This window comes from Blennius ocellaris (genome assembly GCF_963422515.1).
Source record: "Blennius ocellaris genome assembly, chromosome: 21".
NCBI lineage: Eukaryota > Metazoa > Chordata > Actinopteri > Blenniiformes > Blenniidae > Blennius > Blennius ocellaris.
The window spans coordinates 16,482,236-16,541,564 of record NC_137670.1 but is presented as its reverse complement, the minus strand read 5'-3'; the positions used below and the strand labels follow the sequence as shown (position 1 = coordinate 16,541,564).

The following is a 59,329-nucleotide window of genomic DNA, read 5'->3' as shown; positions in this document are numbered from 1 at the left end:
GACTTTGTCTGAGTTCAGTACTAAATTGGAGAGAAAGTCTGAGAATTCAGGGAGAAAGATTTGGAGTACGGAACGATACACTATGATAAATAAGACTGGCGAGTTTTATTTCTTGGACTTAGAATTAGACTATAGTGAGATTTAGTACATAGTCTAAATTAAAATGTGGATTAGAAAATCAGTTTTAAAATGTTTTCATTTCTTTCATATGTTTAAATGTGTAATGTCTTAGTAAAGTCTGGACCTGCACCCAACTCAACAAGCCAATGTATTATGTCACAAAACGTGTTGCTAACATGCTATTTCCTGTGTTTTATTAGACTGGAAACGTGATCTGGTAATTGTCGGAGCTGTTCTGGGAGGATTGCTGCTGATATCCATCATCCTTGCCATAGTATTCGCCGTCAAGTGAGTCTCTTGCCTGATCTTTGCCAGGCGACTCGTGTCAAACATTGAGGTGTGCATATCTAAATAATACAGACTAAAAACCATGGTAACACTGCATTTATTCTCATCTTGTTAGGAGCCCCAAGAAAAGCTCCATGAAGAGCAAAAATGCCGACCTGGGAAAGTCGTTCAACAGCCGGCCTCCTGTAAACACACGCCTGGATAACAGCAACCTTGACTTCAACCGCGCAGCAGCAGGTAGCAGATCGGCCAACGGTTACGGAAATGGCAATGGCGAGGTACCCCGGATCCCACGGGCCACGGCCAACAGCGGCTGGGACAGCAGGACCAACCTGGAGATGACGCCGAGCCACAGCCGACAAAACCTGATCGCCCCGTCTCGCCCCCAGAACAACCCTTATGGCCAGAATCGACCCCAGGCCAACCCCTACGCTCAGAATCAAGGCCGCACCAACGTCTACAACAGCGTCTACGACATGTGAACGACTCAGTGACCCCGGAATCTCAGAGGTTCCCACAGTGACTCTGTAGCTCAGATCAAATATGTTCTGATCATCTTCGTTTTTCAAAATTCTCTCGCAAGTATTGCACATTGTTAGCGTCCTGTTTTATTACTAGTTGTATCAATCAGATATCTTCTACATCTTTGGCACTGCTTTGAATCGATAAATGTGAACTCTACTTTCTTGTGCTCTCACAAGAAATCTCAGAAGGTTATTGCTATATGTCAATGTCTGATCTCACATTAAAAACCATTCGTATGTATTAAACCCTAAATTTATAGGGTTTGTGGGAAATGAAAACAAGAAGTAGACTTAAACATATTGTCACAGTTATATATATGAAATGTATCACAATTGTAATCAGTCACTTTTCTGTGCTGTAAGCAAGACGAGTTTCTTCTAATAAACTTTAGAATTCAGAACTCCTTCCTCCAAATCAGGTTTCTCTAAATATCTCTGTATGTTTAAGTATAATTAATGTAAAGTATTTTTGACATTGAGATAGTTTTTGTACAACTAAGAGTGTATTTTGTTTTTTCGCTTTGGCCACTTCTGTGTTAAGAGTCGTACTCTCGCTGAAAAAAGAAGCCAATGAAATCATATTTTAAACATTTTTCTCACTTTGTATTTTTTTTGCAACAATAAATATACAGTCTATTACAGTGTTATTTACTGCATGATTTTTTAAATAAATTGTTTTACAAATCGCAAATTTACAAGGGATCATTTGTATCTTCACCAGTACAATACATTTTTCAAGTGAGAGCAGGTCAGAGGTTGTTTTTTTTAAATTATTATCATTTTCTGTGTTGTGAGAACAGTTTTTGTCTGGCATCATTGAGATTTTGTCATCCATGTGTACCTCTGAGTACCTTCACCTTAAATGCATATTTTGTTCACCCCAAGGGAAAACTGAAATACTTAGAGAAAACCCACACATGCACAGGGAAAACCAGAAAACTCCACACACAAAAAGGCTCCATGTGGCATGTTTTGTTTGTTTCAATGAAAACCCTCAGACTTATATGTGTTCCTCAAAGAAATATAGACAGGAAGCACTGGATTCCCTTACATCACTACGCAAATCTCGTACAAGTCATCTTGATGAACTCCAAGCTGTTTTAAAGACAGAAGAACGGGATCTACATCTTAGTTTTCTGCCTTTCAAGCTGGGTCAAGCAGAAGTTATACATAGAGAGAAGCTGTAGATAGTCGGCAATAAAAGAGAGATTCCAAAACTGTTTGTTTTTTCTAAAGTCATACTGTCATTTCAAGTAAACCAGCCCCCAAAACATATTCATTTTCTAAAAGGGACTAATGAAGCATCTGCTTGTATTTGTTTACAAGTATATCAATAAAAGAGTCATATTAAGTATTCTGTATTCACTCGCTGCTTCAAAGTACGACCATCTTCACCACTAGGGGGCTCTCTCAATCTAAAAAAGGCAAAATTGTTGTAATATGGTTTATAAAGGCATTGTGTTTAAATCAAGTTAACAATATGTGGAATTGAATAACAGACTCACAAAGTTCCAGAAAACCAGGTTTATTGTTGAGAAGTCCAGGGAACACTAGGAAACGCTAGAGACAACAAGCGACGAGACAACAGAGGGCGCTGGAGGACTGTGGAGGAAACTGACTGGTATTTGAGCCCATGACCTTCTCAGAGTTCTAACCTTTGACTCCCACCTCAAGCAAACATGAAGGACTTATTCAAACTTGTCCATCGGTAAGCTGCGATAGATTTCGACTGCTGGGAGATTTTCTTTAAAAGTTTTCTTCTCTCACCAAACAAGCCACTGTTGCATTGATTACATTAACTTTCTGCGTCTCTACACTGGACACACTCGGCAGCCCCAAAACGCCTCGGTGAGACTTTCTCCCAGAGGAGGTTGGGGACATGGAGTCAGACTAGAACCTGTTCAAGGCCTCTGTTGTGGATGCTGTAATATGCAACTGTGGCCGGATGCTTATTGATGCCTGTTTGTTTTCAATGGCGGAAACCCAAGGACACTCCAGTGGACACCAGTGGTCCAGGAAGCTGTCACGCTGAAGAAGGAGGCCTTTGAAGTGTAAGACCAAAGAGGTGGTCAACCGGAAAAGTTTGGGAATCACTGATCTGATTAATGCTTTGCAACCGAGTGCATTTGTTTTCACCCCCGATAACACAACACAACAAATTGATGCATCAATTAATTTCTGCTTCTAACCCCAGAGTGCCATATCATTGTGTCTGCACCACAGGGCAACACAACTAACCCATTTAAACACCAGGAAAAACACCACAAACACAAATATGATTTTTATATATATATAAAATACAATAGCATGTGGTAGTGTTTCAGTCAGGGCCAGCAGTCGCCACTTTTGAATTTACACTTGAAAGTGTTTCTTTGTTGTGGCCCCAGTGTACAGATTGAATTTTGCAAGATCACACAATTAGTACTAAAAATTACGACAATGTCAACATAACGCCAATTTTGATTAAACATTGTGCTGCAAAATACAGTCAAATGTAAAAATAAAATCCTATAAATCCTATATAACCACTTTGCTTGCTGACTTCAAGAGCTGAATTGGAGCTTTTTGGGGCCTTATGTTTGACTGAAGTAAACTTCACAGCAGCGCCCACCGCTGGAAGCTGTCCCTCATTAAGGTGCATTCATGGTTAAAACCTCAGTGCTCGACGTCTACTCTTACCGGGTTCCTAGTCTGAGGTTCTACTATTCACACAAGTGAGACGGCTTTCAGCAAGGAGTGCGCTATCTTTTCGGCCATGTTTTTCAAAAAATGACCATCCAAACGATGTCTGGAGGCTTTAAGCTCGCAAGTACCAGACCCAGTCCAGGACTGTTGTGAAGGTGGAGACTTGCAATGGTGGTGGATTTGTGTCAATTAAAAAAAAAAAGATTCACACTTTAACTCCCCCACTAGCAACGTCCATAGACGTCCAAAACACGTCTGTCCGACAGTCCACCGCCTATCTGACAGCCAGAACTAGTTGACAAATGACATAAAAACGATGGACATTATAAAAATGTATTACATCTAAGACAGGGAAGTAAATCATGACAGACAAGAGGACACAGCATGTGAAGTCTAATGCACAATGTCTGCGTTATGACCGTTTATTGTTTTGGTCGCAAGGCTTTGAACTTTTTTAGAAGCTCGCCACTTTGATAACCTTTCATCTTGAGAATACAACTATGTACATGAGGAAATGACTCATCATTACTGTCAGTGTCATTGTCAGTTGTCTCAGTGCTGCAAATGGTTAGTCTTCTCATTTCACAGATAGAGGACCGTGGGTTCAAATCCCGCTGGACGCGTTTGTGGGATTAACTTGTGTTCCACATTCCCTAAACATCCATGTGATGGTAAATGACGCTGCTAAATTACTCCTGTGTTTGTCCTCTGATAAGACTGGTGACCTCTCATCGTTCATTCGCAATTGTACTTTCACACGACATCCAGACAAGACGTGAATACAATGTCCAAGAAAGACGTCGAAAAAAGCGTTCGTTCTGGCTTGTCTATCAATGGTTGCTGGTTTGATTCCAAATGTCAGTATCCTTGAGGAAAACACTGAACCCCAAGCTGCTCCACTGGAGTGTGAATGTGACTAACAGTGTAAAGTACAATGGGGACTCTCTGAAATCAAACAGTGAAACAGTGAAATCCAATCAAAGAGAGGCAGCTTTCAGAAAAAAAAAAAAATCTTTTCACTAATTTTCTTCCACTATCTTTCTATTTCAAACAGGATAAATGGGTCAAGGTCAGATTATAAAAACAGATTTAGCACAAATGGCCTATAGTCTATAGGACGACCAGGCTCTTCATGGGTGTTAATCAATGCAATTAAAGGCCTGGCAGGAAATAAAACAATAAATCACAATTTCCAGTTCAAAGTACATTAATAGTACACTGATGTCACATAAGCTGCCTTCGCTCTATTTTGTTCCGATAACTAAAATCAAACCGTAGGAGCCATAAAACAGTATAAAACATGCAGATAAAAAAAGACATCGCCAACGTTCCTGAAATTAACATCACTAAAACAAACACTGATGTATATGAGTCACACGTCTCGACGCCATGTTACGCCATGGACTGTGGACCGGACAAGTCTGCGATAGAAGAGACGTGTCCCCGGACAACAATGACGAGGTTAAGTTTTGTCACTGTGTCACTATTTCTGCCACGACACCCGGGTTGCCGTCCTGACACCCATGGCTTCATTTTTCCCAAGATGGCAGACATTGACGAAAAGAACATTGGAACTTGTAGTATTTCGGCCATTCTAAAGTCTGTTCAGCTTGACATTTTCCAGGAAACCTGTCCATTGGTCACGTTTGGACAAGTTGTCCACTCACTTTGCCGTATTCACAGTTAAAAAGCTGTCCGTGCTCCTAATGGGGCCCATCGCCAGACGTTCCACCTGTATGTTCATTAACTGCAGTGGAGGCTGATGAATATTTCTAACATGAATATATTATTATCAGTGCTTCATGTCCCTGTGGGATAAATGAAGACGATGGATGAATGGATAGACTTGAGCGGAATTTAAATCAGCAAGTTGACCAAGTAACTCACTTTTCCATCAAATAGAACAAACTATTTCTCAGGGTGTTTTTTTGGTGTAGTCATGCTTCACTTTGTATGTCCATATGTTGAACCTTCATATAAATTTAGACAGCATGTATTCCATATTTTCAAACAGTTTGGACATTCTTTATTTATTAGCATTTGTTAGATTTACTAGCATGTTTGATTACTCCTTTATTGTATCTAGTATTATGAAACTCTTGAGTCTGTGACACACTTTATAGGTTTTACCCAAGTCACAGATATGAACATGCATCATGGAAGAAGATTGAAATATAGATAAAAAACCACAGAAGGTGTGTCTTCAAGTCTCATTTTCTGGGAAAGAAACACACTTGAAGGAGTGGCTAAAGATTAAAAAAGGCCAGAATCCATATTGTCCAGTGCTTTAGTGCACTAAAACTTGGTCTGCGTAGAGCTTTTGCCAGTTTTCTCTTGCTCTTCCATCGGTACTTTCTTGCAATGGCTCAGAAAATCCATGTCCTGTCTGTCCTTTGGGTGGCTGCGATCTTTGTTGGTGAGTGTTCTGCTTTTATCATATTCTTTATTATACTGGTCCGTCATCTGGGGAGGTTTGAGACGGAAACAGAATTTCAACACAGGTAGTTATTTGAACGCGATTAACGTCGGGTAATGATGTTGTCATTTAACTGCGAAATACATAAATTATAAAACAGAAGACAAAGACATAAAGAAACATGACCATAATATCTATGTTTAACAATCAAACAAACAAATAGAATAGATGCAAATACAAATGTTTTTACAAAAATACAAAATGAAAAAGAAGTCTTAATTGTCAAATGTGGTTTTTGTTTTGTTTATGTGCGTGTGTAATTGAAGAAATTCAAAAATGAATTCCATAAACAATATATGTCTTCCTAAGAATGGAAAGCTTGGAAAAATGTTTAATCAACCATCAAAAAAAAGACTTAAAATTTAGAATTGTGAGTTTTACACATCAGCTTAAACTCTTTATAAAACCATAAATAATACCTTATATGTAAGATTAACAATAAGAATCTTTTTTATTATTTACATTTTTTTAAATTACATTTTGTTGGCAACATCTCTTTATAGCAAAAGTTTCAGTCGGTTGATGAATGACAAATGCACAGTGAGTCAACGTTGTGTCAGGGCCACCGTACTTTAGGCTTGATAAATGATTTCATAAGAATGAGTTTGCAGCATTAATCTAGTCAATCGATCAATCAGTATTTTTTTTAAATAAACTTTTATGGCACTCAAGGTGAGCAAAGTGTTTTCCAATAAAATCAGACAGTAAAATGAGAATGAAAGGAATTAAAAGAGAATTACAAAAATTAAATTAAATTAAATTAAATTAAATTAAATTAAATTAAATTAAATTAAATTAAATTAAATTAAATTAAATTAAATTAAATTAAATTAAATTAAGCTGTAGCATTTTGCACCAAATGGAGGCAACATCGGGCTGACTTGGAAACACAGACATAAGGTCGTACGGATCGTACGGAGCCCCTCTGGTGACATTGGTGAAAAAAATATTACTGCGTAATAACGCGTGGCCACGCGTTATTAAGGCGTGGGAACGCGATAAATAAGTCGTGGCCAACGACTTATATATATATATATATTATATTGTTACTGCAAGCAATATCGAAGAATATTACTGTAGGGATTTGGAGTAAAGTACTCTTAAACTTGGAGCAAATTAACGAAAATAATGATTTATCACACCTGTTTTCAAATTCCAATAAAAAAAGATTCTTCATAGGTTTATGCCTGATTTCACTTCAGTGCAATACTAGATATAGTCCTTTACCAGTACCAGTAAGATAAAAGAATATTACTGTAGAAATTTGGAGAAAAGTAATGTCAAACTTGGATCTGTTGGTCGAAAATAATGGTCTTGCCTACATTAATTTGCTCCAAGTTTAAAAGTACTTTTCTCCAAATTCCTACAGTGATATTCTTTGATGCTGCTTGTAGTAGTAAAGGAGTATGTCTAGTTCTGCCTGAAGTGGAATCAGGCATAAACCTATTAAGGATTCCATTTTATTGCAATTTGAAATTAGATGAGACCATCATTTTCGATCAACACATCCAAGTTTAAGAGTACTTTTCTCCAAATTCCTACAGTAATATTCTTTCATATTTTTGTAGTAACAAAGGAGTATGCCTAGTATTGCGCTGAAGTGAAATTGGGTGTAAACCTATGAAGTATTCCGTTTTATTGCATTTTGAAATCAGATCATCTGTCTTTCTGTTAGCATTGCGGCCGTACGCTGACCTGTGTTTTACCGTAAAGGCGTTAATAAAAGCGCAGTTAAAACTGAGTGCCGGCTCACTTGACGGCAGTTTAATAACGCGTGGCCACGACTTATTTATCTCGTTCCCACGCCTTAATAACGCGTGGCCACGCGTTATTAAAGGTATAGTAGAGGATTTTCTTCTTCCGGGTGGATCATCAAAATAACTGGTCCTCCCAATTGTCAATCATTCTGGTGATATATGACGTAAGCCCGTCGTACGTGCTCGTCCCTGCGCGCAGCTCAGTCCACACGGTTCTCATCATGCCGGTGGCCGACCCGACGCATTATTCTCGGACATTTTTACACAGTTTCACCCCCTCTGGTGCAAATCTTCTTGTAAAGTGAGCTTATGTGAGCGATGCCGACTTGTGACTTGTAAACAGAGCGTGCACGAGGAGAACTGGGCTCGTGCATGTCTCTCGCACGCGTTTTAGTAGGCGTTCCGTCTCGGGAGCAGGTACAGCGCTGCGCATGCGCATTTTTTTCAAACGGTGGAGAGGGCGGTTCTTTCCTAAAATTCCTGAAAATCCTCCTGTATACCTTTAAGCAATAATATTTTTTTCACCAATGTCACCAGAGGGGCTCCATAGAAAAGCTTTAATCCTGGAAGGTACATTTGAGAATGTTTTTCATGATTTCCAAAAAAAAATTTCTTAGGAATTTTAATGCAAATAAAAATATTATTTCACCAGTTGTGGAAACACTGAAAACTAACCTGTTGACATTTATTTGGTTCTGCTGTTTTTTGTGATGTTTCCATTTACTGACTGTAATTCACATAACTGCTCTTTGTGCTCTAACAGCTACTACAACAGTTGCACCACCAGGAACAACAGCTACACAAACACCACCAATTGTTGCACCACCAGGACCAACAGCTGCACCAACACCACCAACAGTTGCACCACCAGGACCAACAGTTGCACCACCAGGACCAACAGGTGCACCAACAGCTGCACCAACACCACCACCAGTTGCACCACCAGGACCAACAGGTGCACCAACACCACCAACAGCTGCACCAACAGGACCAACAGCTGCACCAACACCACCAACAGCTGCACCAACAGGACCAACAGCTGCACCAACAGGACCAACAGTTGCACCAACAGGACCAACAGCTGCACCAACACCACCAACAGCTGCACCAACAGGACCAACAGTTGCACCACCAGGACCAACAGTTGCACCAACAGGACCAACAGTTGCACCACCAGGACCAACAGTTGCACCAACAGGACCAACTGTTGCACCACCAGGACCAACAGTTGCACCATCACCACCAACAGTTGCACCACCAGGACCAACAGTTGCACCAACAGGACCAACAGTTGCACCACCAGGACCAACAGTTGCACCAACAGGACCAACAGCTGCACCAACAGGACCAACAGTTGCACCACCAGGACCAACAGTTGCACCAACAGGACCAACAGTTGCACCACCAGGACCAACAGTTGCACCAACAGTTGCACCAACAGGACCAACAGCTGCACCAACAGGACCAACAGTTGCACCAACAGGACCAACAGCTGCACCAACAGGACCAACAGTTGCACCACCAGGACCAACAGCTGCACCACCAGGACCAACAGTTGCACCATCACCACCAACAGTTGCACCACCAGGACCAACAGTTGCACCAACAGGACCAACAGTTGCACCAACAGGACCAACAGCTGCACCAACAGGACCAACAGTTGCACCACCAGGACCAACAGCTGCACCACCAGGACCAACAGTTGCACCATCACCACCAACAGTTGCACCACCAGGACCAACAGCTGCACCAACAGGACCAACAGTTGCACCACCAGGACCAACAGTTGCACCAACAGGACCAACAGTTGCACCACCAGGACCAACAGTTGCACCAACAGTTGCACCAACAGGACCAACAGCTGCACCAACAGGACCAACAGTTGCACCAACAGGACCAACAGCTGCACCAACAGGACCAACAGTTGCACCACCAGGACCAACAGCTGCACCACCAGGACCAACAGTTGCACCATCACCACCAACAGTTGCACCACCAGGACCAACAGTTGCACCAACAGGACCAACAGTTGCACCACCAGGACCAACAGTTGCACCAACAGTTGCACCAACAGGACCAACAGCTGCACCAACAGGACCAACAGTTGCACCAACAGGACCAACAGTTGCACCAACAGGACCAACAGTTGCACCAACAGGACCAACAGCTGCACCAACAGGACCAACAGTTGCACCACCAGGACCAACAGCTGCACCAACACCACCAACAGTTGCACCAACAGGACCAACAGCTGCACCAACAGGACCAACAGTTGCACCAACACCACCAACAGTTGCACCAACAGGACCAACAGTTGCACCAACAGGACCAACAGTTGCACCAACAGGACCAACAGTTGCACCAACAGTTGCACCAACAGGACCAACAGCTGCACCAACAGGACCAACAGTTGCACCAACAGGACCAACAGTTGCACCAACAGTTGCACCAACAGGACCAACAGCTGCACCAACACCACCAACAGTTGCACCAACAGGACCTACAGTTGCACCAACAGTTGCACCAACAGTTGCACCAACAGGACCAACAGCTGCACCAACACCACCAACAGTTGCACCAACAGGACCTACAGTTGCACCAACAGTTGCACCAACAGGACCAACAGCTGCACCAACACCACCAACAGTTGCACCAACACCACCAACAGCTGCACCACCAGGAACAACAGCTGCACCACCAACAACAGCTGCACCACCAACAACAGCTGCACCACCAGGAACAACAGCTGCACCACCAACAACAGCTGCACCACCAACAACAGCTGCACCACCAGGAACAACAGCTGCACCACCAACAACAGCTGCACCACCAGGAACAACAGCTGCACCACCACCGCCTCCAAGTAACTTGACTAAAGTTTGATTGATTCCATCAAAATTCCAACATGTGGTTTTTGAACACAAATGATGTCTGAGTCTCTCACACTGCTGCATGTTTCCGTGATTCTTTAACTCCAAAGATCCCTGTGCATCAAACCCATGTGGAGATCGAAGCACCTGCCAGCCCAACATCGGTAGGGTCTTTGTGTGTTTGTGTCCGGCTGGGGAAAGATACAATTATAACTCCAGCAGATGTCAGACAGGTAAGTGATTATATGTTTACCTTCACCATGAGGTCGTCACACACTGGAAAACTGACGGGATTAATGTGTTTCCTGTTTGTTTGTTTGTTTTTACCTTTCAGCTAAGGTTTTCCCAGGAGAATTTCAAACGACTGAGTCATACGTAAAAGAAATGGCAGACCCGAATTCTAAACAATTTCAAGAGTTTTCGCAAAAAATTGTTGCCGATGTAAGTGGACATTTACCTCTTTTCAGCTAAAGAGACGTGTGTTTGAAGGCTATAACAGGTCCATGTTATACTGATACCAGCTACTCACATGTGATACTTTTATAAGTTACCAAAACCTAAGAATGTGGATTCAGATAATTACAATTTTGTTTTCTTTCAAAACACAGATTAAATTAAGGCTTGCTAATTTTACTGGCCCTGATCCAGTGGTGCTTAAGCTCCTGTAAGTTAACGCCGACATTTTCATTTTAATTATCTCACATTTCCCAGCACCTCATATTTATCATATCATATTTGTAAATAAAAATGTCATTTATTTATTTATTAAAACTTTTTTTTTAACCATCTAGGCCAAGTACTGCAGCTACTCCTGCGTCAAGATCCGGAGGGCCAACAGTGAAAGCGATTGTGCAAATCATCTTCCCTCCAGGATCAGATGCTACAGCTGCAAAAGTTACAGAAGCTTTGGACAAACAATGTACATCGTGTAATGTGGGTGGATCCTTCACCCGTAAGTTTATGTTCTGTGCCATGAACAATGTTCGTGTCCAGACTTCATTTGGTTTCATAGTGAGAACAAACGACTGACAAACATGTCAGTGATTTATGGTGTTGTGTGTCTGCAGCTCCAGGTGCACATCCTGATAATAGCATATAGTTTAAATGCTCTCAACCTCTCACTTCATAGTTCACAATTCAAATCATAATGTGTTGCTTTTTTTCAGCTGTGCATATTTAGTCCTGATCCAATCTTTTTTCTTTCTACTTCAATTAAAGCTAAAACCCTGTGTCAAGTCGATGCATGTGACCCCATCTCTTCAAAGTGTACTTCTACCGACGGGGGTTTCAACTGCACATGTCGGCTTGGATACAAACAATTTCATAGTGATAGAGTGTGTGTCGGTAAGGAAAACTGGAAACAATACAACAATAAAAGGTGTGTGCGTGTTGTTGTCCTTTTGAGTTGAATTACAAACTGATTTTCTTGTGTTGTTTCAGCTGAATGTCCCACTGGGCAGCAGTTCACAGGAAGCGAGTGTACTGAGTAAGACCATCTGCCTCTATCTGCCTCTCGACTGATGAACTTATATTTGGAGTTAATGTGTGTAATCAAATGTTTGCCTTGTCTTTCAGTTGCGCCTTTGGTTATACTGGCTTTAACTGCGAGGAACGTAAGTACACAGAACACACTTTTTTTTTTAATAAAACCTTTTCGCTTTGCAGTTTGCACAGATTCACAAGCATCTATTGAAGCAGGTTGTCAAACTGCACATTCAGCCTTTGTACGATTCAAGCATGCTAAAGCAAATTTTGAAAAATAAATAAATCAGCAAAGCAGTATTATTTTTTTTAATGCGCCTCTTCGAGCTGGCGCCAAAAGACTTTGACGGGGAAGAGGCAGACATGAAAATCTGGGTTTCAGGGGGCAAAGACTTTTTATTCACACATTAATACTCATAAAGAGACTGAAATATTATGCATTTATTTTCATAGTTTCCAGAATCACTATGGGCATTTATAGTCTTAGTCTCAGTCAACCACCCATGGCAAAGTTTCGGTGTTTTGTCTGGTTTAATCAATGTATTAAATCATAAAACTTGTTGCTAACACGCTATTTCCTGTGTTTTATTAGACTGGGAACGTGATCTGGTAATTGTCGGAGCTGTTCTGGGAGGATTGCTGCTGATATCCATCATCCTTGCCATAGTATTGGTCGTCAAGTGAGTCTCCTGCCTGATCTTTGCCAGGCGACTCGTGTCACACATTGAGGTGCGCATATCTAAATAACACAGAATTAAAACCATGGTAACACTGCATTTATTCTCATCTTGTTAGGAGCCCCAAGAAAAGCTCCATGAAGAGCAAAATTGCCAACCTGGGAACGTTTTTCAACAGCCGGCCTCCTGTAAACACAGAACTGAGCAACAGCAACTTTAAATTGAACAGCAACACTGGCAATTCCCAGATAGCCCGGATCCCACGGGCCACCCTGAAGAGAGAATGGGACAGCAGCACCAACCTGGAGATGACTCCGAGCTACAGCCGACAAAACCTGGTCGCCCCGTCTCGCGCCCAGAACAACCCTTATGCCCAGAATCGACCTCAGGTCAACCCCTACGCTCAGAATCAAGGCCGCACCAACGCCTCCTACGTGTGAGACGGTGGAGAACGACTCAGTAATCCCAGAACCACGAAGGTTCCCACAGTGACTCTGTAGCTCAGATCAAATATGTTCATTTAGAAATGTGTTTCCCAGGTATTGCATTGTTAGTGTCTTATTTTATTAACAGTTGTAAAAATCTAGTATCCTCTATATCTTATGCGTTGCTTTGAATTTGAAATTTCAACTCTATTTTCACGAGTTTTCAACAAGAAGTCCCACACTTAATTGCGAGATGAAGTCAATGTCTGGACTCACATTAAAGACCATTCATTGTCTTGCACGGACTGAGGGACGTAAACGTATTGCAACACTATTGTGTATGAAATGTGTCAGAATTATAATGAGTCAATTTTCTGTGCTGTGAAAAACTGATCAGCTTCTTCTCAGAAAATTTACAATTCAGAACTTCTACCTCAAAATCTGGTTTCTCTAAATTCCTGTATATTTGAATATAATCTATATAATCTATGTCGTGTTTTTGAGATTGAGATAGCTTTTTTACAACTGAGTGTATTTAGTTTTTTGTTTCGATTTATTCTTCATTTTAACAAAAAAGAGAAGTTAATGAAATTATCTATTGAATAATTTTCCGTCTCTTTTTTGTCACAATAATCATCATGCAATATACTATCTATTAGTGCTTATATACTACTATTATTATTATTATATTAGAATATTGCTGTCTATCAGCCCTGCTGATACTTGAACTCAAATCCTTTTATATTATTTCCCAATACATGCCACCATTTCATTAATTCCATACATTTTTTTGCGTCTCTCCCCTGTTTTCTGTATCTAATAAAATGCGCCAATTGTACTTATTGTTATGAGATCCACCAAGGACGTATTAAAGTCATTTGTGTATATTTATCTGTTTGTATGTCTGTTTGCAAAATTACATCAAAACGTCTGCATGGGTTTTGTCAACATTAGAAAATAGGCCATGGAAGATCCTATAACATTTTTAATTTAATGGGATTTATATATATATATATATATATATATATATATATATATATATATATATATATATATTTGTTTTCCCTTACAAATATGTCACATTGAACTTGTGCGCACTTTGTGTGAACTAAAACTCTTTTCCAAACTACCCCCCAACACACACACACACACACACACACACACACACACACACACACACACACACACACACACACACACACACACGCACACACAAACCCTTGGCCTTTATGAGGGATAAAATAATGTAATAAACAACGAAGGATATCTAGATGATTGGGAAACAACATAAAGGTAAGCAGTGTCAGCAGTATTATGCTAATCACAGACCTAGATCTAATAGAATTGAAGGGAAAATAAAAGAAGAAACAAAGAGGATCAAACTAAATAATCATTAATTAAAATTAAAAATCTTTAAATCAATACTGCTATACTTTCAATGAGAGTGGGATTCCTGAGGACAGCCTCTGAGGCCAAATTATTTTTATTTATTAATTTCTTCCACTACTTGGCCTTAAGGGAGGGTGATTGGAAAGATTTCCATTGGAGAATCATTTTTCTCCATGAAATTTAGGAATGAAGGCAACAACATTGTTCTGGGTTAATGTGGTTGCTTGTTCACACAAACAAAAACCAGGTATGTGTGGTGATCAGTTGATTTTTAAGTCTGGGATGTCTGTAATTGATTATGGGAAGAAAAAAAAAGAAAAAAAAGGTTTGCCAGTGCCTGGACAGCCTTAAAGCATGACCAGAACATGTGCCGCAATTTACAAGGGACATTATAGCAACTATTGCATTCCTCACTGTTTGTCTTCGGTGTAATCTGAAGAGGACCTTGAACTGTATCAGGGAGCGACTGGATCAGGTGGAGGAGGAATTAACAGCCCTCAGTGTTTTCCAGAAGTTACCAGACACACGACCTCTGCAGTTCAACTTCCCACTCATTTTTCATTTTAGACAGTTTTGCGTCATTACATGGGGATAGTCTATGAAGGTCTATGCCACTAAGGGGTGGGAGTTTAGCAAAGTAAGTGGGTCCTTGTGAAGGCATGCAATTGAATGCGTAGTGAAAGAAATCTGAAAGTATTTATTTATTTATATATAGCCTATGTATATCTTGCGCTCAATTTAAACGTGGTTTAATCAATATTTTATTTGGTGCCATAAAAATAAATACAAATTTATTGCAAAAAATAATTCAAACCCCGATATAATGAATGTGGACAAGATGCAACTGTTGTATGTCTCAACACAATGAATGGTTTGAATCTGGGCTTGGGGTCTGCATGTTCTCCCTTCACATGCATCAGTTCTCTCATGGTTTATACTTAAAAGTTACTGACGGAGGTTTTTCTTTTCTAATGTCATTTCTGCACTTCCTTCATGTTCTGTCGCTCTTTGCTCCTGTGGACATCCACACTTAGTTGAAATACCACTGGAGGGCATCAAAGTTTTCCTGACTTTTCCAAACTTGTATGTGAGTTCTGTTGCTCTACAGATTCATATGAGTGACGCAGAAGCAGAATACCTCGTTGGAGCTTGGAAGCAGTTATTAAATAAATCACTTGTGCAGGAGAAATCACACATGAGGCCACAGGAGAGAGAAAGAGAGAGCTGAGAGATCCTGTGGGTTTTCTTTTTTTTTCCCCAATTGAGTTGTTCAGTTTCAATAACAAAGTATTGTTTTGCTCACTTATTGATTCGCGTGATAAAACAACATCTCAATCATAATTCTGTTGTCACTAAATATTTATGTGTCAAGACAGAATTGTTGACAAACATTCATATCACTGTCAATATGAAATGCAGTTGAAATTAAGTGAAAGTGTATAAAGGTGTCAGCAGGAAAGAAAGCACACAAACAAATAGCAAAAAACAAAAGCAATAGCAAATGCACACACAGCAGATGTATTATTCAAACACAATAAGTTAATTCAAGACGGATTCTGTAATTGGATTACATCATGTAATCTAATCCTAGTTTTAATCTGGATCAAAACTTCAGTTTGCGTCGTTCAAAACGTTTCAGTAGGTTCTGGATAACTTTGATCCAATAAAAACAGGATTATCCTGATCCCAACAGGGTTTCAAGGTGGATTTCAGGAAGAAAATGTAGCAAAACTTTAAAAGTGGTCAAAAAAAAATCAATTTGTTTCATTTTGTGTTTATACTTTTATTCATAATTTGCACTTGATTTGTTCAACTGTCACAGTGATGGAGTAGATAAAGTAGACATGGGCTACCAATTAAGCCTTTCAGTATATAAACTAAAATGATCTTGTCCCCATGAAATAAACCCCCAAACAAATTTGAATAACAAACAACAATTATATATTCAATATTTCTGTCATTCATCACTGTATATTAAGTCAATCATGGCCCAGGCCTATAAAGACTGTGCTCAGTACAACAGATGAGGTGGAACCATGGACTCAAAAGGACCTAGTTTCACTGTGGCAGAAACCCATGAGCTGCTGGAGGGTGTAAAGTGTCACTATACCTCAGTAGTAGGAGGTTCTGTTGTGGGTGGAACCGTGGCGAACAAAAGGAAGAAAGACATTTGGGTTGAAATCACCCAGAATGCAATGGGGCCTGGAGCAGGCTGATCCAACGTCAGAGAACATTCCTCAAGACAAGTTGGAATGAGGCTCAGTAGTGTGTGTGTGTGTGTGTGTGTGTGTGTGTGTGTGTGTGTGTGTGTGTGTGTATGTGTGTGTGTGTGGCCTCCTGCTGGGCATGCTTCTGATGGGGGGGGGGGGGGGGTTCTCTTGAGGGACGGCCTGTCAACTCCTGGACAGTCTGTGGTCAACGTGTGGTTGGTGGACGGAACCAGACATGATGTCCAGATGTGCTCCACTGGACTGAGGTCTGGGGGACGGGCCGGCCAGTCCAGAGCATCAACACCTTCATCATGAAGAACTGTTGACACACTTCAGCCACATGAGGCCTGGTCTTGTCCTGCATCACTTCACCAGCATCTGGTCTCACACCGGGTCTGAGGATCTCATCCCGGTACCTGATGGCAGTCCGGGTTCCTCTGGCGAGAACGTGGAGGGCTGTGGGTCATCCGAAGAAATGCCTCCCCACACCATCACTGACCCAGCACCAAAACGCTCATGCTGGAGGATGTTACTGCAGCAGAACGTTCTCCACGATGCTGGAGGATGTTACTGCAGCAGAACGTTATCCACGGCGCTGGAGGATGTAGCTGCAGCAGAACGTTCTCCACGGCGCTGGAGGATGTAGCTGCAGCAGAACGTTCTCCACGATGCTGGAGGATTTTACTGCAGCAGAACGTTCTCCACGGCGCTGGAGGATGTAGCTGCAGCAGAACGTTCTCCACGGTGCTGGAGGATGTTACTGCAGCAGAACGTTCTCCACGGCGCTGGAGGATGTAGCTGCAGCAGAACGTTCTCCACGATGCTGGAGGATGTTACTGCAGCAGAACGTTCTCCACGGCGCTGGAGGATGTAGCTGCAGCAGAACGTTCTCCACGGCGCTGGAGGATGTAGCTGCAGCAGACGTTCTCCACGGCGCTGGAGGATGTAGCTGCAGCAGAACGCTCTCCACGATGCTGGAGGATGTAGCTGCAGCAGAACGTTCTCCACGGTGCTGGAGGATGTACCTGCAGCAGAACGTTCTCCACGATGCTGGAGGATGTAGCTGCAGCAGACGTTCTCCACGGCGCTGGAGGATGTAGCTGCAGCAGAACGCTCTCCACGACGCTGGAGGATGTAGCTGCAGCAGAACGTTCTCCACGGTGCTGGAGGATGTACCTGCAGCAGAACGTTCTCCACGGTGCTGGAGGATGTAGCTGCAGCAGAACGCTCTCCACGATGCTGGAGGATGTTACTGCAGCAGAACGTTCTCCACGGTGCTGGAGGATGTAGCTGCAGCAGACGTTCTCCACGATGCTGGAGGATGTAGCGGCAGCAGAACGTTCTCCACGATGCTGGAGGATTTTACTGCAGCAGAACGTTCTCCACGGCGCTGGAGGATGTTACTGCAGCAGAACGTTCTCCACGGTGCTGGAGGATTTTACTGCAGCAGAACGGTCTCCACGGCGCTGGAGGATGTTACTGCAGCAGAACGTTCTCCACGGCGCTGGAGGATGTTACTGCAGCAGAACGTTCTCCACGGCGCTGGAGGATGTAGCTGCAGCAGAACGTTCTCCACGGCGCTGGAGGATGTAGCGGCAGCAGAACGTTCTCCACGGCACTGGAGGATGTTACTGCAGCAGAACGTTCTCCACGATGCTGGAGGATGTTACTGCAGCAGAACGTTCTCCACGATGCTGGAGGATGTTACTGCAGCAGAACGTTCTCCACGGCGCTGGAGTATTTTACTGCAGCAGAACGTTCTCCACGGCGCTGGAGGATGTAGCTGCAGCAGAACGTTCTCCACGGCGCTGGAGGATGTAGCTGCAGCAGAACGTTCTCCACGGCGCTGGAGGATGTAGCTGCAGCAGAACGTTCTCCACGGCGCTGGAGGATGTAGCGGCAGCAGAACGTTCTCCACGGCGCTGGAGGATGTTACTTCAGCAGAACGTTCTCCACGATGCTGGAGGATGTTACTGCAGCAGAACGTTCTCCACGGCGCTGGAGTATTTTACTGCAGCAGAACGTTCTCCACGGCGCTGGAGGATGTAGCTGCAGCAGAACGTTCTCCACGGCGCTGGAGGATGTAGCTGCAGCAGAACGTTCTCCACGGCGCTGGAGGATGTAGCGGCAGCAGAACGTTCTCCACGGCGCTGGAGGATGTTACTGCAGCAGAACGTTCTCCACGGTGCTGGAGGATGTTACTGCAGCAGAACGTTCTCCACGGCGCTGGAGGATGTTACTGCAGCAGAACGTTCTCCACGGCGCTGGAGGATGTAGCTGCAGCAGAACGTTCTCCACGGCGCTGGAGGATGTAGCTGCAGCAGAACGTTCTCCACGGTGCTGGAGGATGTTACTGCAGCAGAACGTTCTCCACGGCGCTGGAGGATGTTACTGCAGCAGAACGTTCTCCACGGTGCTGGAGGATGTAGCTGCAGCAGAACGTTCTCCACGGTGCTGGAGGATGTTACTGCAGCAGAACGTTCTCCACGGCGCTGGAGGATGTTACTGCAGCAGAACGTTCTCCACGGCGCTGGAGGATGTTACTGCAGCAGAACGTTCTCCACGGTGCTGGAGGATGTAGCTGCAGCAGAACGTTCTCCACGGTGCTGGAGGATGTAGCTGCAGCAGAACGTTCTCCACGGTGCTGGAGGATGTAGCTGCAGTCTGATCTGACAATATTGTGTTCTCTGGAAAATTGCCCTGCAGGGTGTTGGGCAGTAAGAACACGTGTTCATTTAGTTAATTGATTTGATTCTAAAGAAAAAATAACATAATTAACGTAGTTTTGTTTACTTCCGTTTTTTTGGATTTTTATGTTGTTGTTGTTTTTTCCTCCCTTACCTGAGCAGCAGGATGTGCAGCACCTCTGGATGCAGCACTGTGACTCCAGAGCAGCACAACACTGAGTGCGATCATATTAAGGCAGAAAGTTATTAGTCATTAGCTTTACTTTGAAAAGCTGAATTTAACAACCACAGGAGTAATTCTACAGCAAAACAGCGGATTGCCATGTTGGCTGACCAGGAGCCACCAAACTGCTGAAGCTGGAGGAAAGACTTGCAAGTAAAATATTAATGTCTCCTCTTTCTCTCTTTACCTGGCTCTACTGTGTTCTGTGCGTGTGTGTGTGTGTGTGTGTGTGTGTGTGTGTGTGTGTGTGTGTGTGTGTGTGTGTGTGTGTGTGTGTGTGTGCGTGCGCGGACGCGTGTGCGTGCGTGTATATCACAGTATATTATTGCCACTGAGTTAATGTAATAAGTTTACAACTTTGTTTCGAGAAATATTCAAATTGTCAAAGTGGTGGACCTGCACTCTAACTAAACCCAGACTTTTGTTAGATGTTTATTAATTGATTAATTTATGTTTTTATTATTTTGCTGAACTTGGAGAGAAACAGTTTCACCACAAGCTAAAAGCACGTTATAAAAATAGTCTTTTATTGTAAAAATAGTCTCTGTGTGTTGAGTCGACATTAATTCCCCGAATAAATACCCATTAAAAGCTTCAGTATTCAGGAGAAAAACAATGCGATTAATTGCAATTAATTACAGAAAATTGTGCAATTAATTAATAATTTTGTTTAAGCGATTGACGGCACATATTATATTATGTTGTATTATATGATATGATATGATATGATATGATATGATATGATATGATATGATATGATATTACAATTAATAATGTACATATTTCAGTTGTGTCTACTTTTTTAGCATCAGTTTTAAATTTCCTTTTTCGTGGAAACACATGATTCGATAGATAGATAGATAGATAGATAGATAGATAGATAGATAGATAGATAGATAGAAGATAGATAGATAGATAGATAGATAGATAGATAGATAGATAGATAGATAGATAGATAGATAGATAGGCTATGCCAAATTTCTAAATTGCATTTATATTTACCATATTGTACTTAATTTGATAGTCATTGATAACAAGTGAGTTGTAAATTGTATTATTACAAAAATCGTAATCCTTTTTTGCCTGAACCAGGCAGCATTTCCACCTTAAGAAAGTAAACGCCATAATAATACATTTCTGCTGGAATTCACGGATCTTGTTTGAGGAAATAGATTAAAATATCTATCATTAATTCTTGATTATCTCAATTCACTCAAACTGCAGACTTTTAACTTCCTGTCACCCTCTTACAAAAATGTGAGCAGTTACTGTTTTTCTTGCTGATGCAGACAGGAAACCAGCAGGTAAAAGTTAATCTTAGATGAAGTTTATGTAAAAGAGCAAGCCATAAAAAGCTGTTTGACTCCGCGTCACATTACCAGTCTGCTGGCTGTTGTTGGTCGTCCACCTCCATCACAAAGTCGTTATCCTTGTCAGGTTCATCCCAGTTAAGAGGGTCAGGGTGTAGGTTGAGCATGAGTGGAAAGTTTCTCAAACTAGCGACTTGAGCGGTGGAACACAAGATCTCTGGAGAGCAAAATCCTGCATTAAAATATGGGCCTTAAAGGTCTTCATCTTCTGCCTTTTCTGCTGCTGTGCCAAAGAATTCAGCTTGTTGAGGGTAAGTGGATATGATTTACTTTGTCTTCACTTCTCGGGGCTGATTAAAGACATAAAAGTGATGGAATGGTGCTAAAGTTGCATTTTTGCCAGAAGGTGTTAGATGTTAATGGATTTTCAGCATCGCTGTAATTTCTGAGTTACCAACACTAGTTATTTTAATTAAAAAAAAAATTTTTTTATTTACTCACCACCTTAAACCAGCTCACTCCAATATGATATAAGATTTCTTTAACTCTTTCAAACAAAACATGTTTTTCCAGTTTCTCGTTGAAAATGACAAACGTTGGTCTCATTGTCTGTGGAGTCTCTAATTTTCCGTTCTTGTGTTGTTGTGTGTTGTCCTGTCTGAGCAGAAACATCTGAAATGTGGCAGATAGGGTGAAGTAATGATGCTCGATGGACTTTCATGGTAGATTTTGGTGAAATAAGTTCCATAGAGCATTAATGGAGAGTGCATATCAACCCTTCAGTCTTTCATGATATGTCTGTAAAAGTATATATTCTACTTATACATTTGCAATATGTTACATATTGTAGAGTGAGCATGTTCTGTTTGATATCATGTGTGAAATCACTTTAATTTTCCATTTTTAACACATTGTTTTATCTCAAGCCTTAAATCTGGCCTATGATTAGCTGGTCCTCATATTTAAGATGTCACAAGTTTCTATCTGATGTAAAATAGTGTACATGGAATTAAAAGCACCATCTATAGTATTAAATATAAGGTGTTCTAAAGTGTAATAACACATGATATATTTCATATAGGCTGAACATATCAAGTTTCTGAATCACTGGAAAATACTTCGATTTTTCGGATCTAATCCATTTAATTCATTTTTACATGAACAAATGCACAAACTATTTCGTGTCACTCAATTCGTGATTCAACTCGTGTCAATTCACACATAATCTATTTGAAATTGCTGTTCGACACATTCCAAGGTCATAAGATGGATTGACCAATTAACCATCCTTTAAAGGCCGAGTCACATGCCTCCAGGTTCACACGCCGACTATAAAACCCATAAACATGGTAACTCATTGGCAAAGGGGGACTCTGAATTGCACCGGTTTTCATTTGAGCCGCTTTGGACATGAGACGCTTGAAATATCATGCCAAAGGGATCAGGTCAAGCTGATACCACACAACGTGGACTGATGGTTAAACTGAGTGTCCCCTGCAGGAGCTTGTGACAGTGATGAGTTCCAGTGCACCAGCGGACAATGCATCGACGCAGACTGGAGGTGTGATGGCGCCAAAGACTGCACAGACGATTCAGACGAGCTGAACTGTCGTAAGTGCTGAGAAGTATTCATGAAAAAAAAATAAATTATGTATATATATATATATAGACTCGTCCCAGCATTTAGTACCATCCAACAGTGCGTCTGATCAGCTCCAAATGTAGCTGCTGCAGAGAAAACGACTCCAAACATAAAGCTAGAATGTGTATTATGAACAACCCTTTAGAAGATCAAGGGGTTTTGGAGCGACGTCGTGGCCCGATCGCTCAATTATGTCGTATTGTGAAGCGACAGAAGGATCTGAATCCATAGAAGATGATGCGCTTCAACGTTAGCAACAGCCTTCTCCTGCTCATCCACTCAAGTATCAAATATATGGAATCGGGTTGAGAATGCTTCACCTGCTTCGTTCTTTTGTGGCAGCGCCTCCCCAGTGCACCGCGCAGGAGTTTAGATGTGTGACCAGCGGCGAATGCATCTCGGCAGGATTCGTCTGCGACGGGGAGAAAGACTGCGAGGACGGCTCCGATGAAGAAAGAGCCTGCGGTATGACAGGGGGACTGTTTTTTATGAATACATCATGAGCCTGAATGATGCTTCATGAGCTCTCCGGCACTAAAATAAAGTAAAACCACTCGGTGGCTTCTTTTTTTTCCTGCCCAGAAAATAAAAATCCAGCTTAGGTCCTCCTCTCCTGATGCAAAATATTACAGGAACTTGAAACTGACCCTTTGTTTATAGTAGCCATTTCCATTGTTTTTAACTAGTCTCATTGTCCTGCAAAATTAAATTAAAAAAAGACACACACCTAACTCACACGATCCGTGTTCAGACGGCCGGACCTGCAGTCCAGACCAGTACACCTGCCAGGAGGGTCAGTGTATCCCCAGCAAGTACAGGTGTGATCATGTGAAGGACTGCGTGGACAACACCGACGAGAACAACTGCAGTAAGGCTTTCAGTCTCGACCCGGCACACAGATTTAACTTCATATGTCAAACACTGTCTTGAGAATGAGTCGTTTCTTTGCAGAATACCCGAGCTGCACTGAGAAGACCTGCGCTAATGGGGCCTGTTACAACAACTCCCAGCACTGCAACGGCCGACTGGACTGCAGAGACGGTTCTGACGAGAGCAACTGCAGTGAGTAGACGGTGAACAAAGCAAACCTGTGGACACGTTACATTTCACCTCAATAGTGAATGTTATGTTCAAAAATATTTGTAGACTACTTGCCTATTCACAGGACAGCCAATCCAAGGTAAAACCAGAGAAACAAGAGAAACAATCACGCCCACAGATGTCATCAACTTCACTGGTTTAATGGTTAAACCACATTTCTCACATTTCATGCACTGATTAAAACATTTAAAAAGGTTTTTTTTAATGTATTTATGATCATGCAAGATTGTTCTTTGACTTACTTTTTTTAACATGAAAAATAAAATCCAAGTAAAGTCAACCTGCTGTTATTGTTGTTTATCCTCATTCTATCCATCTGTGGTGCTTGTTATTATTAGAGTGTTTACCATTGTGAAATACCGGTAAAGATAACATTGGGGGGAAACTATTAATGTTTCGTTATTAACAGTGTCTTGTGTTTTCAACATGTACTATTGGCCTTCATAATAGATATATTTGTGTAAAGATGCTTCTGATATGAGCTGTCAGAATCTTTGGATTGCTCTCTTGGTGTCCTGTGTTGAGAATAGAGCCAAACTGCTGACGTTGCTTTTTCAATTAGTAAATGCACTGTTTTTCTTTTAAACTGAAATTCCCACGCAACACATTTGTCCTAATTTAGCTTCTGCATCTCGTCTCCCTGATTCAACACACGTGAATATTTTTAAAGTGTTGACTGAGTCTAGTCCCAAACCGAATTCAAAGAGTTTTTGACAAACATAAAGAGTGTTAATATTTATGGTGCAACAGTAAACTATGATTGGCGCAGCGACTTTGCCTCCCCCCACCAGTTGAGCTGTGTAATCATTGACCGGCTCAGTACGGCGCCAGAAGTTTTGCAGGTGGCAACCGTAAAACCACCCGTAAAACAACTTTGCACCTCTTGAGGCATCGTGCATTTTCACACCTTGTGATTTCCCCGCGGGGAATCAAAACCTATTGAATTGTTTCAGTCAACACAACCGCTTTTCTTTTTTTTGGTTTTATTATTTTCCAGCGACTCAACACTGTCCAATCCACCAGTATGAGTGTGCCAACGGTTACTGCGTCCCACATTCCTTTGTGTGCGACCACTGGGACGACTGTGGGGATAACAGTGACGAGCAAGGCTGCGGTAAGGACGAGTGACGGCCACTCCACCAAACAATGAGCCCCCTTTCATTCGATGGGTCGTCGTCGGTGCACTCATCTCCTTTTCAAACCCTGTCGTTGTCTAGAGTACGAGAGCTGCAATGGCAACCAGTTCACCTGCACCAGCGGCCGCTGCATCCCCCAGAATTGGGTGTGCGACAAATTCAACGACTGCGGGGACTTCAGCGACGAGAGGGGATGTGGTGAGACAATCTGTTGAACTTGAAATCCAGTCGATAGCTACTTAACTCATAACAGATGTTGTGATTAAAAACTCCAACGACGCACCAATGTACGTCAAGTCAAGAAATCTAGAAATGTCTCTTTGTCTTCTGGATGCATTCGCCAATCGTTCTGGTTTAATTATATCAAATTGTCCTCTTTTGTCGCAGACAGCGACTCTCGAGACTGTTACCCCGGCGAGTGGGGCTGCCCGGGCTCCACTGCATGCATCCCACTGGACAAAGTGTGCGACGGCAAAAACGACTGTCCCGGAGGGACAGATGAGACAAACACAACCGCTCAACAGACTTGCAGTAGGACATTTTCTCATCGAAGTCTGGTTTTGTCCGTCCAATCAAGAGCGATCAGGACACAAGGGGACTGAATTATATTGCTTCCACTTTATGTACCAGCACTTCACAAGACCGTAAAATTGGGTGCAAGGGTTTTTTTTTTTTTTTTTAAACATGCATGCTCATATGATTTTCTCAGAAGTCAGATGCTCGGTTTATGATCTGATCATATGTTTTGCTTTCCTCATCGCCATCTACACACACAACTGGTGTAAGATTAACCTTTTTTCGGGTCGATGGTTGCTGTAAAAGCAATCATGACACCGATAAGCTGGCCGATTACAGGCTCCCTGGAAGATAACGACTTTGAGCTCGTGCTTCTGGTATTGTAGATCTTTTTTACGATTCCTCACGGCTTCCTGAAATCCTCGTGTTTCCAGTGTCTCTTGCTTCACATTACATTTAGGTTTCGTGTTTAACTCACAGTACATTTTTTTATTTTGTGGTAATAAGATGCTTGTGAATGCTGAAACCCAGCGTAGTGTTTGTGTTTATGCATGTTGAATTTCACCTGATCCCCAAATGTCTTTGCTGCTCCGCTCATGACGTACCTTTGATGTGTTCACCTGGATTGTTTGCACCTGTGTCTTGTTAAGCTTTGTCTCCTGATGTGTGTGTGTGTGTGTCTGTGTGTGTCAAGATCTTACTTTGTCTGTGTTTCTCTGTCGGTGCGTCTGTCACATCCACGAGTTGCTCCTCAACCACTGTTATTTCTGTTGGTCCAGTGGAATAATTTTGACTCTCTGGTTTTGGTGTTTTCACTTTCTCTAACAATCTGAACCTGATTTATCCAATTTCGATTTGTGTGATTTTCATCCCATAAAGGTCTGAATCGCTGCTCCACCTTGAGTTGTGAATACCTCTGCCACACGTCTCCACAGGGTGGTACATGTTACTGCCCCGATGGTTTCATCGTAGCCAACGACAGCCGCTCCTGTGTCGGTGAGTGTCGGGTTTATTCATTTACGTCATGTATTCAAGAACTGTGTTCCTCTGTGGGCTTTGTCTCCAAACTGAAGTTGCACACTCCTTGACAAATCGTCAACATGTCCTATGAGGTGACATACACGTCTGCTTCTCGTTTTGTGGCCCAGACTACAACGACTGTCAGATCTGGGGAATCTGTGACCAGCTGTGTGAAGACCGTCCGGGGACGCACCACTGCAGCTGCGCTGATGGATACCTCCTGGAGCAGGGCCACGCTTGCAGAGCCGACATTTCAGGTTCAGAATGTGACACTGTCACATTTTATCATTTCACATGCTTCTCTGGTTTCAGGAGTGTCTCAGAGTAATGTAATGTAATATAGTAGTAGTAATGCACGTGTCATGATGCACATACATTTCTATTTGATGGAAAATCAGCGAATGCAATCGAGTGGGAGATGATCACCAGGCACTCCTCAGTGTTTCACAATAACAGAAGAGAAAGATGTAATTTAAGGTGAAAATAATTGTATATGACGTTTATGACAGTGAGTTGGTTTACATCCAGAGAAAAAGAAAAGAATCTACTCAAAAACACAAGACACGCAAATATGAAATGTATTTGTGAATGGAATGATATCTTTAAACATCATACTGACACAGTTAAAGCTTACAAGCATTTTTTAATGACATAAATAAGACTAAACAACATATTCTGCCGTGAGACCTAATGCAAGGAGTTTCTGTATGTCGATGTGCATAATTATGAATCACCTGAATGTATTCAGTGACTGTGCCTCATACGTATATGTGTTTCTCAGCTGGAGTACCGCAGCTCATTTTCACAAACGGGGGTGAAGTGATGATGGCAGACATACACGGGCGCTTTTCCAGAACTCTGGTGCCGGCCCAGGGTCGAGGTTACGCTGTAGCAGTAGCCTACCACTTGCACAGTGACACCGTCTTCTGGAGTGATACGTACACCAAAAAGGTCCGTCTGATTCATCGTCTTGTTGCATTTTTCTCTCTTCTCTTCCAAAAATGAAAAGCCATATCTTAAAAAGCTCGCCTGAGGCAGTTGTGGCCGGGTCGCTTTTGTAAATGACACAAAGATCACGTATTCCCTTCTTTTTCTCTCCTTCACCAGGTTTATTCTGTCAACTATAATGGCGGCGACATGAAGGAAGTCTTGACCACTGCAGTCCAAAGCGTCCAGAATCTGGCAGTGGACTGGCTCAACTTCAAGCTCTACGTCCTGGAGGCGGCGGTGGAGCGCATCGACGTGTGTGACTTCGACGGAGGGAATCGAGTCACGCTGGTGGCTGAAAACCTGCAGACTCCTCATGGCCTTGCCCTGGACCCGACAGTGGGGTGGGTACATGCCCTCCTTGTTAATGTCTGGCAGCTATGAGACATCATATTTCTGCAAGGGACAGTAGTCTTTTTCCACACCACGGATTCAGTTTTAAATTTTTGCCTTTGCAGCTACATGTTTTTCACTGACATGGGCGTCAGTAATGAGCAGACCAAGCTGGAACGAGCCTTCATGGACGGGAGCAATCGTCTGCCTCTGGTAAACAGCGGGCTCGGCACACCGACAGGAATCACCCTGGACATCGTCACCAAGCGGGTCTACTGGTCCGATAGCCACTTTGACACAGTGGAGACCGTCACATACAGTGGTTTAGACAGGTAAACATCCAAATGTGGAAAATCTCTTCTCTAACATGGGAAAACATCACGTGCGTTCTGCATTATGGGCCGACTGACAGTTTGTTTTTCTCTCAGGAAACTTGTCCTCAATGGTGGAACCCAGGCCCCACATCCTTTTGGGATTGCCGTGTTTGAAAACCACGTTTTCTTCACTGACTGGACCAAGATGGGTGTGATCCAGGCCAATCGTTTCAATGGCAGCAATCACAAACTCCTGTACCGTACAGCCAAGCTGCCGGGCCACGTTGCTGTGTCGCACCCCGTCCTGCAGCCTGTTGGTAAGAAGATCATTTAATTGGTCAGAGTTTAAGTTAAGCATCTCCCCTGTTTGACAAAAACGAAACCCATTTGATCTCAAAATGTTGCTGAGAAAACAAAAGTACCCGTTTGTTTTAACTCTTCAAACCGTGTTGTCATAACTTGACCACGTCTGCTCTTGTTCTAGTGATGAACCCTTGCGGCAGACACAACGGAGGCTGTCAGCACATTTGTGTGCTGAGCCACCGGACCGACAACGATGGGTTGGGCTTCCGCTGCAAATGTCGCCATGGTTACGACCTGCACACCGACCATCGGACGTGCTTCAGTGAGTTCGACCCGATTAAAGACCCAAATTACCTCTCAGTCGGTTCGCCGTGGTTTCTCTTCTGTTTTTATGAAGGGAATCTAGAGGCTGTCGACCACTGCTTTCGGTGACGATGATGATAGAATATTTAAATCATAATTGCTCAGTAACACAGTCACTCATGGATGGGATTCCTGTTTTAACTGTTAGTCCCGATTCTCACCCTCTCTTTGAACAGAGGTGAAGGACTACCTGCTGTTGGCCACATCTCTCGCGGTACGGGGCATCCCACTGAACCTGTCCCTCCAAGAAGACATTATTCTGCCCCTCACCGGGCTGGATTCGTCTTTGTCCGGCTCTGCAGTGGAGTTTGATGCCAACGAGGAGACCATTTTCTTCAATGACAGGTCCAGAGGCCTTGTCTATAAGTCAAACCTCGATGGCAGTGGTGAGTTTTTATGGCCTGCAGGTAATAAAGTTCCTTTTACAAAACAGCAATAAAGAAGATTGCCTATAAACACAATCGCCCTTGCCCGGTTAGTTAATTTACAATTTGCACATAAATCAACATCAGGTAGGGTCTTACAAGGTAATGTGTCACAGTACAACAAGTCTATCAGCTCTGCTGCTTGAGTAAAGATAATATTGTTCAGTTTCTGTTGAAGCCGCCATGTTAAGTTACCAACATGTACTTAATATTTTGGAAATTGTAGCTTACAGTATTATTGAACTGTACTGGGGTTTTTAAAGTTGTGGCCACTGCATTAATGTTTATGGGATGACTTGCAGAAACACCTAAACAATAAGGCGTGCATGAAGAAAGCCAGTTTCTACTATGACCTCAATAATATAAGTGTTTTCTTCACATTTCTGCCTGTCTCAATAAAAACTGTGAATCCTCTGATCTTGTAAAAGTCAGAATGCCTGACAGGGCTGTGTAACGTGTATTAAATTGCACAAGTGTACCTAATAAAGCTGCCAGTAAAGTTGTAATGTGATGATTCATCTCAACCTCTGTGCGTTGTTTTTACTCTCTCCCTTTTCGGGTCATTTCAGTTCAGCAGATCTTGACAGGCAGCAAAGTGGGAATGGTTGACGCCATGGCTTACGACTGGACCTCGAAGGTTTTGTTCTGGACCTCACCAACCTACCGGGCAGTGGTTGCTTTCAGGGTTGCAGACAAGTCCAGGCGGGAAATTGTCACTGGACTGAGGAACCCGAAAGGAATCGCGGTGCATCCCAGTGCCGGGTGAGCGGCCAAATTCAAAACCTATATTGATCCCTTCATACCTTGTGTTACAAGAACACGTGTACAAATTAAGTACGGATGCAAGAACATCTCTGGTAACACATGTAGATATGAAGCACAATAAGAAACTAATAGAATAAGTCATGAAAAAACAAATCCTTTTCAGTTTTTTTGTGATTTTTAGTGTGCAATGTGAATCCACAGTTTGTTGTTCTGGTCTGACTGGTATCGTCCAGCGGTGATAATGAGAGGCTTCACTGATGGCAGTAACGCCATTCATCTGGTCAACACCACCCTGGGTTGGCCGTACGGACTGGCACTTGATTACTCGTAAGTATTGAAATGATCATGGTCACTTATGTGAAAAAGTAGTTATTTCTTTTAACTGCTGACATGGTTATTTGTACTTTCTGATTGATTGATTGCTTGTGGTTGGTCACTGACAGGATGGACAGGCTGTATTGGGTGGATTCCCTCCTGGATCAGGTTGGATTAATTGGCCTTGATGGAAATGGAAGGCAGACGTTTACCAATCTCGGACAGATCACCCAGCCCTTCTCCTTGACAGTTTATGCAGGTGATTTCCATGGGACGTTTTAATGTTACCTTCACAAGTTAAAAAGAAAAATAAACCAACTTTTCTTTTAATTTATTGAATACCATAGGCACATTTTATAGCTGAATGAGCATGCAGTCTAATATGTGGACCAGTTAACAAAGATAAAGCTTTCTTTGGTCGGAATCTATGTTTTTTATTTACTCAACAACTGTTGGTTTTATAATCTATGCATTGATTTGCATATTTGCAACACATCACAAGAGATTGCATTCAAATACAACTGAACAATCTACTTAGCCTGAATTGTAATGACTCTACAGCTGCATATGACTCCTTCACTGTATTTACTGGTAATATTTTTAACTAAATGATACATATTATTTGTATAGCACTATATAGACGCTCAACGACATTTGACATCATCAGATTTTAGTGAATAAAGAATTGTGTCTACGAAATAATGTAACCTTTGTCCAAGTGCCTCACCAGCTATTTTTGTCTTGCAGACTACCTGTACGTGTCCGACACAAGGACCAGGGGAATATATGAGATGAGGAAGAGAGACGGAGGAGGGAACATTATGATCAGACAAGGAATCAACGACATCATGAATATAAAGGCCTACACAACTGACTTCCACAGCAGTGAGTTCACACACATAAGGACTTTAAATTCTGCTCAATAGAATCACACATTTACCACAACTGGACAAATGTGAACCGGTAAACCCGAGCAAGGAGAGGATTTTTCCCACATGGTTTTTATTAAAACATCACAAACAAGGTGATAGGACAATATCACTGACAGACTTTTACTTATGTGATTCCTTTGACAGCCATCAAGAGTCGTTGTAATACAGTGGCGAATGGGCTTTGCAGCCACTTCTGTTTCCCAACTCCCAACTACAATCGCGTGTGTGGCTGTCCGTACGGCATGAAACTTGGAACCAATGGGCGGGACTGCATCAAGGACGACTCCGTTCCCCCGCCTGAGGAATGTGGCGACTACGCCTTCGAGTGCGATGGAGGACGCTGCAGGCCCAACTCCTACCGCTGTGACGGCTACGTCGACTGTGTGGATCAGACCGATGAGGCCAACTGCACTAACACAGGTGAAAAGCATGAGGAATTGCGTGTTTGTGGGAAACGCTGGGAACCCCGTCCGGCTGACGGTCTGCTTTCACCCCCCCCCCCCCCCCCCCCCCGCCAGGAGCAACCTGCTCTCCGCTCGCCTTCACCTGCAACAACAAGCACTGCATCCTCTCCAGCTGGCTCTGCGACGGCCACGATGACTGCGGGGACGGTTCCGATGAAATGAACTGCCCGACGAAAAAACCCACCACCTGCATGCCCGGCACCTATACCTGTGACAACGACAGGTGTATTTCTAATAATTGGCTGTGTGACGGCGACAACGACTGTGGCGACGGCTCAGATGAACACAACTGCAGTGAGTGCACGGCTGCCGCTCAAATCTTTTTGTGTGTACATATACAAAATACAGTTGTTGAAATCTAATCAATAAGGTGTCTCTGCTTTACAGATTCAACCATCACGACATGTCGCCCGGGCTTTTTCTTGTGTCCGGACCACCGCTGCATCTCCGACTTCTACGTGTGCGATGGAGACCAGGACTGCTTGGACGGCTCCGACGAGAGCAACTGTGGTAGAAATCTATCATGACTCTTGAAACCTGAGACACGTTTGACATTGAACTGGGATTTTCTTTATTTTAATCATCGGTTTTTCATTTTTCCCCTCTGTTTTTCATTATCAGAGTTTTCCTGTGATTCTCATGAGTTTGCCTGTGCCAGTGGGGACCAGTGTCTCGGTCAAGTCTACCGCTGTGATGGAGTGTTCGATTGCCGGGATCATTCTGATGAGCAGGGCTGCCGTAAGCCAATAATTCATCTCTTTTTCATTTTTTTTTTTAGATCAATCATTTATTTCATTATTTATATTATTTATACAACACCACAAAGTGAACAAGCACAGAACGAAACAAAATTTAATTTAATTTAATTTAATTTAATTTAATTTAATTTAATTTAATTTAATTTAATTTAATTTAATTTAATTTAATTTAATTTAATTTAATTAAATTAAATTAAATTAAATTAAATTAAATTAAATTAAATTAAATTAAATTAAATTAAATTAAATTAAATTAAATTTTAAAATGAAAATGAATAAATTAGTCTTTTTCACTTTTTTTTTTAAGAAATGCCAAAGCGATTTCATTTTTATTCATTTGAAGGTAGAAATGCATGTAAATGTAATTGATCATGGATAGAAAATAACTCAACAGTGTTACTGAAGGATAATCAAATTTGAAAAATCTTCAGAAAATTTTCCATATTTAGGAATTTATAACTTCAAATTTCCTCACTATAATGCCTTGCTTTATTGATTTAAGTGAAAGTTTTTAGAAACCTCTCGGAAATTCTAATTCTAGTGCTACAGGGTACTGAGACTGAAGGTGTGATTTGCAGAAAACATTACCGTCAACATGACTTGCTTGATGTTTACAAAATTTTAGCAGATTAAATTGTTTATATGATGCTTTGTCAAACCAAAGAAGCAAAACACAATGGTGTTTGTGTCATTATGGAAACTTGTTTGGCATAAATGTCTTCAACTGATAAGATTTTGTTTTTAATCCCACAGAGGCAACACTTATTCAACTGTATTTGCTGTATTTGATCACCTTTCTGTCATCAGTGTGTAGGACGTGCAAAGGACTGCAGATTGAAGTTCTTAATTGGCCCTCAGAAGAGTTAAATGGCTTTAAAATGTTCCTCCAGCCACTCGAGGGCCAGGCCTCTGCCACCACGACGAGTTCCAGTGCCAGACTGATGGCTTCTGCATACCGGATGAGTGGGAGTGTGACGGCCACCCAGACTGTGAGGACGGATCCGACGAACACAATTCCTGTCCGGCCGTCACCTGCGGACCCCAATTCTTCCAGTGTCCCAACAAGATGTGCATCCCCGCAAGCTGGCTGTGCGACGGTGAGAATGACTGCCGCGACATGAGCGACGAGAAGAACTGCCCCACCCCTCCGTACAGCTGTCCCTCCGGACAGTGGCAGTGCCCCACCGACCAGGTGTGCATCGACCTGGACAAGGTGTGCGACGGGCAGCGGGACTGTCCCAACGGAGCGGACGAGTCGCCCATCTGCAGTGAGTTCCTGATAATGACGTCATTATGCAGTACATTTCTCCCACCCCCAACGACAGCTGTGACACCCTCCTGTTCTGTACTTTCGTGAAGACCAAGATGACTGCGCTCTGAACAATGGCGGCTGCAGCGACGGCTGTGTGCAGGGGCCGTTCGGGGCTCAGTGCACCTGCAAGCCGGGATATCAGCTCCTGAACGACGCGAAGACGTGTGAAGACATCGACGAGTGTCTGATCCCCGGTTTCTGCAGCCAGAAGTGCTACAATGAGAGAGGATCCTTCAGGTGCACCTGCTCACATGGTTACATGCTTGAGCCCGACGGACGCACATGCAAGGCTACAAGTAAGTGACAGGTGTTACGTAGAATTCTGACCCCATGCAAACCTGACGTCCGGGTCACTTTTCTGTATAGAATTGTGACCCTCTAATGTAAAACTTTGCCTTTTGCTAATAAGAATGTTCTAATGTAGATCTTTAATATAAATATCACTTGTTACTTGTCATAAGTTACTGCTAGTGTGTATTATTTGATCTTTCCTTTCATAAATACAATTTCAAAATAAGCCACTTCTAAATCCTATCACATCCACAGAAATGTTCACAATTCTGTGTATACACAATAGAAATATACACTTTTTTTTTTTAATTCATTCCTTAAAATTTAATGTCAATACTAAACAATTGTATGCATTTATTATTTGTATAACTAAATTATACATCAGATACACATTAGATAGTATATCACCAGGGATATGATTTGCATAGTTTACACACCACTGGGAGTAGGTGTTCAGCACAGTTATGAATTAAACTATTTGAGTAATCACACATATACAAATACATATACATATATATCTAAGTGTCCATGCTGTAGATTGTCCATGCAATACAATATTTACCCAAGCTTATTTTAATGTTATATCATCTATTTTATTAGTATATATGTAAGTTGCATACAGCGTTTATACATTTTCAATGACTTAATGGGAGTCGGTCACTTTTCCATTAGGGGTCGCCGGCATTAATAATTACATAAAGCTGCACCAAATAAAGGAAGACTTGCACAACACAACAAAACCACAAACCACTTCAAATGAACCATCGGCAGCTGACAGGACATTTGACGCGTGTGCTTCCAGACCCAATAGCGGCTCTACTCTTGGTTGCCGCACGAAGCCAGATCATCGCCGACCGGATCAACAGGAGACCGCCACTGATTTACCCAGCCGTCACCGGCTCAAGCATCGTGACCGTTGACTTTGACCGTGTCACATCCAAAATCTACTGGGCTGACGCCTCGCAGAAAAAGATAATGAGTTCCTACCAGAATGGCACTGAAAGACACGAGGTAGGATTGTAGCGTACGTCTATCAAAATGAAATCCGTCGTTCATGGCGCCACAGACCCGCAGTGTTCCACCCGACCTTGTTGTTCTAGGTATTCTCCACCGGTCTGATGGTACCCGAGAGCATCGCCGTGGACTGGGTGGGTCGGAACCTGTACTGGGTGGACTCTGTCATGGAGAACATCGAGGTGTCCACCCTGGACGGTCGCTTCCGGAAAGTCCTGTTGACTGAAAACATCACCAGCCCGCGCGGAATCGTTTTAGATCCACGTAATCAGTAAGGCAAATTCCAAGACGTTTATCATTTTATTACCTTGTAATCAGTTTATTCTTACCTTTACAATCCCCTGCAGTCCTGAATAAAAGCAATCAGGGCTTGATTAAAAAAAAAAAAAATGTTTTATGTCATCTATGACACTATATTATCTTTGTAGCACCAACGTGATGTTCTGGTCAGACTGGGGCCAAAACCCCAGGATTGAGCAAGCCAGCATGGATGGAGCCATGAGGCGAGTCATTGTCAGCACGAAGCTCTACTGGCCCAATGGCCTTACCTTGGACTACACCACGCGCAGGGTTTACTTTGCCGACGCATACCTAAAGTACATCGACTACTGCGACTACGATGGCAACAACCGCCATCAAGTCATGGCGAGCGACATGGTGGGCTTGCTTTTTTATTTTGGTTACGAACACGAATCATCGTCAGCCTTCTCTCGATCTTTAATACGTCGCTTGCCCACATCACGCTAGGCCCTTCAACACCCACATGGCTTGACCATCTTCGAGGACACCATCTACTGGTCTGAGCGATACACGAGCAAGGTGATGAGTACCAACAAGTTCCACGGGGGCAACATCACCACTCGGATCAGTGGAGTGTACCAGCCCATGGGCATCGTCATGGATCATCCCATCAAACAACCTCACGGTAGCGCTTTCATTCACTCTTTCAGATGTGCTTACAAAGTAGTGGAATAAACCAAAAACTATTTTAGCAATCAGCTTAAAGAGCATCCATAGGATTATTTTTATAGCACTTCATCGCTATATTCAAATTTGCCCTTCGAAGTTCTTGGTTTGTTGTCTGAGTGTCACCTGGCGACTCTGTGTTTAGCAATGAACCCGTGCAGTGAGCATCTGTGCGATCAGCTGTGCCTCCTGTCAACCATGAGGCCGAGATATCACACCTGCCACTGTCAGGCTGGGTGGAAGCTGAACGCTGACAAACGCACCTGTGCACAAGGTAGGTAGTTTTACAGCAGTCTGTCGCACCCGGAGCGCGTCGATCGAGTTCTTCATGTGATTTATCTGCTCTCTTTTCTAGACACAACTCCCTTCTTGATGGTGGTCAGGGATTCAGTCATTTTTGGCATTCCCCTGAACCCCAATGACACTTCCAACAACGCCATGGCCCCGGTGGACGGCATCAGTCAAGGAAAAGACATTGAATTTGATGACGCAGAAAAATATGTGTACTGGGTGGAGGGCTCGGTGAGTGAAGCACCACAATTATTGATACAGAGGGGGGAAAAAATTCACTTCAGTACATAAACAGTTTTAATATCACCTAGATGCATTTTATTTTTGGAGCACTTCACACAAAGATGCTTTGCAGATAAAAACTATCACAGAAGCAAAGCAACACTGTCAGCAGGCAAGAAACACATGGGACTGTTAAAACATGGAATCACATTTTGAATAAAATATGTTGGAGGGATTTATACTGAGAAAATATCAATTATTAAAAGCGTTCTGGAAAACCGAAGAAAAAAATGTTGCCAATAGTTGATGAGTACAGAAAAAAATAATGGTAATATAAAATAATTTACTGATTAGTCTATTTATGAGACTGTACTTTTCTGGCTCACTCGTGTTGAAAGAGTTTGTAATCTTCCTTTAATTTATAGCTTCATGTTTTATTCTAATACCAGGGTTCTATTTGGAGGGCAAGAACCAATGGGAGCGACAGAAATATGTTTGCGCCGTCTGCTTTCATGGGCTCCCCGAATGGTCTGGCTTTTGACTGGATGAGCAGGCTTATGTATTACACCAACCCCACAGCCAAATCCATTGAGGTAAGTTCACATCACAGTAAATAAATTACAGAAACAAGCCCTCAATGACAATTTTATCCATGAAAATGACACTTGACCTGTAGGGGATTGACAACAGGAAATGGGCTTGAGGTATTATTTAGCTATAATCCTATGATATATCACATTATTTATCCATAAGACCTGAGATCTGTTTTAAATTCATTCTGCAACATGAAAATATTCCTAAATAAACAACTAAAGCTGCAGCATCTACATCTGATCTGCAACTCACGTTTGACCTTCGCAGCAAGGATTCAATCTGTATAAAGTAATGGAAGCAACTGAGACAACCTTGAAAATTAATATCACTACTATCAGTTTACTTTTCAAATGCAGCATTTTCATCCTCACCTGGAAAAGTTGTTTAGCTCTTTGTTAAACTATCCTTTTCAAATGTTTCACATCTGTCACTGTTCGATTGAGTAAATCAAACTTTCCACGCAGGTTATCCGTGTCGATGGATACCAGAAATACAGACAAACCCTCATCGCCTCCACTGGCAAACAAGAGGGAGCAGGACAACCCATAGGAATTGCCCTGGATCCAGCCAGAGGGTACGACATCCGTTTACTGAGATAACAGTCATGTGCTTTATAAATGTATTTCTACTCTGTGAACAAGCGTCACCTATAATAAAACTTTTTCAAAGTTACTCCTCAGGAAAAAAGAAACTACAAAAAATCTTTAATTGTTTTTGAGTTTGTTGTCACATTTATGCTTGTCCCGCACAGGAAATTGTTCTGGACCGACAAAGGGTCGGACAACGTTCCTCCTAAGGTCGGCAGCGCCGACATGGATGGCAGCAACCTCAAGGTTCTCTTCACAAACAACCTGGCGAACATTGAGTTTATCACCGCTGACATCTCCACCCAAAAGCTGTACTGGGGCGTGTCTGGCAGTGGGACGGTAAGCACACACACAACTGCAAGTAACAGGAGCCCCCTCATGATGTCATCAACTTTTCTGAGACGACATCAACGGTGCCTCGCAGTACAAAGGACCGCTTGCTACAAACCTCCTGTTTCATATCATGCTCTTGTACTGATCACAGTTTTCAGAGGACGAAGAAACTTGGAGAGGGAGTGTGTGCATGTGTGGCAGGTCTCCACCTAGGGGGCGCCAGAGAGCTTTGACAGAGCAAAGTGGGCCAGATGAGACCAGTTTTGGACTAAATGCAAATTTCTATGTGTAAAACTAGCCCTGCACATCACTCTGAACACCCCATGTAATCATAAATAAATCTAGACATCAATCATAATCGTATTAGAATGGCCAAGTCAAAGTTGAGCCAGTAATCCAATTGACAACTGGAGAGAAGACGCTCAGTGCAGTAAAGGTCTTCTAGCAGTCTAAACGCACAGCAGCTCAACTAGAAAAAGTTCCATGGTGATGTGGAGACAGCTCTCACTGTAAATTGAGTAACAACTGAATAAAATTGTGGAAATATAATTTTAAAAAAGTATATATATATATATATATATATATATATATATATATATATATATATATATATATATATATATATATATGAACATAAATGTGACTAATGGCAACTAATGATCAATAACACGTCGATGCTTCGTGTGTCCAGATTGAGTGTGGCACTATGGATGGAGTGACCCGGATGACTGTGGTCCATGGCCTGTCCCATCCCTGGGGGCTGACGGTCTACAAGGACCACCTCTACTACACCGACGTGAACTTCGAGGTCATCGAGAGGGTGGACAAAGACAGCGGCGCCAACATGGTGGTGATGAGAAGCGGCATGTCGGGTCTGCGCGCTCTCAAAGTCCACGCCAGAGACGGTACGTTCAATTTCAGGGGTTTTTTAATTTAATCCTGAGACGTCTGCTGTTCAGCACGTTGGCATTTGCATCCAGACTTGTTGCATAATGTTTCTGGTAATTACTGCCGGTTAGTGAGTGAGTAGGAGTTTAGTGTCCCTCCCAAGGGCATCTCATACAGCTGGATTGAGTACCACTTGTATTCTATCATGAGAGAAAACAAGTATTTTCCAATACAGTTCTCAAAGCAAAGAAACTCCTTTTATATTAAAGCTTTATCAAATTTCTCTGAATATGTGAGAAGGTCAAACACAGATACATTCATTAATCAGATTCAGTGGGCATGTTTTCCTGTGGAGAGAAACTGGACTGCCCACAGAGAAAACATGCAAGCAATTCACAGAACAGCCCCAAAGCTCAACCTTGACTTGAACCAGGGATGCTACCACTGTGAGGCAGGAGCAGATCAACGTCTTTAGAGAATCTGAATGACAGAACACTTCATCATAAACAGGGTTATCACATACACTTTTGAAATTCAGCTTTTAATAGTCTCTCCATGGCAAAAATTAGTTTATTTCGCCAGGAGAACCACATTGAGATTAATAATCTCTTTTACAAGTGTGTCCCGGAGAGTTGGGGTGACTGAGGGTCTTGCTGGACCCCCAGCGCAAGTTTTTGGAACTTAATGCCTAAATATTGAGCAACAACATTTTTACTCTCTAACTTTCTCAGTTGTCAATTTACAATCGTCACCCAAAAGTGTTGGATATTTGAACTAGAATACAAGCGTCCAAAGAAATATGAATTTAACCCGTTTTATATTGTCCAATTTGTAAGCAAGAATGAATCTTTCAAATGTATACTTTCAAAGATTTGGGTAGAAAATGTGTAAAAAAAAAACAAAAAAAAGATGGTCAGATTCCATTTTTCTTCAGTTGTTTATTTGCAGTGTGATAACGGAGGTTTCTGTGATGTGGAGATGTTCACTTCCATTTCTCCGTGTCTCCCTCGTCAGACTCTGCGGGCTCCAGCAATGCCTGCAGCTCCAGCAACGGGGGCTGCTCCCACCTCTGTCTGCCCAAACCAGGTGGTAAAAAGACTTGTGGCTGTACCACCGGGTTTTATCTGTCTCAAGACGGCACCAGCTGTGACCAGTATGAGTCCTTTGCCATCATCTCCACACCCAACTACATCCGTGGTTTCCACATAAACAGCTCTGACCACTCCGAGGCAATGGTGCCTATTACTGGATGTACGTAGGCTTTTAAATTTGGGGGGGGATTAGGATTTTCAAACCTTTGTTGTAAATAATGTAATGTTTTCCTCAGCAACCTACATAAAGTTGAACCGGCTGGACCTCCATATTCCATCTGGCTTCCTATATTGGAGTGACAACAGCACCCATTCTTACTATAATGGCATCTTCAGAGTGAAGACAGATGGAGGTTTTTACAGCCATATTATCAATTCGGGAGTTGGGAGAAGAGGCATTCAGGGCATTGCTGTAGACTGGATTGCAGGTGTGTACGTTAACGACACAGATTAGTTTGTCCACACGTTAATCTTGTTGATCTAATCATCTCACATTGCTGTTCACGATCCAAGGCAACTTGTACTTCACCAATGCCTTCGAGGTTGAGACATTCCTGGAGGTGCTGGCCCTCAACACCTCATACAGAAAGATCCTGTTGAAGTCCTCTCATGACCAGCCCCGTGACCTTGCAGTCAGCCCCAAACACCGCTACCTCTTCTGGACCGACGGCGGCCAATCGCCCAAGATCGAACGGGCCCTGCTCGACGGCAGGAACCGCACGGTCCTGGCATCGGAAAGCCTGGCGTCGCCTCAGGGCCTGACCATGGATTACTCCAGTAACTTCCTCTACTGGACGGATGACGTCCTCGATATGATCTCTCGCATGGCCATCGATGGCACGGGGCGGGAGATTATCCGGTATGGGAGCCGGTATCCTGCCCCAGTAGGAATGGCCATGTTTGGACACAACATGCTGTGGGTGGATAGTAAGGTTGGAAAGCTCTTCCAGGCCAGTAACGACCCGTCAGACACCAAGCAGCCAGAGGTGACGATCGCATTTGTTTACAATCCAACTTAGAGCTTTGTTGAAAAACTTAGCGCATATTATTTTTGTTTTAAATGAAATGTTATTGTCATTTATTTCTTGTTCAGTGAGGAAGTAGTAGCTTCAAGTCTCCTGTAATTTCACTATAGCACAGCTGCTTATGTCACATTTACTGTTTCAGTCAAATAGTCTTTGTTTTCCAACTGTTGATAGTAAGCTTTGCATTACATGTGTGTCATCCATCCCTCTTTGGTACCAAGGTGATCCGGGAAGGTCTTGATGGAGTGGTCGACGTCACCGTCTTTGACCCTCACGTCCAGCCGACAGCTGCCAACCAGGTGGACTTCAACCCCTGTCTGGAAGACAACGGTCGCTGCCAGCAGCTCTGCTTTGCCATCCCAGACCAGAAACAACCCAAATGTGACTGTGCACACGGGTCCCTCCTGAGTAACGGGGTCTCGTGTGGCTACGGGCTGGATGAGTTTCTAGTCTTCACCACTGATTATTCGTTGAACAGTCTGAGGTTGGACCCGACCGATCACAGCCTTCCCTATCCAACTGTGGATCTGGGCTACAACCTGATGGCGCTGGACTACGACTTCAAGGAGAAGAGAATATTTTTCACGCAGTATCAGGGTATCGGTCGGAGTAGGATCGGCTACATCACCACAACGTCCATCACAAGTCCTGTCGTTACTGTCGTCGCTGGTAAGTTTTGTATTTATTGTAAGAAGTCACGCGCACTCTGTTGTAATATTCCACTCATTTTAACAATCCTGTCATTGTATGTCTCAGGTTTGGGTGACCCTGAAGGCCTTGCATATGATTGGGTGCACAAGCGTATCTACTTCACTGACATATATCAGAAAAACATCCAGTCCGTTGGGGAAGATGGAACGAACCGAACAATCCTGATCAACTCAGACCGTCCCAGAGCCATCATCGTTGACCCCTGCTACGGGTAAAAAAAAAAAAAAATCAGCAAACTGTGTTTTGATAGGAATGTGTTACGACATTCTTGATGGATTTTCTCATTGCTCTGTCCCTGAAGGTACTTTTACTGGACGGATTGGGGCAATCCAGCTAAGATTGAGAGAGCCACGCTTGGTGGAAACTTCCGGACCGCCATTATTCAGACCGACCTGACCACACCGAATGGCCTGTCCATTGACTACGATGAGAGGATGCTTTACTGGGCTGACGCTACAGAGTATGTAACAGTTCTTTTATGTTTTCCATTGAACATAAGTGAGGAACACGTTCTTCATTGAGTTTTCCTCCGTTGCAGAGACAAGATTGAACGGTCCACTCTGACCGGTGAGAACCGGCAGGTGATTGTGGAGGGAGTCCAGTACCCGTTCGCTCTGACCGTCTTCCAACAGGACATCTTCTGGACAGACTGGACTGAGAGGGCCGTGTTCCGGGCAGGGAAGGATGACGGCTCTGGCGTCATGATGCTCGCTCGGGATTTGCAGCATCGACCGAATGACATTCATATTTACGCCGCATCCAAACAGGAACTTTGCACCAGTTTCTGTCAGCAGTTCAACGGGGGCTGCAGTCACATCTGTGTTTCTGGTAAGAGCTCTCGATCTTGCCAACAGACAATGACAGGAGGTTTTTCTATATCAATGAAGTTATCGCTTCCTGCAGGTCCGGTGGGCCCAGAGTGTCAGTGCCCTCCAGGGAAGTGGTACCTGGCCAACAACGGCAAAGACTGCATCGAAGACACAGGCAAACGCTGTCCGCCAGAGCAGTTCACCTGCCTCAATGGGAACTGCATCTCGTCACGCTGGAAGTGCGACGGCCACAACGACTGCCACGACAACACAGACGAGCTTGAGAGGGTGTGCGGTGAGCACCACTTTTTCAGTTTGCAATTTTTATTCAGATCCAATTTAAACGGCTGCTATATGAGGTTTTGTTTTGGGGATAAAAAAAAAAAAAAGGAGATTTCAAGTTTCCTGCTCTTCTTCCCCAGCCTTCCACACCTGTTCAGCCTCGGACTTCACCTGTGACAATGGCCGCTGCATTCCTCTCACCTACATCTGCGACTACACAGACGACTGTGGTGACAACAGTGACGAGAGAGGCTGCCCCTTCCCCACGTGTAATCCTGCCACAGAGTTCACGTGCGCTAGCGGACGATGCATCAGCGCAGATTTTGTCTGCGATGGAAACAACGACTGTCGGGACAACAAAACATCTGATGAAATCAACTGCCGTGAGTGTTGATGATGATGATCAAATGTTCAATTCACTAACTAATGACTTGATTATAGATAGACTTTGCAAAGGTCAAAGTCACATGAGCAGAGAGCAAAATAAAAAAAGAAATCCCTGATTATACATCTTTAATCGATGAACAACATATTTATTTAAACTTGTACCAGAAAATCCAAAGCTGAGGAGTAATAGTGAATATTTAAAAGTTTGAACAAAGCCATAATGTCAATTTTCTGTAAGTGAATATTCGTCGATCTCTACCAACTTCTGAAAATAATGCCAGCTTTATTAGCCTGCGTGTGTCTCACATGCATTGATATCACCTCAATAATCTATAAAGTTTGCTTTATAGTGCACTGCTCATTTTTCACAAGATATAAATGTGAATTTGGTCACTTGTCCTGCACAAAATATCACGAATGTATCGTGACGACAATATCAATATGTGACATGATAAAACCCTTAACTGCAATAAATTACGGTCAAATTCAAAATGGCCATTTTAAATATGAAAGAAAAGTGTCATTAATTGCAATTGATTGACAAAAATTGTGATAAGAAGGATCGAAAGCGCATTGTTATTTAAAAACAAAATCTTAAGGTATAACGATTCGACTTAAGTGTGTTCGTTTTTATTGCAAATGATAATTGTATTGCAATATTATATTACATATTGCATGTTTACCTGCTGCCCTGGCTGGTAGCCACCTTTTTGCTGACATGTTACCATTAGTCAAGTGTTTGTGTGAACGATCTTGCTCCTTCGTCTTTTCACAGCGGACCGGACGTGTCCCACTGGCCAGGTCAAGTGTGAAAACACCAACATTTGCATTTATCCAGAAAGTCTGTGTGATGGCTTTAATAACTGCGGGGACAACAGCGATGAGAATCCTCTTTTCTGTGGTGGGTTTGAAACTTAAGTGACAGAAAAATAACCAACAACAGAATCGTTTTTCACTCGGGTATGTAAAGTTTCTAAGCAGCATACAGGCTGTCCATCTAAATGTGAGGCGCGCTCTTTGTGTTCCTGTGCGACAGCGGATCGGACGTGTGGCCCACATCAGTTCAGATGTGATGGAGGAAAGTGCATCCCTCAGTCTTGGGTGTGTGACTCTATCAGAGACTGTAGTGACGGGACTGATGAGCCTCCCTCTTGCGGTGAGACTTCAGAAACAGATTGCTTTATGTCAGATGCAGTTATGGGAAGTGACTCATGTGTTTTCTTGTCAAAACGTCGTACAAAAATGGGTTTTTGCTTTCATACCATGCAGAGGATGTCATCAAAACATGCAGCTCAGACCAGTTCACTTGCACCAATGGGAACTGTATCCCCCAGTCACTGGTCTGTGATGGCAACAGCGACTGCTGGGACAACAGTGACGAAGCTCCGGAGCTGCAGTGTGGTGAGACAGCAGTTAACACCTCATTTAAAGACGATGTGAGGATAACATAGCTGCCATGAAAGCCAGAAAAATACCGTTGACCCCGTTTCTTCTGTAGGCGATCGTACGTGCCGTTCTGACCAGTTTACCTGTCCGACCTGGCACCCGGGCCACCCGCGCTGTGTGCCCCAAAACTTTGTGTGCGACGGGGAGAAAGACTGCGCCAACGCGGCCGACGAGCTCCAGAACTGCCCCAATCGATCCTGCCATATGAACGAGTTTGCCTGCCACAATGGGCTCTGCATCTTCCTGCCCTTCCAGTGAGAACGACGCCTCCACGACGCTGGGAGCCTTAACTTCTGACATCTCGCTCTTCCTGTCAGTAAAGGAAATTCTGTCTTGCCCAGGTGCGACCGTGTAAACGACTGCGGAGACGGCAGCGACGAGCTGGGCTGCACTTACGACACGTGCAGCACCTCCCAGTTCACCTGCGGCAACGGAGCCTGCATCCCCGGCTCCTTCGCCTGCGATGGACAGGTCGACTGTCTGGACGGCTCGGACGAGACGGAGAGCTTGTGCACCACGCCCCAACCCACGTGTGCTCCCAACCATTACATGTGCAAGTCGGGCCAGTGCATCGAGGGCAGCAAGGTGTGCAACGGACAGAAGGACTGCAGCGACAACAGCGACGAGAAAGGCTGCGGTGAGCGACACAGAAATAAATGCTATTAAAATATTACTCAGGTTTCTTTTTCCCTCCCCCAACGTGTCATAAATCACAAGTCTTGTTGATTCATTGTGTCCAGGAATCAACGAGTGTCTCAACCCGTCAGTCCACATGTGTGCCCAAATCTGCACCGACACCCCGACCGGTTACTACTGCTCCTGCAACCCGGGCTACGCGCTCATGCCGGACGGCAAAGCCTGCGAGGACCTCAACGAGTGTCTCAGCACGCCGTCGGTGTGCAGCCAGATCTGCGAGAACAGCTTCGGCTCGTACCACTGCAAATGTGCCCCGGGGTACATCAGGGAACCGGACGGACGCACCTGCCGGCAGAACAGTGGCATCTCGCCGTACCTGCTGTACACCAACCGCTACTACATCCGCAACATGACCACAGACGGGTCGCAGCTCAGCATCGTGCTGCAGGGGCTGAGCAACGTGGTGGCGCTCGACTACGACGACTCTGAGAAGAGACTGTATTGGCTGGATGCGGGAGTCGGGAAGATCGAGAGGATGAAATTTGATGGGAGCGACAGAGAAACACTTATAAGTGAAAATATAGGAGGGGTGGAAGGCCTGGCCGTGGACTGGGTGGGCAGGTGAGTCTGAGAGGGGGCTTCACAAATAGTTTTACAAATGCACGAGTCAGTAATTGACTGTTGTCTAGGGTTAATTAGGGATGACGGCAGGATTTCTTTTTAATCACTCTACAGGAAAATGTACTTTGTGGATGGTTTTTACGGCTCGCTACATGTCATGGAGCTGGATGGGCGCTTCCAGAAGAGGCTTCTGTCTGGACACTTCAAAGATGGAAATCAAACCTATGTTGTTAGCAGACCCCGGGCTGTGGCTGTCAACCCTAAATATGGGTACACACACACACACACACACACACACACACACACACACACACACACACACACACATACACACACACACACAGGACGATAGTTGTATTGATAAAGTGACATTGATGCCAGTCTTATAATACCCGATCAAAATACTTCTGATAAACAGAGATAGGTGCTGCTCCTGGTGTGTTTTGAAAACATCTTTTTCTTTGAGTTACTTCACCTACTTTTTACATTTAACTTCAAAATATCATCAAACTATGAAAAAACATACTTTTTCTTCAGTCATACATTAAATGTATTCACAAAAAATGCATGAAATAGTAGGATGGTGGTGCTCAATAGCATGAAGCCAATGTTTTAAAGAAATCCAGTGTGAATTTTCTCCAATTTAGAGACTTTTTTGTGCTATAGAAAATGAAACATGTGTGATCCTGGTCAGTATAGATATTTTCAACATATTTTATGATGTGTAAATGGCAGATGAAGATGTACAATTACACACCAATGCCCAATGGTTTGTCATCAAACAGCAACTCCACTAAAAGAGTACAACAACAAAAATACAAACACAAATGTGTGTGTATATTCACACATGTTCAATTTGCTTCCAATCCTTTGTCTGGACTTCTTGTCATTTTCTCTGTTCTTGCTCGGTGTTTTTCTCCAGATGGCTGTACTGGACTGACTGGGGCGACAGCGCATACATCGGCAGAATTGGCATGAATGGACAAAATGCCAGTGCCATTGTTACAACAAAGCTGGAGTGGCCCAATTCTCTGACTATAGACTACACCACCAACAAGATCTTCTTCGCCGACTCCCATCTGAACTTCTTGGAGTGAGTGTTGTGATTCCAACGTGAGCTGAGATTCTCGTCCCGGTTGCATCGGGGACTCTCTGTGATGTGTACGCACGTGTTAACCTTGGTGAATATCTTAGCTTTGCAGACATGGACGGTCAGAACCGACACCGGGCCATTGCTGGTACCCTTCCTCATGTGTTTGCCATTTCCCTGTTTGAGGACTGGGTCTTCTGGACGGACTGGAACACGCACACTGTGGAGAAAGCACATAAATACACTGGCGGGCAGCGCACGGTCATGGGCAACAGCACACACCGGCCCTACGACATTCATGTTTATCACCCTTATCGGCAGCTTCGAAGTATGTAAATAACTATATGTGCCGACATTCTTTCTTTCCCTACAGATCGGTAATTCACAGTGTTGTATTTACTTTGTTTCACCAGGTGAAAACCCATGTTTGTCCCATCACCTGACCTGCAGCCACTTATGTCTGATCGCACCTGGTGGGGAGAAAGCTTCCTGCGATTGTCCAGATCACTTCATTGCTTTGGCTGTAGGCTTCAAGATCCAGTGTGTGGCCGACTGCTCCAGCACACAGTTCCGCTGTGGGGACAATGAAAAGTTAGTTTAAAAGAAAAAACTATTGCATTTCACAATATCCATAGTTTGGTCATTCAATCAGATCGCATAGGACATTGTACTCATCACGTCATACACATGAAGTATAAACAAGGCACCAATAGTATAAAAAAAAAAAAAACGACACACAGCCAGTTATTGAAAAATGATTTTACAATGCAAAAGTCAGCTAAGTAGAAGTCAAGGTTTAAATTTCATTGATTAACTCTTTTGTACTCTGATCCTCAGGTGTGTTCCTATATGGTGGAAGTGCGACGGCCAATCGGACTGTGGCGACGGCTCCGATGAACCTCAAACCTGTCCGCCTCGTGTTTGTCCCATAGGACAGTTCCAGTGCCAGGACAAAAACTGTACATACCCGAACTTCCTCTGCGACGGCCACGGGGACTGCCCCGACAGCTCGGACGAGGACGCTGCCCTCTGCAGTACGTCCACACACAGTGACAACAAACGACCTTGAAATTAGTTAAAATTATTATTACAACCTTGAAATATGTCTTGAAACTATTCTCACTGCCTCTTTTTGACTGTATTCCTGCGAATCCTTGTAGGTTACAGTTTTCTTTCATGACACTGAAGTAAACAGAAAATGGGAAAACTCTCTCAAGCATCAATTGATGCAAAATCAGTTACTATCAGGAGAATCAATTCAGTTGTAAGCCAGAAGCTTCATGGCTTAAAGTCGTGTTAAACTGCTTGCAGGTGATCACCGGTGCCAGGAAAACCAGTTCCAGTGTAAGAACAAGTTGTGCATCCCTGTGTCCTGGCACTGCGACGGAGTACCGGACTGTTCGGACGGCAGCGATGAAGACGAACACACTTGTTCCCAGAAGACCTGCCAGCCGGGACAGTTCCAGTGCGACAACGGCCGCTGTGTGCCCTTAAGCTATGTGTGCGACGTCCAGGATGACTGTGGGGATAAATCTGACGAGCCGTATGAAACCTGCAGTAAGTCGGCTATTTGGGAATGGCGTTTCCGGGAAATAGAGCCGAGGAGAACTAAATTCTAACTGCGTAATGTTGAATAGTGACATTTCTTACACCGAGGACAGGTATGGTTCCACACCTGGGTGGGAGTTTGGAGAATCTGTGAGGAGCACACACAAAAGAAAGAAGCGGTGCAGTAATTGATGACGGCGGTGCACCGTGGCAGAACAACTCGACAGTTTAATCAAGCACGGATTTATCTGTTTGTCAGTGATGTATAATCAATATAGACTCAGCCATCTCCCAGGAGTAATCTGCACAAATTAATGAGGTTGTGTGTTGCACGCTCTGGATTCTTCTAATTTTAGGCGGCACAGACCGTGTCGCCGTGTTTCTCTCCCTCATTTCATCATTAATTCTGACCTTCATTGCTTCTGCCAGCCTGCTACTTTGTTTGCTTATTCATTTCTTCACCATTGTTCTCATCTTGCATGTCTCTCTCGTTTTGTCTTCCTCTGCTTTTTTTTTGTTTTGTTTGCTTTTTAAAGTGGGTCCAGACTACAAGTGTGACGAAGACACAGAGTTTTCCTGCAAGACAAACTACCGCTGTATTCCCCAGTGGGCCCGCTGTGACGGCAGCAATGACTGCATCGACAACAGTGATGAGCAAGGCTGTGGTCAGTGGTCGGGTGTCACAACATGCACAATTTAGGGAAAACATGCATGTAAAGAAAACTCCACCACTCAAGTCTTTTGGTATTTGTAGATTTGTCTATAGAATAAAACCACAGCTGGGAGTTTTGCACGACTGCATCGCATAGAAGAAACTCTTTTAAGCAAATGTACTTTAACCCCATCATATTTATTTCACATGTTTAAAATAAAATAAAAAATTGTATTTACAGACACGATTCACCAGCACATTTGTGACAAGAGACTTCACAGTTGTGCCAAAAACTCACAGTAGTGACTAATATTTAACGTAACATCAAAATATATACAGATATCCGGACCATAGGAGGGGTCACTGAATGCAGTTATTCATTTTTACAATCCAAACATCAAATTCCGACTATGTGGTTTTCATTTTGGGCCAAAAACGACTTGTTGATTTTGAATTTCTATTGTGCGAGCAAAAGGTAATAATCTTTATTTTCTTAACAGAGGCAGTAACTTGTGATCCTCTGGGAGATTTCCGCTGTGACAACCACCGCTGCGTTCCCATTCGCTGGAAATGTGACGGTTCCGACGACTGCGGAGATGGCTCCGATGAGAGAAACTGCCGTAAGTCATCTTCGACACGGTTACAAATCAGCAAACATTCAAAGGAGACCGGAGATTTTTATTGTGCTGGTCTGTTTTGTCTCCCAAAGTATGAATCTGTCAAAAACCTGCAAACGATCCTGTTTATCTAAAATGCATAAAATACACGTGTCTGTTTGTGATCGCTGCCTCCAGAACCGAGGCCGTGCTCAGAAAGCGAGTTCCAATGCGACGACAAGCACTGCATCCCTGGAAACTGGGTGTGTGACCATGACAACGACTGCGGGGACAACTCAGACGAGCGAGACTGCGGTGAGCGCACAAGCCCGCATCCCCGACTCCGTCCCAGACGTAAACAACACCCACTTACACCTTGGCTTCGTTCCAGAGTTGTACACGTGTCGGCCGGGATTGTTCCAGTGTGACTCGGGTCACTGTATCCCCGAGGCTCTGGAGTGTGACGGCCGCGCCGACTGTCAGGACCTGTCGGATGAGACCAAATGTCGTGAGTAAACAATATGAAAACTAATGACACAGTGCCCGGCCCCTTGAGTCTTTAATTGCACTTCAATTTTGTCTGGGAGCGTAAGGTCATTACTCAGGTTTTAAGGCTGAGGAGAATAACATTGAGCAGGTTTGAATTCCACAATCTAATGGATGTGAATCCAGATCTGACTGTCACATGTTTGCAAAACAAACATCTGGTCCACATTTACCACATTAAAAGTATAAAACAAAACAATAAATTGCATGAGAAAACCACAGCATTTTTAAATGTAATCTATCTATCTATCTATCTATCTATCTATCTATCTATCTATTTATCTATCTATCTATCTATCTATCTATCTATCTATCTATCTATCTATCTAATGCCTTAAGTTTTGTTTTTAGTGTGTGGGTCACTTGCTTCCCTAAAGGTGCAAGTGGAATTGCTGAGAGGAAATGCTTAATGACCTCTGTATATATAAGTCCGGTTTTAATCTGTTGCTTTTCATTCACTATAATAAAAAGATTAAAAAAGAAAAAGAAGACTACAGCAGTTCTTCTGTAACTTTTCTCCCTCTTTCTATTAATTTAGTTTATCTAATCAAGCTGTAAAATACCAAACATATCGGCATTTGATAAGTTAGACTGCCTCTAAAAATGGCCAAAATATTCCTTTAAATAGACCCCAGCAGGCAAGTTTTCAGGGGCGACACTGAATGAATATGAGGACTGACTGAGGGACGAACCCGCTTTGTTTAATCTTTTGCAGCCACTCGTTACCCAGGAGGCCGGTGGTGCCCCGAGAGCCAGTATGAGTGTGCAAACCACCTGTGTGTGAGCCAGTCCTGGGTGTGCGACGGTATTGATGACTGTGGAGACCGCTCGGATGAACAACTCAGTCTATGCCGTGAGAACAACGTCACTGGTTGCTTATGAAAGTACGCTGTGAAAGGTCTGTGCTCATTGTGAAGTGCTGAACTTGTTGTTTTCACCTAGTGGACGTCACCTGTGAGTTGCCGTCCAAGTTCCGCTGTTCTAATGGATACTGCATCTACGCGGGCCTGATGTGCAATCAGAAAGACGACTGTGGAGACGGCAGCGATGAGAACGAGGAGCTCTGTAAGACTCAAACCTATGTAGATGCTCTCTGACAATCATAAAGTAAAATATTTTAATACTATGAATACAGTGAATACTAAAATACTGACACAAGCAGACAGACAGTTGTAAATAGACTTGCAGAGAGAAGTGTTGACATTCTACATAGACACACATAAATGATCATAATGAAAGCAAATGACAACAGCCATAACCAGATTAGTTTTAAGTTCATGTTCAGCAAATGCAGCGCTTATCGTCAGGACCGGCGAGCATTAGTGCGAACGGCACTAATGCTCCTGAACCCTCAGCAGAGAGGCCAGTCAAATGGGAAATCCCAAAATGACATCAGTGCCTATACAGGATACAAAGCCCCAAACATACAAGGGATAAGGAACTGTTTTATGGAATTGTTACACAATCAGCTTAAAAGTCTGTCAGAGCAAATTATTCTGAGAGGAGATTAAATAGGTAGCTTCAGAGCATTGGCCGGCTCATTCAAATCCATTTGTTTTCCAGCAGCCAGGAGAGAGTAGAGACACTTTGTCCTCTTGCTGCACATGATGGCGACTCAGTCCTTCTGTGGACACGTCAATCAGCATAAATGTCCTTATTGACAGCAGCAGCCACGTTTATGCATGTTAGCGTTTATTGTAGCTAGTGAGACGCACGCAGGTTACGTGGCAGAGAAAGCTTTGTGTTTAAGTCTGAGGTGATGTCGTGTCGACTCGGGCTTCGCCGCACACTCGTGTCGATGATTCACTCTGGCTGTCCTCCACAGGCCGTGAGCCCACGCTGCCGCCCTGCACGCTGGAAGAGTTTAAATGCACAAACGGACATTGCGTGGCCTTACCATACGTGTGCGACCACAACGACAACTGTGGAGATCACACTGATGAATTGGGCTGCAGTGAGTACCGCCAACATGTTCTCATTCATTGTGCCTGATCATCATTTAAATTTATCAAAAGGTAGAAATTTGAGCTCATCCTTTATTTAATTTTGTGTTAAACGAAATCATTCTGTCTTTTTTTTTTAATAACCTGGTTTAAGATGTTCTGAACGCGCTCTTTTTTGCTTGCCTCCAGATTTCGGCCACGATCGCAACTGTGACGAGAATCGTTGCCAGCACGACTGCATCAACCTGAACGGCACCGGCTTCATCTGCTCGTGCAGACCCGGATACAGAGTGGACCCAGACAGCACCTACACATGCCTGGGTACACACACACAAAGACGATTCCACGCACTGGTCGGGCATTCAAGTTGACCTCGTGGCTGATCTTCATTATTCCACCGATCTCTTCCAGACATCAATGAGTGCGAGGCGTATGGCACCTGTCCTCAGCTCTGTAAGAACACCAAGGGCAGCTACGAGTGCGACTGCGCTCCTGGCTACAGGAAAGTGGGCGACGGCAAAATGTGTGAGGCCGAAGGTGAGAGCGATCAAGATGCGAAACGAAAGACTTCGTCTCTGGAAGGAAAAGCAGCCCGGGCTGACTGTCAAGCTCCCTGCATTCGACGCAATGACGTCCGTTTGTTCGACAGGATCGACTCCCATACTGCTTCTACCCGAGAACATTCGTATCCGGAGGTTCAACCTGCAGACTGAGGCGTATCACGACTTCCTCCAGGAACATGAGCGCATCATGGCGCTGGACTACGACTGGGACCACAACAACACAGGATACAGTACGACCCATTCTACCACACAACTCGACGCATAATTTAAATACACTCCTAACAAACTCTAAAATCGTGTTTTACCGTGTGCTTGTTTCCCGTCAGGCATGGTGTACTTCACCGTTGCCGGCAAAGACGCAACGCCAGGCGCCATTAAGCGAGCGTACTTGCCTTCGATGGACGACGGCAGCAATAACATCGGCGCTGCAGTCGACCTCGGCATTAAATACATCACTTCTCCAGATGGCATCGCGGTGGACTGGGTGGGAAGGTGAGCCCGTGACATTTGTGAGCTTACACTTACACTCCCACAGTATAATCTCATGCCTTTAGCTTAATGATACCTCATCATGGAATACTGTCATTTATTCAGATGCAATGGATAAATGGAAAATGTTATTCATTTCCTCCCTTGTAGTTCTGTATTTATTAGTTTGTTGGGGATTTTTTTTTTTTTTCAGAAACCTTTACTGGGCAGACTCGAGGATGAAGAGGTTGGAGGTGGCCATGTTGGATGGACGCTACAGGAAGCATCTGGTGAAGACTGAGCTCGGTTACCCGTCTGCGGTCGCCGTCAACCCGCGACTGGGGTGAGAGAGCAATCCCGTCATTTCACGTGGCCTCAGTTCATTGACTTTCAGGCTTTGAACTTTTTTTGTGTGTGTAGTTGAATAGCCACGGTGGCGGGATAAACTGTGGTGGGCAGGGGGGAGGGGGCTTTTCTCACCATTTTCTCACACTTTTGTTAGTTTTTTTCAGAAGAAATTGTCATTTGGAGGATAACGCTGTTTTATCCTAACACATTTTTAGACCTTCATTTCCTGTAAGTGTAATGGGAAGAAATCAATTTATAGAATCAGTTTCAGTGCAAAACCACAAGTATAACAGTTGGAGACTAAACTGCATACAAAAACCTACCAGATAGAAGTGCTGTGCTGATTATTGGGAATATCTTATAATGAGAAACTCTTCAAGAAGCCCTGCTTTTAAGTGAAGCTTGACAGGGTGTGATGGGAGAGGGGTGGGAGGTGGTTCGAGGTCTATTCACGGGACAAATTCTCAACTAATGCTGGAGCTTCGTGTTGCAGTGTGACGTTGTAAGTCTCTAACTTCAACCAACCGGCGCTCTGACGTCTCCCGTGCTTCTGCAGGATGCTGTACTGGGCAGACCGCGGAACCACGGCCAAGATCGAGTGCTCCTGGTTGGATGGTCAGAACAGGAAGGTTCTTATAGGTGAAGGTCTGGGCTGGCCCACGGGCCTGTCGATCGACTTCACCAATGACGACAGGATCTACTGGTCGGACTCCAAAGAAAGCCGCATCGAGTCGGTTCTGCCTTCAGGAGAGCAGCGGCAAACGTCCGTCTTCATAGGTGAGAGTGATGAAGGGAACGTGACATGAGATGAGGTGAACGTCGACCTGAACCGACCGCCGTGCTTTTGCCGTAGATGTGAGGAACCCGTTCAGCGTGAGCGTGTTCGAGGATCACGTTTACTGGAGCACGCAGGAGAAAGGGGAGGTGTTTCGACAGGACAAGTTTGGCCATGGAGACAAAGTCAAGCTGCTGACCGCTGGACCCTGGTTGACTCAGGTCTCGGTGTTCCAGCAGCAGAGATACAACTCCATCGCTGGTGAGCCGCTGCTTAACATTCAGAACTGTGTCACAAGTGCATGAGGGTTTATTCTTACTGCAGACTAATTGAACATTTTGATGTGTATGAAAAGCCAATGAGAAACATGTTTTCTCTTATCGTTACCATCAACAAACACTATAGACAGAAATATTCTCCTGGTTATTTATGGGTTTTTGTTGTTGTTTTTTTTTAATCCCTGCAGTGAAGAATCCATGTAAAGGAACCTGCAGCCACTTGTGTTTGCTGCGGCCGGAAGGATATTCCTGCGCCTGCCCTGAAGGCACCAGCTTCGTCACCGGCAGCAACACTGAATGTGATGCAGGTGAAAAACAAAAAGCTTTTTATTTCATCAGTGTGTCATAAAAGGTCGTGAAAGAATATTAGGATCCAGCGAACCCGAGGTGTGCAGACTGGGGGGATGAGAGTGTTCCGGAAACACCACAGATCACCAACTGATCAAAGACAGTTGTTGCTCTCGACAAGGAACTCCACTTAGTGAACTCAGTGTTTGGTTATTTCCACGAGGCTCGACGGTCATAACCGATTCTTTAACAAATCAATTGTTTTTCTCTGTGTGAATCGTCAGTAGATTGTGATTTTGCCTGTTAGGATGTTTAAAGTTGTTGAATCTGAATCTCTGACTAGTAACAAGGAGCCTCACTGATACATTTAATAAACTGTGACAAAATCCTACAGAACTCTTCTTCTTCTTCAGGTTTTGATCCTGAACCCACAATACCACCACCGTGCCAGTGTCAAAATGGAGGCACCTGCTACTTTGACGACAACAACGCTCTCTGCAAGTAAGTCTTCTTTCCCCACCTTTTCATGTCATATGAAACGTCAGACATGTTATTTCTTCATGCCAAAGTATTAATGCTTCATAATAAATAGTGAGCAGACTCACTGTAATGTTTCCTTTTTGATTCGCAGATGTCCTCCGGACTGGGAGGGACCGTACTGCCAGACCAGCGTGTTTGACGTGGTCGCAACCTCAGGTACATTTCGTTTCGATTCCCACAAAAAGTACCACATTTGCACAAAAGTGAAGTGAAGCCTTTGATTGCTAACAAACCTCTGTGTGCCTGCTGTCCTGTTTTTCCCCGTCCCGGCAGTCGGGATCGCCATCGGAGTGACGGTACTGATCATAGTGCTGCTGGTTGTTCTGGTTTACGTTGCCAAGAAGAAGTCTAATGTGCTGGTAGTGCTGCGGAACAACCTACCCAGCATGCCCTCCATGCCCTCCATGCCCTCCATGCCCAGCTTCAAGTGAGACCCGAGCCCCAATGAATGAAGCACTGATCTTACGTTACGTTCCGTCTTGTACCGAAACAGTGCGATCGATTCCATATGTTGTTGGCGTGTGGCTGCAGAACGACAGACAATTTGTGTCTTCGGTTTTCAGACGTGGCACATCCCAGAACGGATCGGGAACCACCACTGTAACACGGCAGGATTCAGAAGCGGTGAGTGTCAACGAGCAAATACATTCATCAAATGCACACCCCCCAGAAAAATCCAAACAAACCCTCCTGAGATGTGTTCAGATTATTCCAGTCCCTCTTTCCGTTATTCCATGTGGGCAAAAAAAGCATGTTTAATACATTTACCCTCTTTATTTTTGCACATCTACTGCCCGATGTCAGATTCCCTGCACGTCTGTGACCATGCTGGGCCTGGATGGGAAGAGTTTCAACAACCCAGCCTATGCTTCGGAAGAAAACCTCACCTCCAAAGGCTTGGCGACGGCCGCCACTGTCCCCGCTACCCCTCCTGAAACAAACAAGGTCAATAAACAAGAATTAGTGCCGGCCTGCAGACTGTATTGATTCTGTTCAAACCTCTTTTTATAAGGTGTGAAAAGCTGCATTTTATTTATGGTGCTGTTTTTGTATTGTTTTCTCCTGCTGCGGCGTACAAATTAATTTAGGTGGAATGGCTTTTTTTATTCTGCTTGATTGTGCTTTGTATAAAAAGGGAATAATAGCACCTCCTTTAGTGAAAATGTAAAAACACAAAGCTCTTGGTAAACGCACTCTTTTCACCGTTTTCCTCCTCAGCTGAACATTGATAATCCGCTGTACACAGACAAGGTTCAAACAGTGGAGCGGCCCACTTCCAGCAAGGTGAGCCTCTCATAATAATCCTTTTGAGTTTGTTTATGTGAAAAAAACCACAGTAAAGACCGAGACGTTACAGTTTTACAGTGTTTTTGTTCGATATTCCATTGAACTGTTGTGAATGTTTCACCTTTTGTTTTTTTCCCAGGGGTCTTTTGAAATCCCAGCGTTCGGCTCAAACGCTCAAGTCACTCCTGCAACGCCCGCCGCTTCCAGCGCACAGGTAACCATGGAGACGCGTGTCAAAACGTTACACAAGGTTGGACCCGCGAAGGGCTGAAAACCTAAACAATTACACGCTCCGAGGAAAACAAAAACACCCGGGTGGATTGTTGCGGCGGAGTTTATGTAAAAGCCGTGAAATTCTCGTGTGTGTGAATCCCGTTTCTTTTTTTCCCTCCCTCCAGGGGTTTGAACCCATCGGGGACGACGGTTTTGTGTCTTTTCAAAATCCGACATACACGGTGAGACTCAGTGTTTCAAAACAGAAACCAATTTTGCTTCTTCCTGCCCCTTTTCAGACATGTTGTATGTATGACTACTTGGGTATAGATTTCTATTTTGTGTAATTGCATAACCCTAACCCTAATGAAATATAGATTTAATTATTCAATTTAAATTAGTCACATGAGATGGATGGAAGACAATAGACTGAACCCCGAGTAGCTCTCCATGGAGGCCCGGCACATTTCAAGGCAGAACTTATTCCTACATTTTTTTTTCTCATGAACGTCATTGTTTCATTGCGCCTCATTAATTTTTTCTTTCTCATCTTTTTCTGTCATCTTCCCGTAGGTATTCAAGCAGACGTCCCTTCCTGACTCTGAGATCTGATGTGCATCAGCCACTAAACCCTCATTAATTTCCATCAGTCATGTTTCACTGCAGGAATAAATCCGTGTTTCCACGAGCCAGACATTTCAAATGCTGACTTGCTTTAAACAAATTGACTAAGACAGTTCATAGAAGAGGGATTTTATTTTTAATTTTCTTGTAAAATATAAAAAACACCACAATCTATTAGTTGTGATTTAATGTACATCCGATGCGTTGAATAATATCTTGTTGATGGTTGATTGTATCTTGTAGATTTTGTACCTTTCTGTAGTAAAACTGCTGTTATCATCAGCCTGTGTTTTCCTTCACGACTTAGTGATCGCAAGACATTGGCTCCCACTGGTGTGACCACAGATACTGTATCTGACCCGCTGAACTGAGATGAAATGCTTTGTCATCATCCGTTTAATCGCAAAGACGGTGTGAGCGAGTGATGAAGGCATGAAGGCAGCGGTGGCGCTCCTCTTCTCGCCCTCACTGTCTGAACACATCAAGGTCTCACAACAACCAGGCCAGCCGCACGAGTAAATTGACAAAAGGAAAAGTGGTAGAGGGCCGATAAGAGGGGAACAAGTGGATAAAGGCACAGAGGGGGGATTGAGAGACGGGAGAGATGTTTTTGTTTTCTGCTTTGAGGTGATTCACAGTCCGTGTTTCCATACGGCCGCCTCTCCACAGGGCGTCTGCAATGAAAAGTGTGCTGCCCACTATGAGATGGAGGGATGAACAGGGGAGGGATGGATGGGTGGATTTGAGAGGAGCACAGCAAAGAGGCGTGCAGCTTACAGCATGCGTGCAAGCAGTGCTGCCTTCAGGGCCCGTTGGAAATCTTAACTTTAAATCCTGCAAATGATCAAATCATACATTGACTAAAAAAATGTTTCCATTGAAAGAGACATTCATTTTTTTCCCCCTTATATCAGCTACTGACATTGTGTTGAGTAAATGAGATATATTGCTTATGTGTACAAGGTTAAGAAATAGTTCAGGTATGAATTAATCTTATTTTGTTCAGTTTCCAGCTGTAACGATTAACTGACCAATAAACAATATTATACTAATGATTAAACATCGTAGACAAAACATTTAATCAGAGACTTGGAGGTGCAGTCCTTTAACAGTAACTTAATGTACATTCTCTATGAAAGTTGAAGAAACAGGTTGATGTATTTAAACTAAAAATGAAATTTGAAAACAACTAAGCCAATAATCTACATGAAATGTTTAATTTGTAAAGCTTTCTGCATCGGATTATAAAACAACATAGATTTGGTAGGAGTGGCAATAAGAAATTACAGATACATTAGTGCAATTCAGAAGTATTTTGCAGTTTTTTTTTATTTCATGTAACTTTACTCATGCTCAAGTGTAATCTCCACTATGTAATCCGGCCCATGGGTATAAAAAGGTCTGTCGAAGGTCGAATCTTTGATTTTTCACTATAAGAACCTGCTTTTTTTTCTTTTTTACCTACAATATAGGTCTACAATATGTAGTATTGAGGTCTACAATATGTAGTATTGTAGACCTCAAATAACAGATCACATATACAGAAGGGTAAGCCAGCTACTTTATT

At 43.4% G+C, this 59,329-nt stretch overlaps 1 protein-coding gene across 1 annotated transcript; it reads left to right on the top strand.

Annotated features, from left to right (window-relative positions):
• Positions 1–21,367: 21,367 nt before the first annotated feature.
• Positions 21,368–57,750, top strand: lrp2b (low density lipoprotein receptor-related protein 2b; the record flags this gene model as incomplete). The annotated part of the gene is made up of 80 exons (XM_080517488.1): positions 21,368–21,434; positions 22,624–22,734; positions 23,108–23,230; positions 23,517–23,633; positions 23,717–23,827; positions 24,864–24,980; positions 25,084–25,200; positions 25,390–25,533; positions 26,398–26,514; positions 26,667–26,795; positions 27,320–27,489; positions 27,646–27,869; positions 27,984–28,190; positions 28,287–28,489; positions 28,657–28,797; positions 29,015–29,224; positions 29,833–30,025; positions 30,230–30,355; positions 30,472–30,602; positions 31,091–31,228; positions 31,420–31,695; positions 31,794–32,033; positions 32,127–32,249; positions 32,361–32,477; positions 33,388–33,765; positions 33,857–34,105; positions 34,903–35,111; positions 35,201–35,385; positions 35,543–35,771; positions 35,862–36,039; positions 36,226–36,354; positions 36,436–36,602; positions 37,043–37,186; positions 37,652–37,761; positions 37,939–38,113; positions 38,799–39,012; positions 40,010–40,246; positions 40,323–40,514; positions 40,600–41,072; positions 41,333–41,780; positions 41,868–42,033; positions 42,124–42,282; positions 42,361–42,650; positions 42,726–42,926; positions 43,054–43,296; positions 44,076–44,201; positions 44,337–44,456; positions 44,570–44,701; positions 44,799–45,000; positions 45,088–45,383; positions 45,487–46,003; positions 46,118–46,273; positions 46,926–47,096; positions 47,198–47,421; positions 47,507–47,684; positions 47,931–48,127; positions 48,405–48,650; positions 49,178–49,306; positions 49,794–49,913; positions 50,088–50,204; positions 50,281–50,397; positions 51,151–51,288; positions 51,378–51,500; positions 52,261–52,389; positions 52,568–52,699; positions 52,790–52,915; positions 53,028–53,171; positions 53,268–53,433; positions 53,624–53,752; positions 54,314–54,534; positions 54,611–54,793; positions 54,999–55,118; positions 55,512–55,599; positions 55,730–55,794; positions 55,912–56,065; positions 56,202–56,262; positions 56,857–56,922; positions 57,065–57,139; positions 57,324–57,380; positions 57,712–57,750. The coding sequence occupies 80 exons, from the start codon at positions 21,368–21,370 to the stop codon at positions 57,748–57,750; spliced, it is 13,692 nt and encodes a 4,563-aa protein (XP_080373614.1).
• Positions 57,751–59,329: the final 1,579 nt, after the last annotated feature.